This window comes from Pelobates fuscus, chromosome 11 (assembly GCF_036172605.1).
Source record: "Pelobates fuscus isolate aPelFus1 chromosome 11, aPelFus1.pri, whole genome shotgun sequence".
Taxonomy (NCBI): domain Eukaryota; kingdom Metazoa; phylum Chordata; class Amphibia; order Anura; family Pelobatidae; genus Pelobates; species Pelobates fuscus.
The window spans coordinates 129,801,455-129,873,543 of record NC_086327.1 but is presented as its reverse complement, the minus strand read 5'-3'; the positions used below and the strand labels follow the sequence as shown (position 1 = coordinate 129,873,543).

The window sequence follows — 72,089 nt, the reverse complement described above, 5'->3', positions numbered from 1 at the left end:
AGGTATAGCAGGTAACGAGTGTAGCAGGTAACGAGTGTACAAAACCCAACAAAAATATGGCACATTTAGTGAGGGATATGCTTTGACATTGTGGAGAGACGGTCCAAATAATTCCTCACCCCCTTCTTATATCTAGTCCAGAGTACCCGTGAATGTCCAGGAAGAGAAGGGTCAGGAAGGTATGGATATATGGATGGATATATAGCGTGCTGACAGTCCATATTTGTGAGTGAGAGTCCTTCAGTGTCTGGTAGGGGTGACTAGGTCTCTGTCTGCAGCTTCTTCTGCTATCAGCCGATGCCTGTTCTGCTGGGCTTTGTGTGAGCCTCCTGGGTCAGTGTTCTCCCGCCCTTGCGCCGCCGAGGGGCTCCCCCCTTGTGACTCACGCTGGTCCCAAGTCTCCCTGCATCCTGGTAGTCGTTTCGGTTGACACCGTGAATTTGCAGGTGCGGGGTTGCGTTTTGCAGGGTGGGGGTTGCTGGGGCTGCCGAGGAGCTGGTGAGTCGGCGCGTCTCTCCCTGAGGCGTGGGGATGCACCCGCTGGGGCCCCGGGTACCTGGCGTTGCTGTTCTTCGGTATCGGCGTTGTCCGCGAGTCCTTCTGGATACGCGAGGGGGATTCACGTTTAGGCTTCGCCGGGTTGCTGGGCGGATCCAGGCTTCTACCTCTCTCATCGCCCTTCGGAATGTCCCTTTCTGGGTATGTAGCTTGGCCCAGAGGCCAGCGCGCATCTGGGCATGGAACTCCCATGTGTGCCGTGGAGGCTGAATTTGCATGCGGGTTGAGGTTGACAGAGTGTGAGCCGCCATCTTGTCTGGGTCCAGGCTGGCCCGTCTCGCTTTGGGTGCCATAGCTCGGTCAAGCTTGGTTACGGGGGTATTCGCCCCCGTCGAGGCCCGGGATATCCCCCGCCGGTCCAGAGGGGGTGCAGCAGGGCTATGCTGCGGTTAGGCTTTTGCGTCGGTCCCTCGGGCCTTGGGTTCCGCTCCACTACAGGCCGCATGGTCGGCCCGGGCCGTTCCGCTACACTTCGGTGCCGGACTGGCATCATTCTGATCCGCTTGATTTTGTGAGACGGATTCTGGACACCGTGTGCTGCCAGCGTTGACGGGCCGGTCAGTTGTCGCTTGCTTGTGCTCAATGTTGCTGGAGCCCTGAGATTATGCGTCCGGCCATCTTGGCTGTCAAGCCCCGCCCCCTCGAGGTACAATTTAAATGGCAGGCTTAGATAAATATTTGCATGTTACCTAATTTGTTTGATGGAGCTTTGTTTGTTTTAGACCAGTTTCACTGAGAGTATGGGAGGTGCACCGCAGGCCTCAAATTTCAACTCCTAACTTACCAGCCAGGTCTAAAAGATAGTCACCACTAAAAATACTCTCCTGTAATGTGACCACTGTGAATGTATCAAGCTGCCACAGTAAGTATCAATTCTACACGAGCCGAGTAAGTGGGCTACTGCAACCATTAGAAACAAAGAACCATGGCTGATACACAATTATAAGACAGGTTGTTAAATGTGGTTAAAAAAAGATGAAAAATGTGGGCGGAGCTAGCATCCGATCGAGCGCGCCGCAGGGACACGGAGCTCTGACGGCGAGGCACACAATCGGCCTGAAAATGCCCACTTACCGTGGCACAAACTGCCCCAGATAACGCTAATGAATGGGCGTAAGAATAAGAAGCCCCGACCTGATTCTGCGCCAATATTGGCGATCTGCTAAGGAGACCGCATGGCGAGGTGAGGCCTGAAATGGCGGAGGATTACTCCCTCCACGACATGGCAGACCTGGGCTATAAAGGGTCACACCAGCAACCAAGAGCAAGACCACTGTGGCAGTCACCTGATTGCAGCGCCCTTCCTTTGCTTTATTTTGTATGCTTTCTTTACAAAATCCTTTTTACCTCTATAAAGAGGGACTTGAGTGTTTTAAGTTTATAAGTTCCTAAGGTTTATATACATATGATTTTGTCTCTCGGTGTTATATCCTACCAAGTTAATGTGCAACCCCTGTGGCCTTCCTGGGTCATGACCGGGAATAACCCGGTTAAGCTAGCTACCCTACTACCATCGAACCCACCAGCTCTACACAAATATTCTATCACTCTCCCCCAACATGTGGGGCTTCCATTATGTATCGCACCGCATCCCCTAATTTTAAGTCCATACTCACCTTTTTTATTTTTCTTGTCATGTCTCCTAGTTTGACCGCAGTCGTGCTTTTAAATTAAACCTACTGCTTATAACAACTGGACAAAGTGCTTCTGCACGGCTGTTTACTCTAATTAACAATAAAAAAAAACACAGTCAGCACTGTTAACATTACGTTTGTATGCATGTCACAAACCTTTATGTTATGTCTCGACAATTGTATTGCATGTTGTGAATACCGTTGCCATGCCGTGCAATAAAAAAGAATAAAAAAAAAATAAGGTGTGAAATGACAACTATTTTTTTTTCCCATTCCTGTCACCTCTGCTCCCAAAGTGCCATTACTTTGCCCACTGTGGTTCTGGACAGGATGAGGTGGATCAGAGGCGATGATAATGACCCAGGTTTGGGCACAACCAGGCGTAGTGCAATAGTGATCACGCTGCTCAGGTCTGTTTGAAGGTAAATACATGAAGTAGGTTCCTGAGGATGTGACAGGCTCTAGACAAAGTATGATGTGAGAGAGTGAGATTTATTTAACGTAAGCAGCTTAGTATCAGTCATTGCCTGAACGGGCTTATTGTCTGCTTGTTGACGCGTTCCGGTGGAAAAGTGATCCGCTCCCTATATTTGTGTATCACTGTCTTTTAAAACCCTGATTATTCTGCACATTTACTTCCTCCCCATTGCAACTCTTCGTGGCTTTGTGTTTTTTCACCTGTGACCTTTCTCAGTGTGACACTTCCACGACACACGTTCCCCTCACAGGCAGGTACCCTAGCACAGTCTAAAGCAGCAGGCGTCTTTTTCACTTCGTCTGACCCTCAAATTGGACCCCAATCATCCCCCCAGGAGCACTGATCTTTCTAATCCCTCCTAAGGAGAAGCCATTTCTCACAGCTCCGGGGCCATTGTTGAAATCCTTTGCAATCTGACAGCTTTTCAGGCACGAAAATAGGAAAGTGAGCAGATCAAGGCACTTCTAAAAATGGTTAATTTCATTCTCACTGCAGGTGAACATCTTTGTGGGATTTTTTTGTTGTTGTTATGTTTATTGTTACTTTTGGCAGAGACCACACAGGATTCCCATAGCAACCTCTATGACGAGATCTCTGCCTTTAACGTTAGCGTTCACTGGCTCTGCTGCCAAAATCACTGACCATCAAAGGGGAATATGAAGTGTCACGAAGGCTCCGAGAGTTAGTTAAAAGCAAACGTACATCTTTCTTTCCAGACTTCCCAATAAAGAGAGTTGTGTCACATAAGGGAAAAAAGGTGCTGAAATTGGAATTTTGTTAAGCACAGACAAAAAAAGGAAAGAGAAAGAAGAAAGCCTTCAATCGGAGATCTTCTTCTGCCTGACTGATGCTGAATATGAACAACTCTGACTGAGGGGAACGAGATCTTTTTGTGACTTGTTCCCAGCTGGACTCTGACAAAAGGGGTGCCACACAGAATCTCCAATGACACCAAGACTCAACAGGGCTTTGTTCAAAGTATTTTCCCACTCCGAGAAGGGAAGGGGGAGAGGTGAGGAGAGGCGTTGGGTGGGGGATGCTGCAAGCAGATGAAGGTGCTGATTAAAGCACTAGCCCTAGCTTAGCATACATTGCTCGACTTGTGCATTCAAAGTGAAAATTAATAGTTAAATCCTAATACACAATCGCTCAGTCACTCAAAAACTAGAATGTCCCATTTCATCCTAAATCCTTCTATAGTCAACAATGTCTGATCGGGCGACTCCTTGGGAGAATGGGCGCTGAATGTTTTTAAACTTTTTATTGAGAGAACAAATGAATAGTTCTATTTACTATGATGGTTTAAAGTTGATACATATACATTAAGAGAGAAGATTAAGTATCAGGGGACACTAGGGATGTCCCTGTGGAGTGGAATATCACGTCACATCGAACATACTTGTACGCAAGTGACATTAACTCATTCACTGCCAATTGCTTTAAAAAACAAACAGCATGGTATTTATTTGTAACATATGACTTAGCATCGGATAGTTTCATACATAGGATGTTGTCCAGGGATACATAAATAATTAAACATATGTAAATTTGCACACATTTAAGTTTTAATTCATTAATTAAGTGGAAGGCAATAAAAGCCAGAGCTTACGTAGTGTCCTTTATGTTTCACAATTTGAGTGTCTTTCACATTTGTGTATTATTATTATTATTATTATTATTATTATTTATATAGTGCCAATAAATTCCGCAGATCTGTACAATGGGAGATACAATTGTAATCGAAATTATTCAGCCCTCATTGAAAACCAGGTTTATTGTCAGCTGTTTGCAATGAACAAATTAAAAGCAATTGAAATATCTCAACACAACAAAGGCTTCAAGTGGTTTTTCCAAACTCAACTGAAATTGCAATTTATAATAACTTCTGCAGTCCCCGAATTATTCAACCCCTCCATGGCAAGTATCTTTAGTACTTAGTAGAGATTTTTGCTTTTATGACCTGCTTCAAATGAGATGCATAGCCAGACACCAGCTTCTGGCAGCGTTCCGAAGGAATCTTGGTCGATTGCTCATGAGAAATGGCCTCCAGTTCAGTAATATTCTTATCCCTCTCTGCTGCTCTCCCCGTTCATTATCTGCTGGGTGTCACGACTACTAGTGTGGCCCAGCACGCAGAAACTATGTAAACATATACATAGACAAGAAAAGGAAAATAAAATGACAGAGTGTTCACCGGACCTTAGAATGGCCGGACTAATACGCTAGAGACAGAGAATGGTCAAAGGGAAAGCCGAGGTCAAGGAAGCCAGAAAATACACAATACCGTTTACACAAGCCAAGTCAGGGAAACCAGAATTCAGAATAACCAGGGAAAAGCCAAGATCAGGATACCAGGAAATCAGATTCACAAATATAAAGCACTCTCAGGAAACCAGGAACAGGAAACCACGACAGGGCAAGGTACTGGAGTGAGCTAGGGATTTAAATATCCCTCTCAAAGGTCTGATTGGTCAGAGGGCGACCTCTGACCCCAGAACGTGCGTGCACGTTGACGTTGTGACATCACGCGCACGTCAGTATAAACTTCGGGGGCGGAGCTAAGTTTAGGCGCGACCACGCGGTCAGCGCCATTTTGGATCTGGGCGTGACGGTCGGAGGATGCGGAGAAGCGGCTGTCGGCTCGCCGGTGAGCAGGTAAGCTTGTGCCGTCGGCTAGACTGTGACGATCGGGCACAGCTTTGCCACGCGGCGAGCCGGCAACCACAACACTGGGTTTTCCCAGCTACTCGATGTGATGTGCTCACCCTGGATATTTTACAGAAACTATGTGAGAATTGCAAAATAACTGAAGATTAAAATTTTGCCAAATCACATTTTTTTTAAAGTGGGATTATTATCAATACTCCTCAGTTTTGGGCTTTAGTAACCCCACTCCCATCGAGATTAATAGCATTCACCCACCTTCATTGAAGGGTTAACATCCAATCTAGAATCCATAGGATTTATATCTTAAAGGAAAGATTTGCAAGAATAAAAATCATGTTTCATTAATAATAATAATAATAATACATTTAGTATATTTATTGTGTTTACATATATAAAAAAAACTAATTTCAAGAATCATGTTAATCTAGGAAACATGGAAAAGGGGACTTCTTTGTCACATTCTTGACTTCATGATTTATTGTTGGTGGAGACATTGAGTTCAGATAATTTATTTTCGATGGTGAAACAAAGCTACACAGACATAGGACCATGGGTTGGGGCATGCGCGTCATAAGATAGAGGGAAAGCGACCGCCCCGCCCAGCCGCCAATCTGATTTTATTCAGCAGAGTAACAATTCTTCAGATAGACCGACGTTCCTCGAACAGGCTTAAATAAACCACCCCACCAGTCATTGAGGACATTAAATGAAAGTTTGCGATTAAAGAATAAAGTGCACACAAAAATCTTAAACTCGTTCCACAGATATAACAACCAGTGATAGAGAAGCCCAAAGTATAATAGGAATATTAACTGTCCCATTCTCAGCATCCGTCTCCATCGGGATAATCATGAATGGAGAATGAAGTTACTGAGCCGAAGCGGAATAATCAGTTTGCTGGATCTGAATATATCGCAAATATCTGGCAAACTTTGTTCTCTTTCACTGAAGTCTCTATTTTTATATTGAATAATTCATTACCGGAAGAAATATGGATTGTTAACACATTATCCTTCGAATATAATTCTTGTTGTTAGCATATAATGGTAACCCATTTTTTTTGCATAAGGATATATGATCAAGCTAAATTTGGATTGTCAAAATATATACTGTTTCCCTGAGCAGAGACTAAACATTATACTAGATACGTACCCCCCTCCACACTCAGACTCTTTGCCGCCCGCCATATTTTATCATGTCATCATGTGTGGGGGGGTTTGTGTGTGTGTGTGAGAAGGGGTTCTGTGTGTGTGGAGGGGTTCTGTGTACGTGGAGGGGTTCTGTGTGTGTGGGGGTTGTTGTGTGTGTGTGAGAAAGGGTTCTGTGTGCAGTGGCGTACACATGACCCATGCGAAAATTGATCCGTGGCCCCCCCCCCTCGCGCTTACTCTGCGCAGGCCGGGGCAGCAACACATGGCGGCTGGGCACCTGGTCGCAGGGGTTGCAGGGCTGCGACCGCGGTATGTACGCCAGTGCATGCAGATGCACACACACTTAAAGGACCACTACAGACACCCAGATCAGACACCCAGATACAGACACCCTTATAAGATAAGGCCAGGGACTAATGAAAGTATTTAGAAAACTGGGCAGACTAGATGGGCCGAATGGTTCTTATCTGCCGTCACATTCTATGTTTCTATGTTTCTATGTTTCTATCACATCAGCTCAATGAAGTGGTCTGGGTGTCAGGTCCCTCTAGTTTTAACCCTGCAGCTGAAAGCATAGCAGTTTCAGAGAAACTGTTATGTTTCACTGAGGGTTAATCCAGCCTCTAGTGGCTGTCTTACTGACAGTCGCTAGAGGCGCTTCCGCCATTTTAAGACACTGAACGTCCATAGGAAAGCATTGAGTAATGCTTTCCTATGGGCGGTTTGAATGCGTGCACGGCTCTTGCCGTGCATGCGCATTCGGAGCTGAGAGGCGGAGGGATCCCCAGCGCCATGGGAGTCCGGCGCTGGAGAAAGGTAAGTGCTGAAGACACACACACACACTCTCATGAACAAATGCATACACACTAGCTAACAGACACACACATTTACTGACAGAGACACACTCAGCGGCAGACATACATACACACTCACTTACAAAACATACACTCTCACTGACAAACACACACTCACTAACAGACATCAAACAGACTCACTAACACACACACACAAACACACTCAGTAACAGACACACACAGTAACACACTCACTGAAACTCACTAGCAGACACACACACTAACACAAACACAAACACTCACACTAACACACTCACACTAACACACACACACTAACACACACACTAACACTCACACACTAACACTCACACTAACACTAACACTCACACACACACTCACTCACTCACACACACACTCACTCACACACTAACACACACACACTAACACACACACTAACACTAACATACACACTAACACTCACACACTCACTCACTCACACACACACTCACTAACACACACACACTAACACACACACTCACTCACACACACTTACACACACTCACACACACACACTCACACACACACACACTCACACATGTTTTTTTTTTTTTATTTAATCCCCCCAGCCTCCCTACCTTTTGGAGTGCTGAGGGGATTCCCTGGGGTCCAGTGGTGCTGCTGGGCTCCTAGGTGGGCAGTCAGGCTGGCCGGTGCGCGAGGGAGCACTCTCCCCTGAGTGCTTCCTCTTCAGCTCCCTCGCGCGCCGCGTAGGGATGCCGGCGCTGGAAGATGACGTCATCTTCCGGCTCCGGTATCAGTGCGGTGCGCGAGGGAGCTGAAGAGGAAGCACTCAGGGGAGAGTTCTCCCTCGTGCACCGGCCAGCCTGACTGCCCGCCGGGTGTAAGCAGGGCCAGCCTCGGGGGGCCCGGAGGTGGCCGGCTTCAGGGCCCCCCAGGAGAAGAGGCTGGCCACAGTGGGTACATACAGGGTCGCAGGGGCGGCCGGGCCCCCTGGTGGGCCGGGCCCGGTCGCAGCCACGACCCCTGCGACCCTGGTATGTACGCCACTGTCTGTGTGTGTAAAGGGGTTCTGTGTGTGTGTGGGGGGGGTTGTGTGTGTGTGAGAAGGGGCTCTGTGTGTGTGAAGGGGTGTGTGAAGGGGTTCTGTGTGTGTGGAGGGGTGATGTTTATGTGTGGAGGGGTTCTGTGTGTGTGAAGGGGTTCTGTGTGCTTGGGGGGGTTCTGTGTGTGTGAAGGGGCTCTGTGTGTGTGAAGGTGTGAAGGGGTTCTGTGTGTGGGGGGGTTCTGTGTGTGTGGAGGGATTCTGTGTGGCGGGGTTCTGTGTGTGTGTGTGTGGGGGGGGATTCTGTGTGTGTGTGGGGGGTTCTGTGTGTGTGGGGGGGTTCTGTGTGTGTGGGGATTCTGTGTGTGGAGGGGTGCTGTTGGTGGGGGGGAGGAGTATAGTGTGTGTATGGGGGGGGGTTTAGCATTGATATATTTATAAAAAAAAAACTTTATATTACTCCCCTCCAGCCTTACCTTTGGTCAGGGCCCAGGGGAGAGGGGGAACGGCTATTCTTCAATCCCTGGTGGTCCAGTGGTGGCGCGTGCTGTTCAGCCTGCAGCTCCTCTGGCTGCAGGCTGACTTCGATCTCCTCCCGCGAGAACAGCAAGCAGGTCAGAGCGTTGCTATGGTAACGCACAGCAACGCTCCAACCTGCCTGCTCGCGGGAGGAGCGTTCTCGCTTGCAGGTTCCTGTCAGACCGGGTAGGGGAACAGAAGCTCCCGGTCTGCCTGCTCGGCCACGCTACATTCTGTGACCGGCAGGAGGGGAGCACATGATCACATCCCCTCCTGCCAGTCACCCTGTAATTGCGGCCGGGGCTGGTGCACACTAGGCGGCCGCGCACCGGCCCCCTAGTGTGCCGGCCCACCGGGATATTTCCCGGTGTCCCGGTGGGCCAGTCCGGCCCTGCAGGTGACTGTGATGGCCACTGTAGAATTTTCCACGACTCCTTCCGCAACCAAGCCTTAGTGGAATGGGAGGTATGTTTGGGATCATTGTCTTGTTGGAAGGTCCAATGACGCCCAAGCTTCAGCTTCCTCACAGACGGCATGACGTTTTCTTCTAGGATTTACTGATACTTAAATGATTCCATCTTGCCTTCCATGCACTGCAGGTTTCTGGCTCCAGAGGAAGCACAGCAGCCGGAGACAATCACCGAGCCACCACCATGCTTAACTGTAGGTAATGTTCTTTTCTGCATATGTTTCGTTCTTCTTTCTCCAGACATACCGCTGATCCATTGGGCCGAAAAGTTTCAGTTTTGTTTCATTGCTACACAGAACATAATCGCAAAACGTCTGTGGCTTATTTATATGATTTTGAACATATTGGAGCAGACTTTTCTTGTGCTTTTGGGTCAGTAGTGGTGTACGTCTTGGACGTCTGGCATGGAAACATTCTGTGTTTAGTACGCTCCTTTCTCTTCTACATACAATCTAATTGTATGACTACAAATGAGAAAAAGAAAAAAAAAACAAGAATTGTATCTATGCAAACTTTGTGATAAATATTCAAATAGCTGCTACCACACTAAATGTGCAATTCTCCTTATTTACTTACTGTGCTCACTGAAACCTCAGTGCCTGTTGCCACCAAATCTTGCTGCAGGTCTTTTGCAGTCACTCGACAACCTGCCTTTGATAGCTTCCTTTTTCTACCCATCCTGGTAGTGTAACCACTGTGAAAAAGAAATAGTATACAGACTAACCAAAGATAATAAATCTGCTATATTGGAAGGATCCCAGGTGAACCTCACTAACAGCCAAAATAGTAAAACATAAGACAACAAAGCGGAAACCACATTCAATAAGCATATAATGTGAAATACAACCTGGAAAATGTAACCAGAGTAGAAATATTCTATATAAGAATATTGTGAAATCTAGAATGATAAAAAAAATACAGATCATAGCGTAACACAGTATGATGATAATGGTGAAAATATGATGCTAATTACAAACTCACAAACAAAAGTGAAAATCAGGCCTCTCACCCCCCTTGGGGTATATGTGATGATGAATTTGATAGCAGATCCAAATATATGGATATCTTCAGAGAAATGGATAAAAAAAAGGCATACATGGTGAAGTATGTAGAAAAAGGTACAAAATGAATTTATTGATTGCACTTACAAACAGGAAGAAGTAATGAGCATATCTCCACTCCCAGTGGAACTGGATGGCAGCGTGGTAGATAAAAGCACAATTCCAGTTTTAGCAGCAGAGCAAACAGAGGAAGTAAATAAAATATAAATAAAAATAAAATACAATAAAGAGTCCAATATTCTTTATCCAACGCGTTTCGTCCTAAGTAATGTGTGCAGGACTTCTTCAGGGATATATAAAGAATCTTGTGTAGAAGGATTTCTTATACCCGTGGTAATTCTTCTTGATGCTGTTCACCGGCGGCGTGCGTTCCAATTTGGAACGCAATGGCGTACTTCTTATGACGTCTATCCGGTAAACTTCGTGTACGTGTAAAGGACGCAGAGTTCTAAACGCTCGAACATTGAGCGTGTCAGAACGCACGTTCCAGAGCTCCAAACATAAAGAAAAATACACAAAACCAACAATCTGTCGCCATATAAACATGAATTTAAAATAAAAATAAAATATACATAATAATATGGCAAAAATATGATAAATAAAGTATATGGATGAATAGGCTGAAAAAATATTAAAAAATATATATTAGATACCTAAATGTTGAATTCATTGGTGGACACTTGATAATAGATACATAAATGGGTAGTATATATATATATATATATATATATATATATATATATATATATATATATATATATATTTATATAAAAACATAATCTATCCATATACTAGAATATACTAATGTATAAAAAATATAAAATATAAAGAAAATATAAAATCTAAAGAAATATATAGCCCATGTACACATACATTGAATGCCAATATATTCTAAATAAAATTATAAAAAAATAAATGGAAGAGAAAAAAAGGAGGATTAATATATACAAAGTCTAAATGACAGATCCAGTGTTCCAGAGGATAGGTTAAATCAGGCCTTGTATTTCTACTCTGGTTATATTTTCCAGTGTAACCACTGTTCCTTCAACTTTGAACCTGAAAATTAAGCTTCCAGCAGTGTCGCAAGGAACATTGAGTGCCTTCATTATCTTTTTCTTTTCTGTTCCTTGTTTGTAAAAAGTGATAATGTCTTCTCTTAACTTAGTGGACCATTCTTTTTAGTTTTGACCATATTTGGCCATTCTTTTTACAATATTTCTAACATCTAGTCAAACGTGACACTCAAAATCCCCTAGCCAGTTCAGGTATTTCAAGTTGTCCAGCTCAAGAACACCTGGTGCAACTAACAAAGCCCTTGATTAGTTGTATCAGGTGTGCTTGAGACAACACCTGTTTTGAGTAGTTGTGCTGCTGTGAGGAATTCTATTCCGATAGTTGAATAATTTTGAGACTGGAGAAGTCATTATAAGTAAAATTTTCAGTTTAATTTGAGGAAACCACTTGAAGCATCCGTTGTATTGAGCTATTTCAATTGTTTTTTTTATTTTATTTATGTGTTCATTGCAAACAGCTGAAAGTATTTACATTTTGACAATAAGCCTGATTTTTAATGGGGGCTGAATAATTTTGATTACAACTGTATATCAGTGTGTCTAGGCTATTACAATAGCACGTCAGATACTGGTCTGAACTTAACCAGCAGGGACAGGCTTGAATTAAAACTGATTTTTTTTTTTTTTTTTTTTTATTCTTTATTTTTGTAGTGCAGAAAAAATACATACAATTTTGTCATGCCCCAACAGCCAATGACAATAGATTCACAATAGATAGCTTACATGTGAATTAAAACTGATTTTAGGGGTCGAGGGCCTGTGATAAGGTTAGAGCCTTAGTCAGATAATGAGACGTTGAACTTAGATGCACATTTCAGGATTGTGCTTGTTTTTGGGGAGGTGAAACGTCACACTCACTGTTTGTGGCATTGATTGTGTTACTTCAGCTTAATATTAATGTTACAACAGCCACCAGTTATAATATTACGTGGAAGCACACTGTGAGACAGACTGATTGTAATTTGGTCATTTCATAGTGAAGATTTGCTGCTCAGAGCATTCTCCAGGGTTTACTAGAACCCTCCACGACCAGGTGGCCAGTTACCCGCAAAGCTTTATGTTGGTAATGAATTAAAATCTAGGCCTCCTACAGCCTGTGCCGCCGTGTTTGTGATGAGAATTCCCTTCTGTCAGTTAGTTTAAGTTTAAGTGTTTGAGGGTCTTCGATGTGGCGAGTTACAGGACTGGTTGGTAGTTTCCCCCGTCCTATCTCATAAGAGACATTGGCCGGAACTAATGGGCTGGACTCGGTTTCATTAAATCTCCTTTATTCTCACTGTTTTGCTTTCCACCGCACGTCCACACAGTGTCCAAACATTTACCACGGATTAAAGAATGCTGAACCCAACAGAGATGGAAGTACATGTCTGAAGGCCTGTGAGATTAAGTAATACGTTTACACGCTCAGCACTTCTTATCTCACTTTTAAAATGCTGCGTGCATCGAACATTTTATTAATATGTCATTATTTCAAGGGCCGAATACTTTGTGACCTTTTAAATTAAGCATTTTTCCGGCAGATAAGTCTGTTAGTGTCTGTTCAGTGAATGAAGTTTCTGTGGATTTATGGCAGGATGAAATTAAGTATTTTCTGTTTCCTGTTAATTCACCAAAACCTCAAATAAAATCTAAGCAAGCTAGGTGTGATTGTCTAAATGTTATATTATATTTATCTTTATTTGTGTCATTTGCACAGCCTTCGGGTTATTTATATAGGGACAATTAGTTCTGTGTCATTAACCCATCAGTTCTTTGTTGCAAGGAATGCGGTGCTGAAGTTTGATCAGTGAGAAGTTTACATCGAAATAAAAAAAAAAAAAAAAACAATCCTTAAATTCAATCTACACATACTGCAGCAGATTGCAAGCTCCTGGGCCAAACATTTATATCATTTGCAGATCATCTACATTGAAAACTGGATTTTTGTCAATATTAACCATTACATGTTACTTTTGGGCTAATAACAATTCTCCGTGGATGAAACAGAGTGGGGACGACCTGCTTGAAGTGAGGTGTAATAACCACATATATTCTACGTAGGCCTGTATTTTAATTCAAAATAAGAGAATTAAGACATGCTGAATAAATCCATAATTATTACCGAGACCAAGCATAACAGAAGCAAAGTTGACAGACTTTAAAAAAAAAAAAAAAACAACAGATAGATTTATTGTATAATAAAAATAAATTGCCGCTGACATAAACCATTGTAAAAGAACACCCAAAGGGTAATTAGTTCAAAATGAAATATTAAAGAAATAATATGAGTGCAGATCCCCAAAACCTCCTGAAATCTCCCCAAATCTTAATCCCCAATTAAAATCTAGATTATTACTTTCAATCGAGATATTTTTTGAATCCAAATTTTCAGCTTAAAGGAAGTGAAATGATGTCGGGATTTGTGGTTTTACTTGATCAGGAGAATAAACTGTAGAGTTTTAGTATAATTCAATGGAAATCAATCGAGAAACATGAGTTATTTGTAGCCATTTCACCATATTTATAGAGAAGAAAACCACATGCATCCTTAAAAAAAACATAAACCTGACAGTATAACTGGCCCAGCTCCATGTTACATTTCATACACTCCTAACATAACTCCAACACTACTGCGCAAAATGTGGATATCACCAACTCGACAGCACAGTAAACACATCACAAAAAGAAACTAAAATGTGTTATAAAGAGTAAAAAAACAACCTTTCTTCACCTATAAAGATAAAATATTGAAGTGATAAACAGCAAAAATTCTACGGTAGAAGAATAAAGACTGGAGAGCTTTCAATCAATGTAATATCAAGGCTGTATTCACTATAAAAATGTCCAATCACTACTAAATGCGCCTGACCCTCAATAGACGACCATCTAACGGCCATCAAAATAGTGTTAATACAATAAATGTTCTATGTTTGTACATTCCAAGGAGCAGCTGGTGGAGAGAGGGACTGAGGGGTAGAGAGGGTTACAGTGGGTTACAGAGAGGAGAAGTGGGGTAGAGAGGGGTACACCGGGTTACAGAGAGGAGAAGTGGGGTAGAGAGGGGTACACCGGGTTACAGAGAGGAGAAGTGGGGTAGAGAGGGGTATAATGGGTTACAGCGAGGAGAAGTGGGGTATAGAGGGGTACACCGGGTTACAGAGAGGAGAAGTGGGGTATAGAGGGGTACACTGGGTTACAGAGAGGAGAAGTGGGGTAGAGAGGGGTATAATGGGTTACAGCGAGGAGAAGTGGGGTAGAGAGGGGTACAGCTGGTTACAGAGAGGAGAAGTGGGGTAGAGAGGGGTACAGCAGGGTAGAGAGAGGAGAAGTGGGGTAGAGAGGGATACAGCGGGGTACAGAGAGGATAAATGGGGACGGAGGGGAGCAGTGGCATGGAGGGGAGCAGTGTCTGGGATGGAGGATAGCAGTGGCTGGGGTGGAGGGTAGCAGTGCCTGGGGTGGAGGGAACCAGTGGTATGGAGGGAGCAATGGTATAGTGGATGAAGGGGAGCAGTAGGATGGAGGGGAGCAGTAGTTGGGATGGATGGGAGCAGTGGGATGGAGGGGAGAAGTGGGATAGAGGGGAGCAGGGGGAATAAGAGATGCAGTGGGATGGAGGGGAGCAATGGTTTGGAGGGAGCAGTGGATGTGATGGATGGGAGCAATGGGATTGAGGGGAGCGGTGGGATGGAGGGGAGCAGTAGCTGGGATGGAGGGGAGCAGTAGCTGGGATGGAGGGGAGCAGTGGATGGGATGGAGGGGAGCAGTGGGATTGGACAGGAGAGGGTAGCAGTGGATGGGATGGAGGAGTGCAGTGGTATGGAGGGGTGCAGTGAATGGAGGAGAGAAGTGGGATGGAAGGGTGCAGTGGGATGGAAGGGTGCAGTGGCTGTGGTGGAGGTGTACAGTGGGATGGAGGGGAGCAGTGGTTGGGATGGAGGAGTGCAGTGGGATAAAGGGAAGCAGTGGGATGGAGGGATGCAGTGAATGGAGGGGAGAAGTGGCTGGGTGGAGGGGTGCATTTGGATGGAGAGGTGCAGTGGATGGAGGGGAGAAGTGGGATGGAGGGTGCAGTGGGGTGGAGGGGAGCAGTGGCTGGGGTGGAGGGGTGCAATGGATGGAAGGGAGCAGTGGGATGGAGGGTACAGTGGCAGGGATGGAGGGGTGCAATGTATGGAGGGGTGCAGTGGGATGGAGAGGTGCAGTGGGATGGAGGGGAGCAGTGGCTGGGATGAAGGGGTGCAATGGATGGAGTGGAGCAGTGAATGGAGGGGAGAAGTGGGATAGATGGAGCAGTGGGATGGAGGGGAGCAGTGGCTGGGATGGAGGGGTGCATTTGGATGGAGGGGAGCAGTGGATGGAGGGGTGCAGTGGGATGGAGTGGTGCAGTGGGATTGAGGGGTGCAGTGGGATGGAGGGGAGCAGTGGATGGAGGGAGCAGTGGGATATAGGGATCAGTGGCTTGGGTGGAGGGGTGCATTGGGATGGATAGGAGCAGTGGCTGGGGTGGAGGGGTGCAGTGGAATGGAGGTGAGCAGTTGCTGGGATGGAGGAGTGCAATGGATGGAGGGGAGCAGTGGGGTGGAGGGTGCAGTGGCAGGGATGGAGGGGTGCAATGGATGGAGGAGTGCAGTGGGATGGAGAGGTGCAGTGGGATGGAGGGGAGCAGTGAATGGAGGGGAGAAGTGGGACAAAGGGAGCAGTGGATGGAGGGGATCAGTGGGAAAGAGGGAGCAGTGAATGGAGGGGAGCAGTGAATGGAGGGGAGAAGTGGGATAAAGGGAGCAGTGGATGGAGGGGATCAGTGGAAAAGAGGGAGCAGTGGATGGAGGGGAGCGGTGGGATAGAGGGAGCAGTGAATGGAGGGGTGAAGTAGTTTGGAGGGGTGTAGTGGGATGGAAAGGAGCAGTGACTGGGGTGGAGGGGTGCAATATATGGAGGGGAGCAGTGTGATTGAGGGAGCAGTAGGATAGAGTGAGCAGTGGATGGAGGGGTGCAGTAGTTTGGAGGGGTGTAGTGGGATGGAAAGGAGCAGTGGCTGGGTTGGACTGGTGCAATATATGGAGGGGAGCAGTGGGATTGAGGGAGCAGTGGATGGGATAGAGGGGAACAGTGAGATGGAGGGGTGCAGTGGGACAGAGAGGTGCAGTGGAATGGAGGGGAGCAGTGGCTGGGGTGGAGGGGTGCAGTGGGATGGAGGGGTGCAGTTGATGGAGGAGTGCCAATGTAGTTCATGAGGTAGACATGTTCCCGTGACCAAGCCTTTAACAAAACACAATTAGTTTAGAAGACAGGGGTGGCCCCAGCACATACAGGACTCAGTCAGGAGACATGAGTCCATGACAGAGTTTGGGAACTCCTGTAGAGCACTCCACCTAGCTGAGTGTATCACGGGGTGCCTGAGGGCCAAATAGGGGTTAATATACCTATCCCATACCCTCTGTTTGCTTGACCACTAGCTGCTTTTGTTATTACTGTTTGCCATTTTTGTTACGTTATAACTTTAGATGATCGTTATTATATCTATCCCGGCTAATTTCCTACCGTGTCGGGGAAAGTTAAGGGAGGAGAGAGGGGCGCGAGTGTGCATGGGAGGCAGCAGGAAAACTTGTTGGTGTTAGACCAAGGTGTATGACTGTGGTTGCCAAAGGGCCACTGACAGCCGAATCTTAAACCTCTCTACATAGAGACCCTTCCCAGGTCAGGGACAGCTTAATGTGTTGAGGGGATCCTGAATGCACTTGATACGTGTCCACTTGCAGCAGCAATACCCACAGCATGAAGCTTCAGGGGCAGGTTGCTATGCACCTTCTATGGTATGAGTGAGCATATTGCGTGGCAGCCACGCGGGAGGAGAAATATATCTAATAGGCCCACAGCATGAGGAGAGTATGAATGGGGACGGTATATATGTCCTATTGGTACCCTTTTAGTTGCTGTTTTATATATGCCATGATTTACTGTACTACAATGTGATATGATTTGTTTAGCTGTATTATCAAAATGTGTGGAGGCATTCCACATAAAAAAAAAAAAAAAAAAACTCAATTATTTTTTTGTTTTCTTCTTTTAATAAAAAACACCCGTTCTAGGCTTTCACTTCATTCTGTCAGACAGATATTTTCCAAACAGCAATGTAACAGTAAAAAGAACATGCTGAGTTAATTTGCATCTACTGACCCCTGCTGGAAGAAATTGGAACTGAATGATTGATTGCTATGGTATCGATTGATGAGTTATATTATAAATGTTTCATCATAAAAAAACCTGAACATAATGAGAATGGTCTCTGTGGTCACTTTATTAGATACACCTATCTATCACATGTATGAGACAATTTTACCTGCAGTACTGACTGTATTCTATCAATGCGTAAATTAAACAGGGTACTGAAGACATTCACTGGGAACCAGGGCACACAGATATGTCAATGGGGCAAGAAGAGGACCTGGGCCCAGGAAAAGGTCCATGGGTCAAAGCGAGAACCAGGGCCCATGGAGTAAAGAGAGGAAAAGTGCCCATGGACTGGACCAGAGGGCAAGCAGAGGACCAGGGTGTAAAAAGAGCTTAAAACAGCTTCTGCAGATCTTTCTGCATCACAATCATACTGTGAAACCCATGTACTGGGGAAATCTTGGGAGAGCTGAGTAGATCTAGAGGGAGCTAAGAAGATCTTGGGAGAGCCAATGAGATGTGAGAAGATCTAGGGAGAGCTGGGAGATCTAGGAAGAACTGATGAAATCTAGGGAGAGCTGAGTGGATCTGGGGAGATATAGGGAGAGCTAAGTAGATCTGTGGAGATCTTGGGAGAGCTGAGTAAATCTGGGGAGATCTAGGAAGAACTGAGGAGATATATGGAGAGCTCAGTAAACCTATGGAGATCTTGAAAGAGCTGAGTAGATCTGGGGAGATCACAGGAGAGCTTAGGAGATCTAGAGAGTGTTGAGGAGATCTGGGAAGATCTATGGAGAGCTGAGTAGATCAGGGGAGATCTAGGAAGAGCTGAGGAGATCTAGGGTGAGGTGAGCAAATCTGTGGAGATCTTGGGAGAGCTGAGTAGACCTGGAGAGATCTAGAAAGAGTTGAGGAGATCTAGGGTGAGCTAAGTAAATCTGTGGAGATCTCGGGAGAGCCGACTAGCTCTGTGGAGATCTAGGGAGAGCTGATTAGATCTAGGTAGAATTTATGATCTAGGGAGAGCTGAGAAGATCTAGGGTGAGTTTAGTTGATCTATGGAGAACTGAGTTAATTTTTGGGAGATATATGGAGAGCTGAGGAGATCTTGGAAGAACTAGAGAGAGCTGAAGAGATCTTGGGAGAGCTGATTAGATCTGTTAAGATCTAGGGAGCGCTGAGGAGATCTGGAGAGATCTTGGGTGAGCTGATGAGGTCTGTGGAGAGCTGAGGAGACCTATAAATAGCTGAAGAGATCTGGGAAGATTTAAAGATAACTGAACAGATTTGGGGAGATGTAGGGAGAGCTGAGTAGATCTGTGGAGATCTTGGGAGAGCTAAGTAGATATGGGGAGATTTAGGAAGAGCTGAGGAGATCTAGAAAGAGCTGAAAACATCTGTGCAGATCTAGGAAGAGCTAAGTAGATCTGTGGAGATCTTGGGAGAGCTTAGTAGATCTTATGAGATCCAGGAAGAGCTGAGGAGATCTAGAAAGAGCTGAATAAATATGTGCCGATCTAGGAAGAGCTAAGTAGATCTGTGGAGATCTTGGGAGAGCTTAGTAGATCTGGGGAGATCTAGGAAGAGCTGAGGAGATCTAGAAAGAGTTGAATAATTCTGTGGAGATCTAGGGAGAGATAAGTAGATCTGTGGAGATCTTGGGAAAGCTGAGCAGATCTGGGGAGATCTAGGAAGTGCTGAGGAGATCTAGGGAGAGCTGAGTAGATCTGGGGAGATCTCGGAAGAGCTGAGTAGATCTAGGAAATGTTGAGGAGATCTGGGGAGATCTCGAAAGAGCTGAGGAGATCTAGGAAATGTTGAGGAGATCTGGGGAGATCTATGTAGAGCTGAGGATATATATGGAGAACTGATGAGATCTAGGATGAGCTGAGCAAATCTGTCGAGATGTTTTTAGAGAGCTGATTAGATCTGGGGTACGTTAGGGAGAGCTGATGAGATCTAGGTAGAAATGATGAGATATAGGGAGAGCTGAGAGGATCTAGGGAGGGTTGAGTTGATCTAGAGAGAGCTGAGTTGATAGTTGATTTTGGGAGATATATGGAGAGCTAAGGAGATCTTGGAAGAACTAGAGAGAGAGCTGAAGAGATCTAGGGAGAGCTGAGGAGATCTAGGTAGATTTAGGGACAACTGAGCAGATATGGGGAGATCTAGGTAGAGCTGAGTAGATCTCAGGAAATCTGGGATAAGTGGAGGAAATACAGTTGCAAGAAAAAGTATGTGAACCCTTTGGAATGATATGCACAATGATTTCTGCACAAATTGGTCATAAAATGTGATCTGATCATCATCTAAGTCACAACAATAGACAATCACAGTCTGCTTAAACTAATAACACACAAAGAATGAAATGTTGCCATGTTTTTATTGAACACACCATGTAAACATTCACAGTGCAGGTGGAAAAAGTATGTGAACCCTTGGATTTAATAACTGGTTGAACCTCATTTGGCAGCAATAAATTTAACCAAACGTTTCCTGTAGTTGCAGATCAGACGTGCACAATGGTCAGGAGTAATTCTTGACCATTCCTCTTTACAGAACTGTTTCAGTTCAGCAATATTCTTGGGATGTCTGGTGTGAATCGCTTTCTTGAGGTCATGCCACAGCATCTCAATCGGGTTGAGGTCAGGACTCTGACTGGGCCATTTCAGAAGGCGTATTTTCTTCTGTTTAAGCCATTCTGTTGTTGATTTACTTCTATGCTTTGGGTCATTGTCCTGTTGCAACACCCATCTTCTGTGGAGCTTCAACTGGTAGACAGATAACCTTAAGTTCTCTTCAAAATGTCTTGATAAACTTGGGAATTGATTTTTCCTTCGATGATAGCAATCCATCCAGGCCCTGACGCAGCAAAGCAGCCCCAAACCATGATGCCCCCACCACCATACTTCACAGTTGGGATTAGGTTTTGATATTGGTGTGCTGTGCCTCTTTTTCGCCACACATAGTCTTGTGTTTTTCTTCCAAACAACTCAACTTTGGTTTCATCTGTCCACAGAATATTTTGCCAGTACTGCTGTGGAACATCCAGGTGCTCTTGTGCAAACTGTAAACATGCAGCAATGTTTTGTTTGGACAGCAGTGGCTTCCTCTGTGGTATCCTCCCATGAAATCCATTCTTGTTTAGTGTTTTACGTATTGTAGATTCGCTAACAGGGATGTTAGCATTTGCCAGTGACTTTTGTAAGTCTTTAGCTGACACTCTAGGATTCTTCTTCACCTCATTGAGCAGTCTGCGCTGTGCTCTTGCAGTCATCTTTACAGGACGGCCACTCCTAGGGAGAGTAGCAGCAGTGCTGAACTTTCTCCATTTATAGACAATTTGTCTTACCGTGGACTGATGAACAGCAAGGCTTTTGGAGATGCTTTTATAACCCTTTCCAGCTTTTTGCAAGTCAACAATTATTTTCTTAATCGTAGGTCTTCTGAGAGCTCTTTAGTGCGAGGCATCATTCACATCAGGCAATGCTTCTTGTGAAAAGCAAACCCAGAACTGGTGTGTGTTTTTTATAGGGCAGGGCAGCTGTAACCAACACCTCCAATCTCATCTCATTGATTGGACTCCAGTTGGCTGACATCTCACTCCAATTAGCTCTTGGAGATGTCATTGGTCTAGGGGTTCACATACTTTTTCCACCTGCACTGTGAATGTTTACATGGTGTGTTCAATAAAGACATGGCAACATTTCATTCTTTGTGTGTCATTAGTTGAAGCAGACTGTGATTGTCTATTGTTGTGACTTAGATGATGATCAGATCACATTTTATGACCAATTTGTGCAGAAATCCATATCATTCCAAAGGGTTCACATACTTTTTCTTGCAACTGTATGTGAATAGCTGAGGAGATCTAGGGAGAAGTGAGAAGATCTAGGGAGACCTATAGCAAACTGGGAACTGAGGAAATCAGAGGAGATGTAGGGGCTATGGGGATTTATGGAGAGCTGAGAAGATATAGTGTTGTGTTGCTTTAGTACAACCAAATTTGACATGGATCATTGCCTGCTGGAGGTGTGGATGGAGTGGACAGTGGCCGTAAAGAATACATATTGTCATTGCCAATGCAATGGTACAGAGTGTCAGTCACTTTCAGAAAACTTTATTTTTTTTTTATAAATACTATCTAAAGCCCCCCCCTTTTTTTTTTTAGAAAACTAAGTGGGGTACCTGGTTTTACCTTTAACTGGGTTCACCTTTAACCCCTAAATTCCTGACACTGGTACATAATCCTTCCTCTACGTTGTTCCTACTCATCCTCTGCACTGTTGGCTCCTCTAATTGCGCTATCCCATCATCACTCATTCCCTCTTTTATTGCCCTGTTAATGGAACAAACACCTTGCCGTATCAAGACAGCTGCAGTGAACTCTCTTCTTGAATTTAGTGAATATAATTTTGTATTCTGCTTCTGCATCATTTGTAGAGAGGTCTGTGGAGAGTGGGGTGCACCCAGAAGGCACAAAGGCCCAGAGTTTGGAGCCTGTTCTGAATGGTACCCATACATGTGAGTGTAACACCTCGCTAGATTTGCCTTTAACATTTATTTATTTATTTATTTACAGTATTGCACTATTGCACATGCTCTTATTTTTTATATATATATATGAGACTGTATTTCTCTTATTCAGACAAAAGGGGGTTCGTTCATTAAGTTTTTACTTCAGCTCTCCATGTAACTGCTCTACGGTTATTCTCCAGAACATTTTTTGTTGTTGTTAATTTATAGTCAATATTTTGGGGTTATATCCCCAGAAAGAGACCTTCTATTGCACTCGGTTTACTTTTTAAAGTTGACACTCTCCCAATATTAATGCTCACACGGATGTAGCTTGAGATATAGTTTGTTATTTTAAATCATTTAGTTTTATTATTTTATTTTTTGCACAATAAAATAGTGTACGGCCAAAAGGGTTTGCTGTTTTTCTTTCTGTTGCTTGTCTTTTTTTTTAAACTTGTGTGTTTCATTGAAAATGCCTTTTGTACCTCTTCTACAGAAATGGTTTAAATGCCTATTGGCCAATAGGTGTCACCCCAGCTCTGCTTCCAGGATAGTTGCTTAGTATTGGAGATTGGAGATTTAGACTGATGCTCCTCCAAAAACCAGCCCTATACTGAGATCCAACTTTAAAGAGACACTCTGGACCCCAATCACACTCCAACTTACTGATATACTTTATGTGTCAAGAGTGTGTCCTCTTTTCTTCATTTTACAAAAAGTGCAGATTTCAATAGAAATAAACACTTATCTAAATGAACCTGGTTACAGCCCCTGGCTGTCAATCACACAATCAGTCCTGTTACTTCCTGGTTTGGTTATCTCAGTGGAGCTAAAGTCAAGAGGCAGAAATTGCCCAGGGCACCTGCCTTGCAAAGACTTCTCATTGAGCTGCATTAAGTCTGATTGGACATCCACAGAAAGTCTGGGCGGGGTTAGAAGGGGAGGGTTGCAAAGACTGCAAACAAGGGCTCTGCATCTTCTGCAAGCTGTTTTTAGATATACCCCTATTGCAAGAATGCAGTAATATATGCATGTTTTTATGTATACTCTATTCACTAAACAGTGCTTTTGATTTTGTATTTATTATATATATGTCAGGAATACAACTGATACCACATGCAGTATTAATATCACACTTAGGAATAAGGGTAACGTCTAACCGGACCTTAGAGTGGCCGGACTTAACTTACCAAAGAATAGTCAAAATACTACCCGAGGTCTGGAACACAGAATGAAATACAGTTGCAAGGAATAACCAGTAGTCAGGGATAGCAGAAGTCAGAACTAAGCCAAAGTCAATAACCAAAGAAACACGATCAGGAACACACTCTCGGATAACCAGCAAAGGGAAACCATGACAGGGCAATGAGTAGAAGTAATTAGTGAGTTTTAATATCCCTCTTGTGAATCCGATTGGGCGTATCTGGCCTTTGACCCCAAAACGTGGGCGCGCGTGTTCTGCGTGATGTCTGGTATGTTGTAAAAGCCCGATCTTATGGCATATCACTTCTCTTACCTCTGGAAAGGTGATTATTGTTGTGCATAGCACATGGAGAGGATGTATACGTGACAATATATGTGTATATATATTTCAGCAGTGGAGTGCCTCTTTAAATCGTAACATGCTGTATAAATCCCATTGAGAAACCAAATCTTTGATTGAATTCAAACTATCACATGAAACAATATTTATAAACCCCACGTCTGCTCTGTTAATCCCATACCGGCTGTATTAACCCCACGTCTTCTGAATGAAATCTTCAACCCATCGGATTAAACCCTGCACCTACAGCAATCCCCCCACTCTGAGCTGTATAATTAACCCCAATATGGTGCATTAAAGTGGCGCTGTCACTAATTACTGGATAACTGGTTATTTCTCTCTCAGTATTACCAAGGAGTCCAGGTAAACGGTAAAATTGTGCCACAACCAGGGGCTTTACAGGACCTCGTGCATGGCTACAGCCCATGTCAGCCCCCCTTAACCACAATACCGTTGATGACGGTAAATATTGGTTAAAATAGACATACTAGAAAAACAAACTGAAAATAAATGTGATTATTTATCCATAAGTCACGGTTTGGCAAATAAATCTTTTATATTTACTCAAACCCAGATTGCAGAAGTCATTTTTATAGTAAACGTGTATTAATGGGAAACATTAATTATCATTAAAATAAATGAGCATCCTTGCGCAGTTACAATGTATCCTTTGTCATGTAAATCTTATCACTGGAAGTGAGCTTTCTTGAGAGTATATATATATATTATGTAATATAGTACAATCATTTATTTTATGGAAAAAATGATTGAGGTTTTTGCTTATTTAAAGAAAAAAACGTTTCTTTCATTGAAATTATAATCATCCTTTAATACTGAACAACTCTTTGAAGCAGGTAACTCTCAGGGCTTATTCACTAAACAATGAATTATTGGGAAATGCAAATTGAATCCCCAAACAGCTAAGCTGGAACCATAGCTGAATCTGAGGATTTGTCCAGTCTGGCGTAGTTATTCTGGCGTAACAATTCCCAGCTTAGTAAATCACTTTATAGAGAGCGAGAGTTCTATGGGGAAAGTTTTGTGTATGTTCAGACATTAAAAGGAACTGTCACTACTCTGGAATTTATAGCATTTAATAAAACATTGAAAATCGCCTAGAAATTGTGTTTTCCTTTTTTCATTAAATGATGCCTTTCTTTTTACAATTAGAAGAAATTTAGCAATGATCCCACAATCCAGTTCAGACAAGGCACAGCCAGGGCACACAATGCAAAGGAAGAGAAATAGTAACATTGTTTCATTTCTCCTCCTCTCTGTTGCTGACTGGCAGGTGTAATGGGCGGAGTTTATAACAATGACTGAGAGGTTGCTAAGAGGGAGGCGCCCAGTTGCAGTGAATATAGATGTGCATTTCTCATTAAATTTTATTTTTTTTACACCTCACAACTACATATTTGTCATATCTAGGGATCAGCAAACTTAAGAATAAAAATCATGTGAATTGACAGTTTCCCTTTAATTGAGGAAATCCCGGGATCAATGCTGTCAGGTCCCTAAATAGATGTTTTAACAAATGTAAACACAGTTTTAGGAGATTTAACGTAATGAAGTTCAGATACAAGCAATCAGCAGAGAATGCAATGCCAAGAGAGTACAATGATATGGGAACGTTTATATTGTGCTAAAAGTTATTTTTCACAGCATATCAAAAGTAAATATAGCATTTTATTATGTCTGCTTGAGGGGTATTTCCTGTGGTGAAGGCACAAAGAATCCTGACGTGGCTCTCAATCTTGAGAGTTGAGAACTGGTGGCACCAATGACAGCAGAACAGCTGACACGCCCCTGGGGTCACCTAACCCCCAAGTGGTAATGAACAGATTGGGTTCTTAGATGGAGTTCTTTCTCCAGGACGGGAATCCCCAGGACAGGAGTGATGCAGTTATTGTTTTATAAAGGGAAGGACTGTGAAAACCCAGTCTTTTTATTACCTACCATGCCATTATATTTATCGCTATATTTATCACTAGAACTGTGTGATATTGCTTTCACATACTTTGTTATAAATGACATAAAATTCCTACTCTAGCAATAAGCTGTGCACGTGATAGCTAGGCCTCATTAAGGATAATTGGCCCTAACGGCGCTATTGGTGTGCAGTTGCCGGTGATAGCCCATTCATGGCAAAGTGTCTTGCCAGTCTTTAAGTGTTAGCGCCAGCACTGCACTCTTCCTCATGCTCCCTGATTATGTGTATGCCGCTGGTCCGAACGGATCTAGTGGTGCCTTTCGATCCAGAGCTCATCCCAGAATGTCTGGGCGGAGACACGTGTTCTCTTCCTGCTGAATGCTGAGATCTGTGCGACGAATGGCTGGATGATCTAGGAGATCTGTTTAGTGGACCCGGGTTAGGAAAACTGGGTGAACTGAGCTCAGATACACTTCTGTATTCTGTCGGGGAGTTTGTCTCATCCTCAGGGGATTCCTAAAAACAAATATATACATTTCATGATTAGTGTAGTAATAAAGTGGTTTTTCAAAAGGACACACAAGTATATAATTCTGTATGTCAGGTTATTACAGCAAAAAGATCCTCAAAAAGTAAGAGAAATCCCCAATATATAGGAGATTCTCTGTCTAGTGTTGCTCAGTGATAACAATGTTACTAATTATTAGATGGTGTAGTGTGTCTGTGCGGGCAGAACAGGGGGTGTAGTGTATCTGTGGGGGAGAAAAGGGGGTGTAGTGTGTCTGTGGGGGAGAACAGGGGATGTAGTATGTCTGTGGGGGAGAACAGGGGGTGTACTGTGTCTATGCAGGCAGAACAGAGGGTGCAGTGTATCTGTGGGGGAGAACAGGGGGTGTTGTGTGCATGGTTGGGGAGAACAGGGGACATAGTGTATCTGTACAGGGAGAACAGGGTTGTATTGTGTATGTGGGGGAGAACAGGGGGCATAGTGTGTCTGTGCAGGGAGAACGGAGGTGTAGTGTGTATGTGTGGGGAGAAGAGGGAGCTTAGTGTGTCTGTGTGGGGAGAACAGGGGGCATAGTGTGTCTGTGTGGGGAGAACAGAGGGTGTAGTGTGTCTGTGTCGGAGAACAGGGGGTAGTGTGTGCCTGTGTGGGGAGAGCTGGGGGTAGTGTGTTTATGTGGGGGGACAATAGAGGATGTAGTGTATATGCGCGGGGAGAACAGTGGTGTAGTGTCTGTGGTGGAGAACAAGGGGTGAATAGTGTATCTGTGGGGGAGAACAGGGGGTGTTGTGTATATGGTTGGGGAGAACAGGGGACATAGTGTGTCTGTACAGGGAGAACAGGGTTGTAGTGTGTATGTGGGGGAGAACAGGGGGCATAGTGTGTCTGTGCAGGGAGAACGGAAGTGTAGTGTGTATGTGTGGGGAGAACGGAGGTGTAGTGTGTATGTGTGGGGAGAACAAGGGGCATAATGTTTCTGTGCAGGGAGAACGGGGCATAGTGTGTCTGTGCAGGGAGAACGGGGTTGTAGTGTGTATGTGGGGGAGAACAGGGGGTGTAGTGTATCTGTGGGTGGATAAAGGACATAGTGTGCCTGTAGGGAGGCAGAATTTAATTTTTGGGGGGTTACAAGAAGTTTAAAAAAAAAAGCTAAAAAGGAAGTTCATTACCCCATTTTACTGCCTCCACATAGGGCAGGAAGGGGGAACACGGATCCCTAATGGTCCTGTCCTTGTCTTCCGGTGAGTGCAGGCTCTTCTAGTGGTTGCCAACTGAAAGGTTTCAGGGAGTTGCCGTGATAGCCTGCGGCATTGCTTTGATACTCTATCTGCAGCAGACATCTTGGTCTGCAGTTAAAAGATCACGGCACCCACTCTGCATTAAAGTAAGCTGACCAGTGAGGCACACCGGCCATCTAGCTAGTTCTCCTAGCCGGCCTATAAGAAGTGACAACCCCGCAGGGATTGGCCAGGGAGATCCTTTGATCAACCCGGTTAGCCTTACTCGTGGCTATCACAGCCCACCAGGAACTGCCCAGTTTGCCCAATGGCCAGTCCAGATCTGAATAAGACACAACTCAACCTCAAAGGAAACAAAGTGCGGTATATACAATAATCTATCACCCTTCTATGTCCAAACACACTCTGTGAATTACATATGTGTCTCGAAACACTGTGCGAACAAGCACCATCTGCACCTTCAGCTGAGCGCGATTTGCTGGTCACTGAGACGCGCCACGCATGTTGATAATATAGTGGTGATTATCCCTATAGACGACGTGCTCAATAAAACCTGAAAAGGTATGACATAATACCAATGTGCTTTTTCCCACTGTGTTAAGAGACACAAAAGCAATCCACAGTTCCTGCAGAAATATTACTAGATTACTCTGTATCGGATAGTTTGCTAGACAGAATGCGCAAAGAGGGACCAGGGTGACATCTAGTGGAAGATTAGCAGAATTAGCTGAAATAGTGATAACTACATCCCCAGCATCGATGTCTCAATAAATCAAATACACGGAATTCACTAATCACAATCACAGGATTAGAAATCAGCAACCGATAAAACCTCTCATGTCGCAATCTGTTACTGATCCTACCATAACGTAACATCCTTTTTAAAGGATCAGTCACCGTACTTTTGAAGAAAAAAAATGAATTTAGGTGTTTTGGAAAAAAATATACAATTTTCAGAAACTATAACTTTATTGAAAAACTTGGCAAGAGAGAAAGATGAAACATGTCGGGTGATAGTGACAGAGCAAGATCCCTCCATTTTAATAGTTTTTTTGTTTGTTTTTTTGCAATATTTTCTTGTTTGTGATTTTGGATTGTCAGTGGGTTTTCTGTAAAACAATAGGATGACATGCACATAATTCTATTTTTCTTTTTCAATGAATTCCGCATTGAAACCACGAGATTTCCTATGAATATCTTATCATACATAGCTATAGCTTATTTAACGAATAGATTTTTTTTTTATTTGTCTCTTGTTTGATATTTAGAATACTAACTTGAACGTTAAATACCATCCCACAAAAAGCATGATGGAACTATCTGGACCCAAATGACAGTACTGAAATGGAACATTCTGCAGTGTAATGCTAAACAAGAAGGCTCGTTAGGCCTCGCTCCCACCCGTCGTTTATCTGTGGTCAATGCTGGCAGGCCTGAGGTGGAGCCGTTCAAAACTACTAAATACAAAGAACTTACATTTCTTCTTGTCCTCAACTAAATCATTCCCAAAGTCCGGCCCTTTGTGGGATGCTCGGATCTCCTCTTGTTCCTGATGATGTGCCATGGTTTGTATATTTCTGCTGTTATTTTCCCTTTGTCACTGAGTTTTTTTAAAACAATTAATTGTTTAATAATATTTTTTGGGTAATTAATAATAATTTTCTCACCTTATCTTTTAGGATATATAAAGCGACAGGATTCTTACATTCATGCTCAGTCGACCTGGGGATTATTTCAACTGAAAAAAGCGACAAGAACATCCATGTCATTGAACACAGGGCACAGAGCAAACTGTTACAATGCAGATTACTGTAACAATCACAATACCCTCATCTTAACAAATAAAACTTCAAAACATGATTTCAAAGTGTTTATAAAAGTCAGTTAGATTATATTGAGGGATTTCATAGAACACATAGTACTTTGGATTATGTCCTTCACACCCAGGTCTAAAATGACAGGACCGTGGTCAAGGACTTAGAATGAAAAGGGCAAGAAGGGAGAAGACAGGTCACGTACGCAGACTGAAGGTCAAGGTCGAGAGTACAGAATCCATGAAGAGCTACCATTCCTGTCTGTCTTACGCAGGATGTATAGTACCATGGCAGAAGATCCATAAAATTCTGCTCCAACTAAAGACGTGAGAATGAACTCGGGAATTCCACGCAATTCTCGCAGTACATAATGAGCTACTTCTACTGACACATAATGAGCTACTTATAAAGACCAATAATTAACCGGATTGTTGGATTAGTAGCTAATTAATAACAAATTATCCATCGATTATTGGACTAATTGAGCATTTTGCTGAGATTACCTTCCTGCTTTAGAGGATCTTCCGACCTTTCCACATATTCCGAGGAATCTTGTTTTTCCACCTTCAATTTCTCTCTAAAATTTGAGGATTTTAGAATATTTTAATTTGTGTGTATACATACACTCGTCCGCGGTGATAGGTAAAACTGTTGGGAATTCAAATTGAGCTTAAAAAGTCAGCCATGTTTTCAATACAGCAACTTTGGCCTAAACTGTGGCCTTCCACTTTGGCCTAAACTGTTGGCCTTCCTGTGTGTGCTCTCCTTCTAATGCAGGTTGCTTTGACACACTGTGTATGTCGCTGAGAGTGTGTTTGTTAGTGAGAGTGTGTATGTGTTAGAGTGTGTACATTAGAGTTAGAATGTGTAAGTGACACTGTGTATGCCAGTGAGAATGTGTATGTGTTAGAGTGTGTACATTAGAGTTAGAATGTGACACTGTGTATGCCAGTGAGAGAGTGTGTGTATGTCGCTAAGAGTGTGTAAGTGACTGTGTGTGTATGTCAGTGAGACTGTGTGTATGTTAGTGAAACTGTGTGTGTGTTAGTGAAAATGTGTAAGTGAGACTGTGTGTGTCAGTGAGTGTGTGTGTTAGTGAGAGTGTGTCTCTTTCTTTCCCTTAATGTGTGCTCACTATGTCTCTCTCCTTTCTAGGATAGAAAGGATATAGGCTTTAGCTCAGTATAAGGGGGGTGGAGATGGGCAGAGGGGAAAGCTCAGAACAGAGGAGGTATGTAATATTGATAAAAATTCACAAAAAGTACAAATGACGCATGATCATAAATGTTTGCTTACTAATGCAAGGAGCCTATATAACAAAATGGGGGAACTAGAGGCAGTATCATACACTAAACAATATGATATAATAGGTATAACGGAAACATGGTAGGATGAGACAGAGACTGGGCAGTTATCTTAAATGGGTACACATTATTTAGGAAGGATAGGAAAAACAAGAAGGGTGGTGAGGTATGTTTGTATGTCAAAGTTAAAGTCAAATCTTAGGCATTTGGAGTGTGACGAGGAAAATGTGGAAGCTTTATGGGTAGATATCTGCTTGGGGCAAACAAAGGGAAAGCTGTTAGAGCAAATTGGGAAAGCTGCAAATCTGGGTAACACATTAATTATTGGAGATTTTAATTACCCAGACATAAATTGGGATAGAGTGACTAATACTTCATCAAGGGGAATCAGGTTTTTAAATGTGTTAAATGACACCTTCATGTCACAACTGGTGACAACTGCCTTCTTTTTGATCAACAGCAAAAACATATGTGAGGAAGGCTGAACTTGATGGATGTTAGCCTCTTTTCAGCTTTGTAACTATGTAACTATGTAACTATGTAACTATGTCTCTCTAGGTTGCTTCCATTCTTTCTCACCAACTAGAAAGGATTAATGCACCCCCTCTGCATTAAAGTAAGCTGACCAGTGAGGCTCACCGGCCATCTAGCTAGTTCTCCTAGCCGGTGTATAAGAAGTGACAGCCCCGCAGGGATTGGCCAGGGAGATCATTTGATCATCCCTGTCAGCCTTACTCGTGGCTATCACAGCCCACCAGGAACTGCCCAATTTGCCCAACGACCAGTCCATGTCTGAATAAGACACAACTCAATCTCAAAGGAAACAAAGTACAATATATTCAATAATCTATCACCGTTCTATGTACAAACACAATCTGTGAATTACATATGTATCTCTAAACACTGTGCGAACAAGCACCATCTGCACCTTCAGCTGAGCGCTATTTGCTGGTCACTGAGACGCACCACGCATGTTGATAATATAGTGGTGGTTATCCCTAGGCTCAATTGCCTAACCAGTTTAGTGAATAAGCCTCTGAGGGAATGTAGTTGCATTCCTGAGCGGGCGGCAAAATGGATTGTTGCTTTGGGCGGCAAGAAACCTTGCACCGCCCCTGTGTACATACACTGATAAAAAAGTCCTTTTTTTTCCTGGAGGGTGGGGCGTGTCTACAGGGGCAAACTTTTCATGCTGAATTCTGCAATATATGTTTTTGTGCAAAAACTATGACGATTTGAGCATCCAAAAAAGTACAGCATATTAATAGGGCTAAAAACTACCAAATGCATATGTATTGTGGCCAGAGCGTCAATTTAAAATGTGCAGATTTGCTTTTAATTACAGACAATTCACAGCCTACATTTTCACTGTACACATTATAATAAACAACATTGCTGTCTCATGAACACAGAGACACAGCAATGGCCAATACAGTGATCTAAAAATGATCAAAAAATAGGATCTCTAACAATGATCTAGAACTATACAAACAATGATCTATACCTAGACGGTGTAACAATGATCTAGAATTAGAATCTCAATTAGCTCTTACAATGATCTAGAACAGTGGTTCCCAACCCTGTCCTAAAGTACCCCCTACCAGTCCAGGATTTAGGGAGAACCCAGTTGTGTCTAAGGTGTTTTTAGAAAGAAGAAAAAAAATACTTTAGACACAACAGGGTAATCCTTAATCATGAACTGGTATGGGGTTCTTGAGGACTGGGTTGGAAACCCCTGATCTAGAACAAAGGGGGTATTGAGAAAGAAAAGTTGGGGCAAAATTTAAGGAAGATGGTTAAGATCTCCCAAAGATCTCTCTTGGAGATGGAGATTATTAATGTTGTTACTTTGTTTTTCTGGGAGGTAAAATATGGAGAACTCTAGAAGAGGACGTTAGTGTCATACTTCCTGGATGGCTTCCAGCAGGCACACACCGTCACTAGCGTCACCAGAAGGAATATTCCCCCCGTGGTAAGGATTATATAGAGAGTGCTTCTACCTGGATAAAACAAGAGGAGGGGAGACCAATAAATAACATAATAATCAACGTGACCCCACAGTCCTATCCCATCTCGTCATCTCTCGGCGAAGATTCTGACTGTGTTGTCGAAATATATATATAAAAAATAGCAAATTATTAAAATATTTTCTATTTCTGTTTCTATTTTAATATAATAGTAAATATATTTGAAAAGCCTATGCAAAACATTAAGTTGAGGCCAAAATTGGAATAAGATGGGAAAGGAGGTGAACATAGTAAAATACGCAAAGCAATATGCTGCCATTTTCTGAAATCTTCTATTCACATATATGACAATAATAATCTGTGGGGACATTTGCCACCTTCCAGCTTACCCCATTTTACTGGCCACAATCTGTCTGACTATGAACTGATTTTTGGTCCAGAAAGGATGTTAAATTCAAAAAAGGATCCCCAGATGTCAAAGGTAGCAGAAAAAGAAAAAATGTCTACCTATAGAGTGAGTGCATCTGGTATAGACAGGTGCTGCTAGTAGTAGGGGCAGCCCTGAAATAGTATATGAGCCAGAGTGCACATCCCTCTTAGTTGTGCCTGTAAACTAAGCTGTTTGCTTATAAACAAAAATCAGTATGTTAGGAGCAGGTAGAGAGGGCAACGTCAGATCAATAGGTATGTTAATAAACAAATTAACTCTCAACCTGAAGTGCCAAATATCTCACACCTGAAATACGTGTGTCTGTGGCCACCGTGGCAAAGAGTCCAAAGGTAGCGAAAAACCGCCGCTAATTTGTAGGACTTTAATCCATATAATAGAGTCAGGTAAAGAAGGCAACTCCAAATTGATTAATATGTTAATACATCAAGTTTAACTATCAATTATAGAAGTGCCCAGTATCTTATACCTAGGACAAATTTGCAGTGGCTGCAACCAGTAAATTAAACACCCAAAATGCCACCCTTATAAGAAGTGGCTAAAGCAGTGTCCAAAAAGCTAAAAAACAGCTTAGAAAACCTTATATAGAGAGTAGACTTATTGAAAGACCCTAGATCTCTTATCTCATAGCATTGTAAGGTCGACAAAGGGCAAAAAAGAACCCTAATACACCTGTCTAATAGTAAATGCTAACTGAACCCTATTAAACACTGATGGTCCCAAAATAGGAACTGACTAGACCATCCATCACGACCCATAACCCGTGAAGATAACCCCAAACGTGAAAAAATAAAAAAGCTAACTAGGAGCCTAAGTTTGGCATCGTAATTGCCTAGTAGCCTAAATCTAGCGTCCTTGCTAAATCTAGCGTCCTTGCTGACGCGCGTTTCGGCGCTATGTGGCGCCTTTATCAAAAGCAGAAGGATACCTGTACCCCGCCGGGCTTTTAAAACGGTGGGGCCCCGCCCATCCGTGTACGTCATGCGGCCAATCATGAGCCGCCACGGAGCTAAGAGGGGAGGGGCTACCGTCCGACGGGGTCAGATAGGATAGTATGTCCGAGGGGGGCGTGTAACAGCGAACAGAATCGCTGTAACAGGCAATGGTTTATGTTAACCCCTGAAGTCCCTAGTTATACACGGTGAAAAGTACGTAACAAAATATACAAGACGTGTATCTATATTGTATTGAAGCAAGTATGTACTTAAGGGCCAAATAGGGATGAAAATAGAGAGTGGAACACAGTCTCTCAACCTAAATAGGTATAGTAAGTGTCAGGATCGGAACAGGGATCCAACACGCAGAGTACAAAGCGTAGTAGGTACGTATACCGGACCTTAGAATGGCCGGACTTAACGTAAGGAGTAAGTAGAGAATGGTCAGAGACAAGCCGAGGTCGAGGGAACGAGAAGACAGGTAAGCGAGAGACAAGCCGGGTCAAAGGATAACAGAGACAAGCAGAGTAATACAAACAAGCCGGGTCAGAACCAAAGAGACAATAGACATACAAGAGCACTGAGTGACTAGACTGGCTAGAACCACGACAGGGCAATGAGCAAATGCGGGAAGCTCTATTAAATACCCCGGTTCTAGGAGGTAATCACACCCCCGACGAGTCCTGGTTCGTGTTCAGGGTTTGAGTGACAGGTCGAGCAGGCTTGGCGTCATGACGTCGGCTACTGGGCGTCACGTCATAAAAGGGCGTAGATCCCTCGCGGCCGGCGTGTAACCGACCGGAGGAACCGTGAGGAACGGAGGAAACAGCCCTTCTGAACGGGAAAACGTCTAAGTCTCTCCTCTTATCAGAGGTAGAGACTACAGGTACCCTGACAGTACCCCCCCTCTCAGAAACGCCCACCGGGCGGAAGCAACCGGGACGAGATGGAAAGCGGGAGTGAAAAGCCCTGCGGAGGCGAGGAGCATGTACATCCTCCTGAGGTATCCAAGTCCTCTCCTCAGGACCATATCCCTTCCAGTCGACAAGATACTGTAACCTCCCTCGAGAAATTCGAGAATCGATGATGGAGTTGATCTCGTATTCCTCCTGACCCTCAACCTGAACAGAGCGAGGGGAGGAAACAGTGGAGGAAAATCTGTTGCAAATTAACGGTTTCAGCAAGGAAACATGAAAAGAATTAGGGATGCGTAAGGCAGATGGAAGAACTAGGCGATACGCAACCGGGTTAATACGAGTCAGGACCCTGTAAGGACCAATGTAACGAGGAGCGAATTTCATAGAAGGAACCTTTAAACGAATGTTTTTTGTACTCAACCATACCCTATCACCAGGAACAAAAACAGGAGCCGCCCTTCTGCGTTTATCAGCGTGTTTCCTGAACAACATGGAATTATGTAGGAGAATTTGTCGAGTCTGATCCCACAACTTCCTCAGATTGGCAACATGAACATCAACCGACGGTACCCCTTGGGAAGAAGAGACCGAAGGAAGAATGGAAGGATGAAAGCCATAATTCATGAAAAAGGGACTAGAACGAGTGGAATCACAAACAAGATTATTGTGTGCGAACTCTGCCCAAGGAATCAAACCGACCCAATCGTCCTGATGTTCGGAAACAAAACAACGTAAATATTGTTCAATTTTTTGATTGGTACGTTCAGCAGCTCCGTTAGACTGAGGGTGATAAGCAGAAGAAAAATTCAATTTGATACCTAATTGAGAACAGAAGGATCTCCAGAAACGTGAAACAAATTGGGAACCTCTATCAGAAATAATTTCGGAAGGTATCCCATGTAAACGAAAAATTTCTTTAGCGAATATTTCCGCCAATTCAGGAGAAGTCGGAAGTTTAGGTAAAGGCACAAAATGAGCCATCTTAGTAAACCTATCGACTACAGTGAGAATCACAGTCTGTCTTTTAGAAATAGGCAAATCAACAATAAAGTCCATGGCCAAACAGGTCCATGGTCTCTCTGGAATGCCCAAGGGCTGTAATAGACCACATGGAAGGGTATGAGGTTGCTTAGTCTTAGTACAGATCTCACACACTGCAATGAAATCCTTAATATCCTTTCGTAAAGAAGGCCACCAGAAATCTTTAGAGATTAAGGAATATGTCTTGCGAATGCCAGGATGCCCCGCCACCTTACTCTCGTGAAAACATTGTAAGAGCTCCCGTTGGAGTTCAGGAGGAACGAAGTGTCTTGCCACAGGAGTCTGCCTAGGTGCCAGATGTTGCAACTTCATGATTTGGTCAAGCAGTGGAGAATGAGTTTATTTGTAATTGTCCTATTTATAGTTAAATCCCCCTCTCATAATATTGTAAAGCGCTACGGAATCTGTTGGCGCTATATAAATGGCAATAATAAATAAATAAAAATAAAAATGAATTTTAAGACTTGTGTTGGCAATAATATTGCACTTGGGGACTGTAGCGGAGAGCCGATCTTGCACAGCTATTCTCCACTAGAGATTCCAGTGAGGCTCAGGAACAAGGTGATGTTAAGTCCACAGGCAAGGTTTCCAGCAGGTAAAGTAATACAACAGTATCCCCATCGCAATCCCAATAACTGGACGACACACAGTTTCAGGAGTAGTCTGACAAGCTTTATTCCACAGTTCCTTATAAAGCCCTCTCCCATGCAAGGGAGGAGGTTCTATCACTTAAGACATTATCCAATCTCTAAGTAGTAACCTCCCACAGATCTCCTCCCCTCCTCTAGCATCATAATCCCCTTATTGTGTACACAGTTTTCCCAGAGTTTTGGATGTACCCTAAATACTTGGGGTACATCCACAAATCCAACATCCCCAGATAGCTCTATTCTGGGGGACCAACATACTTAAAAAATAGCCCATTCGGATGAATGGTTCGTGAGATATGGGGTTCCAAAGATTTGACCGACCGCATGGGTAAAGTATCCGAAAACAGTTCCATGCATTTTGGCCCTGCGGTCGGTCACAAACAAGGGAATGAAAACAGGCGAATTGCCTGTGTTATAGAGCCTGGAGAGGGTTTGAATGAATTCCCTTGTTTATGGGGCTCTTTCTACCGAACGGCGGGTCATTCGGTAGTTTCCATACGAATTTCTGGAAGTATGGAGGTCTCAGCGGTGTTTGCCTAGTCAAGTGTCCGATTTTAGTTCCAGACACTCGACGGCAAAACACCGCTGTTCGGTAGTTTAAGATGGCCGCCGCCACGTGTTTGTTTCCTGAATGGCGGCCACCCAGAGGACAAAGACCACACTGCACTGATTGCCAATTACCTGTTTGCAACATTGTTGCAAACGGTAATTGGAGGCACACTCATTCCTGGGTGGTCTGGTTGTTCGGTAGTTTCATTCCCTTGTTTTATTTGAATGATTCTACCGAACAACTAGAGGAATACAATTCTTTACATACATTTAACTGTCATTATACCCGGATACCATGCTTTCTATACATGTACATACACATTAAACCAGCCATATGACCAAATACACTTATTCTCATACATGTCGTGGGACAGCCCGGTACCAATCCGCTACACTGCTCCCCCTTGCCCACAAGCCGGCATACACAGTCTGATCCAACACGGATCGGCTTGGGGATGTCCGGGGGCTCACGGATCATTTCTCTAAGTCAGTTTGTCTTGACAACCCGTCAGCATTTCCATTCTGCTTACCCGGCCGGTACTGGATATTAAAGTCAAAAGGCTGTAGCGCCAAACTCCAGCGCAGCAGCCTGGCGTTGTCTCCAGCCACCCGGTTCAGCCAGACTAACGGGTTGTGATCCGTGAGCAAGGAAAAGGGCTGTCCATATAAATAGGGTTGTAGCTTCTTTAGGGCCCACACCACAGCCAGGCATTCCTTTTCGATGGCGGCGTAGCTTACTTCTCGAGGTAACAGTTTGCGACTGATGTAAGCCACTGGATGTTCCCCGCCATCGGCCCCGACTTGACTCAGTACTGCCCCCAATCCAAACATAGAAGCGTCTGTGTGAACAAGAAAACGTTTAGTTGGATTGGGAGCTGCCAAGACAGGGGCATTTATCAGTGCATTTTTCAATTGTTGGAATGCCTGCTCACACTCCGGGGTCCAGTTTACTTGGCGGGGAAGGTTCTTACGGGTCAGGTCAGTGAGGGGTTTGGCCAGGGCGCTATAATTGGGAACAAACTTCCGGTAATACCCTGCTGTCCCTAGAAACGCTAAAACCTGGGTCTTAGTCCTAGGGGTGGGCCACTGGGCTACAGCCTCTACTTTGGCGGGTTCGGGTTTTTGTTTACCGCACCCTACTCTATGTCCCAGGTATTGTACCTCAGCCATGCCGATACTACACTTGGCCGGCTTCAAGGTCAGACCTGCTTCCCTTATCCTATCTAGTACAGCTCCGATGTGAGCTAAGTGTTCCTGCCACGTATTGCTAAAAATAGCAATATCGTCCAGGTAGGCACATGTATAGTCCTGGAATCCATCTAGGAGTCGATCCACCATCCTTTGGAAGGTGGCTGGGGCGTTTTTCATCCCAAATGGCATGACCTTAAACTGGTACAAGCCAAATGGGGTGACAAAGGCCGACTTCGGGATGGCGTCTGGGGCCAGGGGGATTTGCCAATACCCTTTACACAAGTCAATAGTGGTGAGGTATTGGCCCCTGGCCATTCTGTCCAGTAACTCATCTATCCGGGGCATCGGATAGGCGTCAGATACAGTCTTCTCGTTCAATCTCCTATAGTCCACGCAGAAGCGGGTCGTACCGTCTCGCTTTGGTACGAGGACTACAGGGGATGCCCAAGGACTGTCTGAGGGTTCAATCACCCCCAGTTGGAGCATTTCGTCGATCTCCTTACGCATGTTTGCCCGTACCGCTTCTGGAATGCGGTATGGCGTCTGGCGCATGGGTAGTTGCCCTGGGGTCTCGACCCGGTGAGTTGCCAGAGGCGTGTATCCAGGTACATTAGAGAACGTGTCGCGTTTCTCTTCCAATAGTTGCTGTACCTCGATCCGCTCCTGTGGGCTCAGCCGATCTCCCAGCGTAACCTCCCCTAAATCTCCGGACAGCTGCCCATCCCCCAGCAAATCGGGGAGGGGTAAGCTGTCAAACTCTTCCGTGTTAGGGGCACAGATGGCGGTTACCTCCTCAGTACGCTCGTGGTAGGGCTTCAGCATGTTCACATGGAGCATGCGTCGCCCCCCAGTCCCTGTGCAGGGGCCGATAATATAGGTGGTATCGCATCTTTGCTCCACCACCTTATATGGGCCCTGCCAGGCGGCCTGTAACTTATCATGTCGGACAGGTTTTAAAATTAGTACCTTCTGCCCGACCTGAAAGCTACGGTCCCTGGCTCCCCGATCATACCATGTACGCTGGCGGGTCTGGGCCTCCTGAAGGTTTTCCCGTACCGTCTTGGTCAACGCTTCTAGGCGGTCCCGAAAGGCCAACACATATGGTAGGATGGGAGTGCCATCTGTGCTCCGGTCTCCCTCCCAATGCTCTCTAATAAGATCCAATGGGCCTCGGACCCTCCTTCCAAACAATAATTCAAACGGGGAGAACCCTGTGGATTCCTGCGGCACCTCCCGGTATGCAAATAGGAGGTGCGGCAGGAATCGTTCCCAGTCCTTGTGGGTCTCTGCGAAGGTTCGGAGCATCTGCTTCAAGGTACCATTGAATCGTTCGCAGAGCCCGTTCGTCTGGGGGTGGTAAGGGGCGCTGATAATAGGCTTAATGCCACAGATCCTCCAGAGGTGTTGGGTGAATTCTGCGGTAAACTGGGTACCCTGATCCGAGATAATCTCCCTGGGTAATCCCATCCGGGAGAATATCCGCATGAGGGCATCCGCGACCGTCTCAGCGTGGATGTTGGTCAGAGCCACTGCCTCTGGATACCTGGTGGCATAATCTACGACCGTTAAAATATACCGTTTTCCTGACGGGCTAACTTTATTGAGGGGGCCTATCAGATCCACCGCTATTCGGCTAAAAGGTTCCACTATTATGGGTAAGGGGTGAAGTTTAGCCTTCCTGCGATCCCCCCTTTTTCCCACTCTCTGGCAGGTATCGCAAGTCGTGCAATATCTGCGTACTTCCTGGCTAATCCCTGGCCAGAAGAAACTCTGGGTTAGTCTGTACCTGGTGCGACTAACCCCTAGATGTCCGGATAGCGGAATATCATGCGCTATCCGGAGTAATTCAGCCCGGTACCGCTGTGGTACCACTAATTGTCTCCTCGCTATCGGGTCTAACCCCGTAATCTGTTTGGTTGTTTCCCTGTATAAAAGTTGTTTATCCCAGATAAACTTCTCTCCCTCCGCCCCGGGGGAACCCGTGCCAACCTTGTCCCTATACACCTGAAGCGTGGGGTCTGTTGCGACTTCAGCTACAAATTCATTAGGTGGAGCCCAGGGGACACATTCTAGAGGGGGGGTAGGGTTGCTTACCTGGACCTCCGGCAGTGTGTTGTGGTCCTGGGTGCGGGCCTGTTGTCGGGTGACTACAGGGTTGACCTCTCCTGTGGTGGGTGACTGGGGCTCAAAAGCAGAAGTGAGCCTCCCCAGATCGTTCCCCAATAAAACCTCCGCCGGTAAATGTGGCATCAACCCCACCTCCACTTCCCCTGCCCCCGCTCCCCAATGTAAATGTACCCTTGCTGTAGGTAGCCGGTACACTGCTCCCCCAGCTACCCGGACGGCAACAGTTTTGTTCAGTTTTGCCTGATCTGAAATCAGGTGGCTCTGTACCAAAGTGATGGTGGCTCCCGAATCTCGTAATCCCCGGACTGCTGTACCATTCAGATATACCGTCTGTCGATGGTGCCGTAGATTATCCACATTGGCCTGGACCGGATCTGCCTCGTGCAGTACCTCCCATTGTTCCACAGTAGTAATGGGGACTGCGGAACCATATGGGGTGGTGACTAGGTCCTGGTAGTGGTGGGCTGCGGCCGCCCTGGGTGGAGGTGGGCCTGGACGAATCGAGGTGGAACGGTCCCGTAGCTGTGGGCATTCCCTTTTATAATGTCCCCACTTCTGGCAGTGATGACAGGGGCCAGCGGTGGGTTGTCGGAACCGGGGCTGTGCAGCGGGTGGTGGAGGTGGTGGTAGCGGTCTCGGTGGAGCTGGGGTGTAGTTGTTTCCCCCGAATGTTTTAAAGGTTGCTTTTGGAGCTGCAGGTTTTTGTGACCTGCGTGCATCCAGGTAGTCATCCGCTTTCCTAGCCGCCTCGGTAAGGGAAGTAGGGTTTCTGTCCCTTACCCATTCCTGGACCTCATTGGTTACTCCCTCATAGAACTGCTCCATCAGCAACATTTGTATTACATCCTCCATAGAACGTGCCTTGCTAGCTTGCACCCACCCGAGCGCTGCCCCCTGTAATCGGCATGCCCACTCTGCGTGCGAGTCCTTCTCTGTTTTCTTTAGATCCCGGAACCTCCGCCGGTATGCCTCGGGTGTTATAGCATACCTGGCGAGTATAATTTCTTTCACTTTACTGTAATTCCTTATTTCGTCATTAGGTACAGTCCGATATGCCTCTGCTGCCCTCCCGGTTAACCTTCCGGCCAAAATAGGTACCCAGTCCTCTGCGTTAATTTTATGCAGTGCACACAGTCTTTCAAAGTCTTGCAGGAAAGCGTCTATATCTTCCTCTGCCTCCACATATGTTTTAAAAGCCTGGTATGGTATTTTAGGCTTACCTTCCTGTGGCACATTAATTGCAGAGCTTTGTTCTGGTGCCTGTGTCCTTAGGATGAATTCTTGTACCTCGGCCATTGTCCTGGTAACAATTTCTGTTGGGGGGTTTTCCCCATAAAAGGATAGCCTGAACTGAACCTGCCTCTGGAATTCCGATCCTTGTGGTGTTCCTCCCGGCTCCCTCTGTGCCGGAACTGAATCGCCCTCCATTCTGTACTCTGCCATGAGTTCTGTAACAAGTACTGCTTTCTTCTTATTGCTGGCTTGTATACCCCTTGCCTCTAGGAGGTCCTTTAGCGTGGAGCGTTTTAGCGCAGAAAAATCAATCTCCATCCGTACTCCATTTACGCTTGTTCCTCTGTGAGTTTGGATCCCAGCGCTGCCAACCAATGTAGCGGAGAGCCGATCTTGCACAGCTATTCTCCACTAGAGATTCCAGTGAGGCTCAGGAACAAGGTGATGTTAAGTCCACAGGCAAGGTTTCCAGCAGGTAAAGTAATACAGCAGTATCCCCATCGCAATCCCAATAACTGGACGACACACAGTTTCAGGAGTAGTCTGACAAGCTTTATTCCACAGTTCCTTATAAAGCCCTCTCCCATGCAAGGGAGGAGGTTCTATCACTTAAGACATTATCCAATCTCTAAGTAGTAACCTCCCACAGATCTCCTCCCCTCCTCTAGCATCATAATCCCCTTATTGTGTACACAGTTTTCCCAGAGTTTTGGATGTACCCTAAATACTTGGGGTACATCCACAAATCCAACATCCCCAGATAGCTCTATTCTGGGGGACCAACATACTTAAAAAAATAGCCCATTCGGATGAATGGTTCGTGAGATATGGGGTTCCAAAGATTTGACCGACCGCATGGGTAAAGTATCCGAAAACAGTTCCATGCATTTTGGCCCTGCGGTCGGTCACAAACAAGGGAATGAAAACAGGCGAATTGCCTGTGTTATAGAGCCTGGAGAGGGTTTGAATGAATTCCCTTGTTTATGGGGCTCTTTCTACCGAACGGCGGGTCATTCGGTAGTTTCCATACGAATTTCTGGAAGTATGGAGGTCTCAGCGGTGTTTGCCTAGTCAAGTGTCCGATTTTAGTTCCAGACACTCGACGGCAAAACACCGCTGTTCGGTAGTTTAAGATGGCCGCCGCCACGTGTTTGTTTCCTGAATGGCGGCCACCCAGAGGACAAAGACCACACTGCACTGATTGCCAATTACCTGTTTGCAACATTGTTGCAAACGGTAATTGGAGGCACACTCATTCCTGGGTGGTCTGGTTGTTCGGTAGTTTCATTCCCTTGTTTTATTTGAATGATTCTACCGAACAACTAGAGGAATACAATTCTTTACATACATTTAACTGTCATTATACCCGGATACCATGCTTTCTATACATGTACATACACATTAAACCAGCCATATGACCAAATACACTTATTCTCATACATGTCGTGGGACAGCCCGGTACCAATCCGCTACAGGGACTATAGAGGATAAAACTGGCTCAGATACAGTAGAAGGTTCATGTTGGCGAGACAAAGCATCGGCTTTAGAATTCTTAGAACCAGGTCTATAAGTGAGTACGTAATTGAAATGGGTGAGAAATAAAGACCAACGAGCTTGCCTGGAGGACAATCGTTCTTGTGATCCGTCAAAATAGTAACAGGATGTAAGGTCCCTTCCAATAAATGTCTCCACTCCTTTAAAGCCATGATAACTGCTAGTAGTTCCCTGTCACCAATGTCATATCTGCTCTCAGGACCAGATAGTTTTTTGGAAAAAAAAAACACATGGATGTAATGGTTTATCCACACCTAATCTTTGGGACAGGATAGCGCCTACACCCGTCTCTGAGGCGTCTACTTCGAGTAGGAAAGGCAGAGTAGTATCAGGGTGAACTAAAATTGGTGCGGAAGCAAAAAGTTCTTTGAGAGTCTTGAAAGCAAGAAGTGCTTCAGTAGACCAATTCTTAGTGTCAGCCCCCTGTCTGGTCATATTGGTGATAGGAGCAATAATTGAGGAGTAACCCTTAATGAAGCGCCTATAATAATTGGAGAATCCAATAAACCTCTGAATGGCCTTGAGACCCTTAGGTAAGGGCCAGTCTAAAATGGACTGGAGTTTATCCGGATCCATCTTAAACCCTTCCCCAGAAATCACATAACCAAGAAAGTTTGTCTGAGACTGATCAAAACTACATTTCTCCAGTTTGCAGTATAAGCCATGTTGAAGAAGTTTGCGCAAAACCCTTCTGACTTGTCTGTGGTGAGTCTCAATGTCCCTAGAATGTATGAGTATATCATCCAGGTATACAATAACACAGTCATGTTGAAATTCCCTAAGAACTTCATTGATCAAGTCCTGAAATACTGCCGGCGCATTGCAGAGACCAAAAGGCATTACGGTATACTCGTAGTGCCCATATCGAGTGTTGAACGCCGTCATCCACTCGTGACCCTGCTGAATCCTCACCAAGTTATATGCCCCTCTGAGATCTAACTTGGTGAAAATCTTGGAACCCTTTAAACGATCAAAGAGCTCGGTAATCAAAGGAATCGGGTAGGCATTTCTAACGGTTATCTTGTTCAAACCTCGGTAGTCAATGCAAGGTCTCAGCGTACCATCCTTCTTTTTAACAAAAAAAACCCCAGCCCCGGCAGGGGAGGAGGATCTCCTAATGAATCCTTTGTCTAGATTTTCACGAATATACTCCTCTAGGACTACGTTCTCTTTAGTAGACAAAGGGTATACATTGCCCCTGGGAGGCATAGTACCAGGGAGTAGATTAATCTTACAATCAAAGGTCCTGTGTGGAGGTAAAGTATCGGCCTTTTTTTTTGTCAAATACCGCCTTTAAGTCCAGGTACAGTGGCGGTATTTGTACTTCTGTAGAGTCGGTAGACTGAGTGGAAGTATTAACTATGCAAAGCGGTGAGACTTTCTGTAAACACTTCTCCTGACAATTCTGACCCCATGAGATTATCTCCCCTAATTCCCAATCAATAATAGGGTTATGTCTCTTTAACCAAGAATACCCCAGGACTATGGGAACAGAAGGGGATGAAATGAGTAACAGAGATATGTCTTCCTCGTGTAAAATACCAACAGTTAAGTTAACGGGTATGGTTTCACGAAAAATCACAGGCTCAACTAAAGGTCTACCATCTATGGCCTCAACGGCCAAGGGCGTCTCCCTTAACTGAGATGGAATAGTGTGTTTAGTGACAAAAACTTGGTCGATAAAGCTCTCAGCAGCTCCGGAATCTATCAATGCCAGAGTCTCTACTACTCCCCTCTCCCAAGTTAAGGAAACGGGTAGCAGAAGCCTATGATCTTTATAATTATGAGTAGAGGACAAAATAGAAACACCCAAGGCCTGTCCTCTAGAGAAACTTAGGTGCGAGCGTTTCCCGATCGATTAGGACAATTTATGTCTGTTTCAGTATGTATGTCTGTTTCAGTATGTATGTCGGTATGTGTGTGTGTGTGTGTCTGTTAGTATGTATGTGTGTGTCAATATGTGTGCATCTGTGTGTGTGTGTGTGTGTGTGACAGGAATGTCTGTGTGTCAGTGCATGTGTCTCTGTGTATCAGTGTGTGTGTGTGTATATCTGTGTCCTTTTGTGTCAGCGTGTGTATCTGTGTTTGTGTCTGTGTGTGTGTATTTTGTGTCAATGTTTGTCTTTGTATTAGAGTGTGTGGGTATGTGTGTGTGTGTGTATCTGTGTGTGTAACTATGTTTCATTGTGTGTATAAGTGTGTGTGTGTATCTGTGTGTCTGTGTATTTGCATGTGTGTCAGTGATCGTGTCTGTGTATTAGTGTGTGTGGAAGTGTATACACTACACACAAATGGACACCTGCATTCACACACCAACATTGAAACACATACTCCATACAAAAACGTGCTTACATTCAAACACAAATTGTGTGTGTGTGTGCACTACACATGCACTAACATACACTGTGTCTACTTTACACACACTGCATCCAATACATGAACACACACTGCATCCAATACATGAACACACACTGCATCAACAAAACACACACCCTGTATCCACTCTACAAAAACTGCTACCTTGTGGGCGGATTTGGAGGCGGGTTCTCAGGGTGGGATTTGGAGGTAGGCCCTGAGGGCGTGCTTGAAGGCTGGCCCCGAAGGCCCAGTCCTTGACCTGTGTTAGGGGCCCCAAAATGTCTGATGGCGGCCCTGGTACAAATTATCATGTTTTATTGCTCATCGTATGAAAATAAATATAACCATGTAGCTATTACAGATCTCATACCATAAGCACTGCATGTAGGTTCCAACTCACAGCCATAACACCACTGCCTGTATTACCCTCATAAACTAGCTAGGAATGCCAGAATATTAGGGAACCAGAGCTACCAGTACAGTAATCAATATATGTAATAAAACACCTTTGCTTGTCATTTTTCAATAATTAATTGTTTAAGATATTAATGGAACATTTGTAATTACATTTCCTGTCTCACTTCCCAGCATGCACCTGGCTGTCTCCTATTGGTTGTATTACTGCAGTAGCTGAAACTTTGTATCTGAAAATATGGAATGTGGGTGTTTTCATTTTCCAGCCAATAAAGTTGTATTATGTCAATTAGACAGAATATACTTTGTATATGTATACCTCACTTCCTGTACACTGAATGCTCTTTGAGAATGGTTCTTGTCACCTTGCACCACGCTACAGAATATGTTGGCATCCCATGAATAGAAATACTGAGACGTGAGCGTGATACTTACGGTAGACGGTAAGTTTAATGGGTGAGCTGCGGCCGTTGCTGATGGGATTCTCCACCAGGCAGCTGTAGATATCATCGTCTGCCATGAGGATTTTACGGATCATGAGCATCTTATGGCCTGGAGACAGGAGGATGCGGGACTCGTTGTTTAGAGGTTTGTTTCCTTTTACCCAGGTATAGGAGGGTTTGGTGCCATTCTCATGGTCGCAAGTCAGAGTGAAATTCTCAGACAGCTCCAGGACAGTAGATGAGACAGCAGTGATGTGAGGTTTGGAGATTGGAACTGACCAAAGGAGAGGAGAAAAAAAATTATCTTCAACCATACAACTACAGTAACAATTTGTAAAGATTCTGATTGTCAGGATATTTCATACGCAGCTCAGGTACTGTGCAGAATGGCTAACGAACACTTATACTCATAGAATGTGCTTTCATTTGTACATTAACATCTCGATACAATATATCTGAGCACCGGGGAAATCGGGGCTGGTCCAGTCTGTCTGTGGACATGGATAGCCCGTTCTTTAATGCTATATTATATACATATATCTCAAAGGATATATGTAACAGGATTGGGTGCAGAGGAGTAATCAGATCACTGCAGCTGTTTGAAGCAGAGTTGTATCCTTCTCATATAAAAATAATCTCAAAGAAAACATTGAAAATTTCAAAATAAATCTAGTTACTAGAAAATTCAGAAATTATTGCAGTGGACAATCCAGTTATTCAGCCTCAACAACCGTATTCATATCAATCACAGCATGGGTTACAGGAAAACTGCCATGATTTTATTATTTAACCCCTTAAGGACCAAACTTCTGGAATAAAAGGGAATCATGACATGTCACACATGTCATGTGTCCTTAAGGGGTTAAAGAATAGGTTGGCTGTATTACAGACTGTATTTTACTGTAATGCCCACATAGAAGTAAATCTGTATTTTTACTCATCTCCCAGCAATCTCTGGGCCTATCGGACCATTCATCCCCGGGTTCTGTTTGACCTGCACCATTTCTCTGGCTAAAACCAGCATTGGGGCAGTTGTTCAAGTCAGTCACTAGCTTACATTATAAATGGAGGATACCGCACTCCCACTTAGGAATCCAGGTGCTTATACGGGCCAGGGTTGGCAAAACCCAGTTTAGTAGATAAAATAAATTAGGTCCAGGTACTCAGGATTGCTGCAGGTAGGCTAGTTTATTTTAACAAAAAAGTACAATCTTTCGGCCTTCACAAAGGCCTTTATCAAGCTTGATGAAGGCCTCTGTGTAGGCAGAAACGTTGCACTTTTTTTGTTCCAATAAACCTGCCTTCCTGCAGCAATCCTGAGTGCCTGGACCTAATTTACTTTAACTAGCTCACATTATAACATATAGACATATCTTTTTAATTTAAACAATAAGGTAGGAGCAGGGCTTCCTAATAATGTTAGATTATTATTATTATTTAACAAACTGCGTCTGTGTTTATTGGCTCAGTATGGACAGATATCAGTGCGCGGCTTTATGAATTGTTTACCATCCACGGTGAGATTAATGGAGTGGTCGCCGGTAAATGTGTCGTCAGTGATCGAGATCTCCACCTCGTACGTCCCCTCGTCTGACAGCATCAGGCTACTAATCAGCAGGGAGCCATTTTCACAGATTTTTATCCGGTCCTTGTAGTCTGGTCGGAGATTTCCAATAATTTCTGTCCCAATGGATTGTACCACAGTAACCGGCTTTTCCCTCTTCACGTGCCATTTTATCACCGGTTTATCACTGCTCACACTGAAATACTGAATGGACAGCAGAGCTGACTTTCCGTACGTTCCGTGAATATATTGAATGTGGCTGGAAATGTTCACAGCATCAAGCAAACCTACAAAAAACAGTTAGCGTGTCGTATGTTAATAGATCTTACATTAACATTATATATATATCAATCACAGAAAGCGTGAGAAAATATACTAATTCCGATCCCCATAGACTGCTGCTATTTAATTGGCTACATTTAAGCCTCCCACTTGGAATAACATTTTATTACTAAACCGCTGCCTTTCTTGATACTATCTTTCTACTTGGGTTGATCAAGAATTAGTGTATTTTCTCACGCCTGCTGTGATTGATAATATATACAAGCCAGATAGGCAGACCCCCTAGGTTTCTACTTTTTAATATTACACTTTCACAAGTCACTTTGGTGTTTTTCACTTTAAGAACTTATAAAGTTTATATTTGAATTTCTTGTTTCTTACCAATTATAGTGGGCTATACATGTTATATGTGGGTAATCTAACCTTTTTTTTAATAATCATTGTGAAGAATCACCCTCCATTCATTCGGTACTTTCCCTCCCTGCTACTTTATTGATGGATTTATTACTGTGACGAAGTGCCCTTCGCCACTTGTGCCTGGAGAGGACTGCTTGCCCGCCTCTTGCCCTGTGACTATGGACCCTGGGAGATTTGGCCCGTTCAATTCAGTATGATAGGAGTTATGTATTTTTGTATCCTTTTGTGTTTTACTGGTAACATGTGCTCAATGGAGTCTGCCTCTATCCCTGGATATAATTGGATTATTTTCCCCATTGTCTCCAGGATAGAGGGCTCTGTAAAACCGGTTTGGGCCAGATAGCCATGCTGCCTGCCAGGCCCCAAAAGATACTTTACTAACTTCTCAACCCCTGGTCTGATTTATGCCATTTTTTGATATGTTGTTCCCCTGAATGGATTGATTGTTTAAATGTGATGTATATTTTAGAAGTTATAAATATGCTGTAAAAACTGTATTTTTCCTGCCTGTGATAATTGAATCTTCTATTGTATAAGATAATTGAATCACAGGCAGAGGGGAGGATTTTGTGTGGGCTGTAACCTCTGTTTTATTGGCTACTGTAGATAACGTGTGTGTCCCTTCCCTGCATGGGAGCAGGGCATAAAATAAACTGTAGTTTGAATGCCTGTTGTTGTTACTTCCAGTAAAGTTCTGTTCCAGCATTAAGCTTTGGCTCATGTGTGGATTATTTGGTGATACCGGCGACATTTATTCCTGTGGATTATTGGGAATATTATTTTATGGGAAGAAGGGAATGCTTGACGGAGTAACGGATTGTACCGTCACAATCGTTACCCATAGTCTTTTGACTTGGAACCCCCTTTTTTCAAAGAAAGATTTGTTATTCTTTTTTAATTATAATAACCCCTCATGTAAAGATCTGTCCTTCAATAAATACCATACATATTATCACCTATCCTTCAATAAATACCTCACATATCATACCCTATCCTTCAATAAATACCTCACATATCATACCCTATCCTTCAATAAATACCCCACATATTATCACCTATCCTTCAATAAATACCCACATATCATACCCTATCCTTCAATAAATACCCCACATATCATACCCAATCCTTCAATAAATACCCCACATATCATGGCCCATCATTCAATAAATAACATACATATTATCACCTATCCTTCAATAAATACCTCACATATCATACCCTATCCTTCAATAAATACCCCACATATCATACCCAATCCTTCAATAAATACCCCACATATCATGGCCCATCATTCAATAAATAACATACATATTATCACCTATCCTTCAATAAATACCTCACATATCATACCCTATCCTTCAATAAATACCCCACATATCATACCCAATCCTTCAATAAATACCCCACATATCATGGCCCATCATTCAATAAATAACATACATATTATCACCTATCCTTCAATAAATACCTCACATATCATACCCTATCCTTCAATAAATACCCCACATATCATGGCCCATCCTTCAATAAATACCATACATATTATCACCTATCCTTCAATAAATACCATACATATTATCACCTATCCTTCAATAAATACCTCACATATCATGGCCCATCCTTCAAAAAATACCCTAAATACCATGGCCCATCCTTCAATAAATACTCCACATATCATACCCTATCCTTTAATAAATACCTCACATATCATGCCCCATCCTTCAATAAATACCATACATATTATCACCTATCCTTCAATAAATACCCCACATATCATGGCCCATCCTTCAATAAATACCCCATATATGTTTTATGATTGTATCACTGCAAACCCATCACACTATGCACTATAAACATACTGCTGTATCTTTAGATATCAGTTCATTTACAGTCTATTATCATAGCTTGTTTACAACTCAAACTTAAGTCTTGATATTATGTGGCACTGTAGTTGAATGTAATAGCAGATGGATACAAGATAAAATGATAAGAACAAGTTTATCTAAGGTTATATGAGGGTATGTTCCTTGGCTAGGCGTGACTAAGCATATTTAATATGTTAACTTGAGGACAAATTGTCTGCTTATGCATTTTAAGTGGCTAACTTTAAATATGGGTTCTTAGCATACAAAATGGCTATACTAGGTTTGTAAATGGTCTAACACACAGCATAACCTATCCTTTCATAAGTACCCCAAATATCATGGCCTATCCTTCCATAAATACATCAAATATCATGACCTATCCTTAAAAAAATACCCCAAATACCATGGCCTATCCTTCCATAAATACCCCAAATATCATGGGCTACCCTTCCATAAATACCACAAATATCATGGCCTATCCTTCAAAAAATACCCCAAATACCATGGCCTATCCTTCAATAAATACCCCACATATCATACCCTATCCTTCAATAAATACCCCAAATATCATGGCCTATCCTTCCATAAGTACCCCAAATATCATGGCATATCCTTCCATAAATACCCCAAATACCATGGCCTATCCTTCCATAAATACCCAAAATATCATGGCCTATCCTTAAAAAAAATACCCCAAATATCATGGCCTATGCTTCAAAAAATACCCCTCATGTCATGGCCTATCCTTCAAAAAATACCCCAAATATCATGGTCTATCCTTCAAAAAATACCCCAAATATCATGGTCTATCCTTCAAAAAATACCCCAAATATCATGACCTATGCTTCAAAAAATACCCCACATGTCATGGCCTATCTTTGAATAAATAACTCACATATCATAGTCTGTCCTTCAAAAAATACACCATATTATAACCTATCCTTCCATAAAAACCACACATGTCATGGCCAATCCTTCAACAAATACCCCACATATCATGGTTTTTCCTTCAATAAATACCCTACATATCATGACCTATTATTTAATAAATAACCCATATAGCATGAAGTATTCTTCAACAAATACCCTACATATCATGGCCTTTCCTTCAATAAATACCTCATATTATGGCCTATCCTTTGGTAAATACCCCACATATAAATAATCTATTCTTCAATAAATACCCCACATCATGACCTATCGTTCAAAAAATACCTCACATATTATGAGCTATCCTTCAATAAATCCCCCCACGTGTCATGACCTGTTCTTCAATAAATACCGCACATATCATGGCCTCTCGTTCAAAATGACCTCACATATCATGGCCTGTCTTTTAATAAATACCCCACATATGTTACAAAAGTAAAAAAAAAAAAAGAATATCTGAGGGCTTTTAAATACCCTAAGCGAGAACATCCATCAGAAATGAATACCCCTTATCCTAATAATATTACTAGGTCGAGACCAAGAAAGAGACCCGAAAAATATCACATTAATAAATATGCAGGATTTAGATTAGGACCAAAAACCTCTTGGCATTTCCAGGAAAATAGATTATGAAATTACAAGAGTAACAGGAAAAATTTGAATTCAATTCCTATTCAAAACTGATTTTTACAACTAGCAGATTACACAGAGAAGCAACCTTTTCTAGGATAAAAGATGGTGGGGAAATGGAGCCCACACCTGTTCTATAAAATGTGATAGAACAAAGAAATGGATTTCATGCATCCCTATCTAAAAGAAAAATCACAGTTCTTTCCACTTCATTTGGTATCAAAACAAATTATTACGTTCCAATATATGGTCATGCAAAACATTAATAAAACCGAGACCTTAAATAAATACCAATATAATTTGACTAAACAAGACACGGGGGCTGTTAAAGAATTAAGTGGCAATAAAAAAATATTTCTTAAACCAGCGGATAAAGGAGGGGGTATAGTACTGATGGACAAGACATTTTATTTGGAAATCGCAATGAACATATTGGATGACAGTAAAACATAGCATATTACCTGATGATTCAACAAAATAAATTAAAAAGAAATGTGTGAACACGAGGAGAAAGCTGGGAATTCTTAATAAAGCTGAGTGTACTTATTTAAATATAACATATTCTAGGCTCCAAATCTTCTATTTTTTGACGAAAGTACACAAAAATCCTGTAAAACTTCCAGACCACCCAATTTTATCAGGTATTGATTTCATTTCATCTAGACTGTCTTGCATATGTAAATGTTTAATTGCAGCCTATTTGTAGAGGAGCCCTAGTCCTAGCAGGGACTTTCCTCCGCTGGGTACTCCAAGATATACTCAGAACCAAGTAAAACACTCCAATGGAACAGTCAGGCACAGTCAAATAAACAGATACTGTGTATAATACAGGTAACACGGATACTGTATATAACACAGGTAACACGGATACTGTGTATAATACAGGTAACACTGATACTGTGTATAACACAGGTAACACGGATACTGTGTATAATACAGGTAACGCAGATACTGTATATAATACAGGTAACACTGATACTGTGTATAATACAGGTAACACGGATACTGTGTATAATACAGGTAACACTGATACTGTGTATAACACAGGTAACACGGATACTGTGTATAATACAGGTAACACGGATACTGTATATAATACAGGTAACACGGATACTGTATATATTACAGGTAACACGGATACTGTATATAATACAGGTAACGCAGATACTGTATATAATACAGGTAACACGGATACTGGGTATAATACAGGTAACACGGATACTGTGTATAATACAGGTAACGCGGATACTGTATATAATACAGGTAACATGGATACTGTATATAATACAGGTAACACGGATACTGTATATAATACAGGTAACACAGATACTGTATATATTACAGGTAACGCGGATACTGTATATAATACAGGTAACACTGATACTGTGTATATAACACAGGTAACACGGATACTGTATATAATACAGGTAACACGGATACTGTGTATAATACAGGTAACACTGATACGGTGTATAATACAGGTAACACGGATACTGTATATAATACAGGTAACACGGATACTGTATATAATACAGGTAACGGATACTGTATATAATACAGGTAACACGGATACTGTATATAACACAAGTAACACGGATACTGTATATAATACAGGTAACACGGATACTGTGTATAATACAGGTAACACTGATACGGTGTATAATACAGGTAACACGGATACTGTGTATAATACAGGTAACTCGGATACTGTATATAAGACAGGTAACACGGATACTGTATATAATACAGGTAACACTGATACTGTATATAATACAGGTAACACGGATACTGTATATAATACAGGTAACACGGATACTGTGTATAATACAGGTAACACTGATACGGTGTATAATACAGGTAATACGGATACTGTATATAATACAGGTAACACTGATACTGTATATAATACAGGTAACACTGATACGGTGTATAATACAGGTAACACGGATACTGTATATAATACAGGTAACACTGATACTGTATATAATACAGGTAACACTGATACGGTGTATAATACAGGTAACACGGATACTGTGTATAATACAGGTAACACGGATACTGTATATAATACAGGTAACACGGATACTGTGTATAATACAGGTAACGCAGATACTGTATATAATACAGGTAACACTGATACTGTGTGTAATACAGGTAACACGGATACTGTGTATAATACAGGTAACACGGATACTGTATATAATACAGGTAACACGGATACTGTATATATTACAGGTAACACTGATACGGTGTATAATACAGGTAACACGGATACTGTATATAATACAGGTAACACTGATACGGTGTATAATACAGGTAACACTGATACGGTGTATAAAAAAGGTAACACGGATACTGTATATAATACAGGTAACACTGATACTGTGTATAATACTGGTAACACTGATACTGTGTATAATCCTGGTAACACGGATACTGTGTATAATACAGGTAACTCGGATACTGTATATAATACAGATAACACTGATACTGTGTATAATACAGGTAACGCAGATACTGTATATAATACAGGTAACACCGATACTGTATATAACACGGTAACACGGATACTGTATATAATACAGGTAACACGGATACTGTGTATAATACAGGTAACACTGATACTGTATTTAATACAGGTAACACTGATACTGTGTATAATACAGGTAACACGGATACTGTATATAATACAGGTAACACGGATACTGTGTATAATACAGGTAACGCGGATACTGTATATAATACAGGTAACGCGAATACTGTGTATAATACAGGTAACGCAGATACTGTATATAATACAGGTAACGCGGATACTGTATATAATACAGGTAACACGGATACTGTGTATAATACAGGTAACGCAGATACTGTATATAATACAGGTAACGCGGATACTGTATATAATACAGGTAACACTGATAGTGTGTATAATACAGGTAACACGGATACTATATATAATACAGGTAATGCAGATACTGTGTATAATACAGGTAACACAGATACTGTGAATAATACAGGTAACGCGGACACTGTATGTAATACAGGTAACACGGATACTGTATATAATACAGGTAACACGGATACTGTGTATAATACAGATAACACGGATACTGTGTATAATACAGGTAACGCGGATACTGTGAATAATACAGGCAACGCGGATACTGTATGTAATACAGGTAACTCGGATACTGTATATAATACAGGTAACACGGATACTGTGTATAATACAGGTAACACTGATTCTGTGTATAATACAGGTAACACGGATACTGTGTATAATACAGGTAACACGGATACTGTGTATAATACAGGTAACACCGATACTGTATATAACACGGTAACACGGATACTGTGTATAATACAGGTAACGCGGATACTGTATATAATACAGGTAAAATGGATACTGTGTATAGTACAGGTAACGCAGATACTGTGTATAATACAGGTAACACTGATACTGTGTATAATACTGGTAACACTGATACTGTGTATAATATAGGTAACATGGATACTGTATATAATACAGGTAACACGGATACTGTATATAATTACTGTAGATTAGAAGATACAAATCCTGGGTGTGCAGTAAATCCCTAAACTTGAAGGTGAGTATCATTACCATTGATTTTCTTATTTACAGAATAGTCCTTACACCATCGGGCCCCCTCAGGCTGAAGCTTTAAGGAGTTTGATATTGGGACAAGTTATATTCTGTTTACCGAGAATCCTCGCTCAGCGTGCACTTAACAAAATCACTGACCGTCTCCTGGAAAACGCATTAGTCAGGGCTGGAAGACACGGCTGTAACGCTTTGTACAGGTTGCTGGGACAATCTGACAATGCCGCCGGGTTATTGGACAGATTCCCTTTTTGGCCTCAGTGAACGCTCTGCATGTAAAAGAGTTTGAAAAAAACTATTTCTAATTTTCAATCAGCTGTAGCTGCTTTAAAAGCAAAGGCCAATAACGGAAATCAGCGCCAATATTCCAACCAGTCCAGTCAGGACGCAGCATAAAAACGAAAATAAATCAATGTGTAAAAAAATAAGGAAAATATGCTTTGTTTCAATGAAACCAGAACACCAGGCCTCGTTTAACTCATTCTCTGCTACATAGAGCAGTGTCTGCTCCCCGCGAGGAGGGACGTTACAGCTCTCATTGCAGCAGCTTGATTTATTAAGCAGTGATACATTGGAGAGAATTATCAACCTTAGAGTAACATGTTACGCTCACAGATATATTCCGTCTGTTTATTCCACTTGTGAGCGATGTCACTGCGATGGAAGAAAATGTCATAGATACACAACATTATATAGCAAATAATCAGGGTTGTCTGCCTTTCTAGATAAATATTGATCCATAGATTTATCTAACTGAGAAACAGAACAAACTCTGCTCCGTCTGTCATCCATCAACCTTTTATTCCTTTATCCAACTAACAAATCCTCCCTTCATTCATCCATTCATCCTTCCCACCTCACTCAACCACTTACCTCCCATCCCGCCATCCATCCATCTCTCCCTCCCTTACACGATTCATCCATCCATCTCTCCCTCCATTCATCTCTTCCTCCCTCCATCCATGCCTCCCTCCATCTATCTATCTATCCACGCAACCAATCATATCCCATCCCTCCATCCATGCATCCATCCATCCACCCATCCATCACTCTTTCCCTACATCCATTCCTCTCTCCATCCCTCCCTCCCTCTATCTATCCATCCTTCCATCCCTCTATCTCTCCATCCATCCCTCTATCCACCCATCACGCTTTCCCTCCATCCCTCTCTCCATCCCTCCCTCTATCCAACCATCAATTCACCCCCTCATCCACCCATCTTTCTTTTCCTCCCTCCTTCTATCTGTCCGTCCATCGCTGATCAATCTGCAGAGGACTGATTACCCTCTTTAACCAGATGCGTATATAATGATGGGATGACCAGGGATGTGTCTGGGATGGAAGGGATCTGGATTTACTCAGTTGTCCTGCTGGCTGTTCATTAATGCCGTCTGCTAACATGGCTAGTTCTCTATAATTAGACAAGTTACAGAGAAGAAGACATTACCTGTCCGGGCAGTCAGGAGACACACAATGAGAAGAAGGGTCGAGGCGCTGATGCCTGTTCTGTGGATTTCTTGTTCTTGCTTCATTTTTAAGTTCAGGTTCCCCTGCAAGCAATTAGCATGTTTTCTCCACTCCGGACACGTCCCAAGTCACTGCTTGGAGTGTCTGCCACGAGTCGGCCTTGCCAGCTCTCAGTGAATAGACACAGTGCTGCCCATTGTTCAGCAAACTACGTTGTTTTTTTTTTAATATCAGGAAGAATCGTTTTTAGGAAAAGCAAAAGCAATCATGTTACTTGTGCAAAAAAAAAAATATAAAAGTCACATTAAACAAATATTGGTGAGGACTCCACCATTTAATATTTTGACTTGTTAGATATCAGCGTCACTTTGTACATGTGAACATATTTTATTATAAGAAAAGCTGAGGTTTTATTCCTGAATTAATTTCCTTATCAGGACAGCAGTTACTCGATCCCAAGCCTTCTAAATCTGTTTTACTGTATCCGTCTTTACCATCTCTGTTGGAAGACTAATTGAAGATTATACTAGCTTTAGTGTACTAATAATTTTAATTTTAGTAATGACAGGAGGCGAATATTTGCATATCTTTCTTTACTGAAAACTCCAGCAGCATAGAAACAGTAACAACCAATCAGAGAAAAGATATGCTCCCCATAAAAGGGTCTGTCTATGACATCATTTCCTCTTTCTTTGAGGCGAAAAAAGGTAACAGTCAATACATAAAATATCAATACGGATAACAATTCAACAATATATAACGATAAAGAACTTTGGTAGATCCATGAAGTGACGGAGTGGAAGACGATTCTTCGTCCCATAAATTGGATATTCACGCTGAAAGAAAAAGAAAAAGGTGAAAGGTTTCTGACGTGGCAACGTGTCCGCATATCATAACCAAATGTATAATTGAGCCATAATGTAAATTAAGATGTGAAAACTTAAACCTAAGACATCAAAGTATTATACTTAAACCTAGGTCATCAAACGGAACGTGAGAAGCATAACCATTAAATCAAAGGAAAAACTGATAATATATATAATCCATGCATAGCAATGAACAAAGCAAACAAAACATATGCTAACATATACGGTAATAACCTGCATGCTTACCTGAACACTAGGACTTAAACCTGAAGAAAAACAAAGTAATCTGGGGGGGAAAGAAAAAACCCTAGGGCGGGAAATATTCGCCTCCTGTCATTACTAAAATTAAGATTATTAGTACACTAAAGCTAGTATAATCTTCAATTTTACCACATGACAGGAGGCTTCATATTTGCATTTTTAAAGCTTAGAATTGACCAGTGTGAAGGAAGTATGAGATGTTTGCTGAAACAGAGCGTTCTAAACGTACCCTCTCGCGCTCAAACTGCGCATCGTGTAGTGTCGGTTAGGGAAGCGTCGGCCGAAAAAGGACTTGTGGGGCCACCGCTCCCTTGACCGAGTGGGCTCCGAAAAAAGGTTCGACGCCCGCCAGGTGCAATAGCCAGCGGCTCCATCTGGCCAGTGTAGCGGTAGGCACCTCTCCATGAGGTTCCACGTAAGAAGTCAGGAGTAGACCCGTTGCATGAATACGAAGGGGGAATGATTTCGGTATACTCCATTAGCGTTCCGACCACACCTAGTTTGGTGTCTGACACAAAGTATGGGTATGACACCGAAGATGAACTGGACTTAGTTCGTCTCGATATGGTAAAGGTAATCCCCTCAGGTGCCATAGAGAAAAACCATTCATATCGAAAGCCCTAACGTCCGTCACCCGTCTAAATAAGACGAGGCATAACAAGAGGGCTAGTTTGGCTGAAAGTTGTTTCCGTGACAAGTAAGGATTGTCCTGTTATTCCCTCAAGGAATCACAGCACCACGTCCACCTGCCAGAGGTGTGAATACTTGGGTGCCGGGTCTCGATAATTCGGCACCCCGTAGTAGTCGACAACCCCGTGGATCTTGACCTACTGGTCCGCCCTGTACCGGAACGTGCGCCACCGATATGGCGGATCCGATCACGTTGAGGGATCGATATGACCGCCCCACGAGACCAGGAGTGACAGATAGTAAGTGTGACAGACCCCTTTTGGGAGTGACAGATACCATCTCGGAGAATTGTCGTTGTCTTTGGATTATTGTGGATTTCGGGTACTTGTGGATCCGTACGGTACACGCCGCCACGTGGAAAGAACAATGGGTCGCGGCCATTTTGACCGCATGGACTAATGACCGAACAATCACGAACTTTCCACACGACGAATGTCAACCTTACCGGTAACGTACGCCCATACTGGTCGACAGATCCAAAGTACCGAAATAGAGACACCGGATCCAAGAGAGAGTTTTTGTTTATGTTATATGGTTCCTGAGTAAATGGTGCGAACGTGTATCTAGCGAACGGCCCAACCGATCTAGGGGATTTTCACGTATATTGTTCCCCTAGATCTCCGTTCCCTAATACACGTAGCACATTGTATTTTCGTTATATATTGTGTGTGTTATTAAACCTGTAATTTTTGTATAATATTCTGCTCAGTACAGTGGGAGTGACTCCCACTGTAAATGTATTATCTCCTCCGGATACGGGGAGGAGTTGTTGTACGGCATAAAAGCCCGAGTTGCAGAATAAACATTATTTCCTACTTTGACCCTCAACACAGAGTCTCGTCTCGTGCTTGGAGGGGATGACCATTACTTGGATGTCGTAATTATGGGGAACCTGTTATGCTTTAGCTGACTTCGTGCTTGGGGGAAAGGACACCTTCTCAGCGGCGTAAACCCCTACTACACCGGGGTGCCGCTACAATTGGTGGCAGCGGTGGGATCGTTCTTTCACCCCAGAAGGACAGCTACCGAGAGCAATCAGGATGGAGGCCTACTACGGAAGGTTGAAACGATCTACCCTAAAAGACTTGTTGGAGAGCCGTGGTCGTTCGGCTAGCAACAAAAAGAAAAGAGACATTTTGGCAGAATTGGTCGCATTGGACTTAGCTGAACAGAATGGCGAACTGGGTGTCGAACCAAACCCAGAACCGGAGATCGCCTTGGTCCGAACCCCGGATGATGAACGATTCGACCACGAGGTGAGGGTAAGGTTGGCTCACTACGGACCAAACCCCTCACCTAGGATCGTGACCCAAGTAATTGCGGCGGTCGATGCCAACCGGCGCCAGACTTCAACCAGCGCCAGTCCAATTGCTGGGACTTTTCAAACTCCCGAGGAAAAGAGGAAAGTCCACTTTGCCGCTTTTAAAAATTTCGTAGAAACAGAGGGGGAGATTGACCAATACCTGGCGGATTTTGAGCGTCAATGTGCCCTACATAAAGTACCCTCCGAGGAGTGGGTTAAAATTTTGTCTGGCAAATTATCCTGACGAGCCAGTGATGCTTTCCGGGCGATCCCGGACCATGAGGTGGGAAATCATCGATTGGTCAAGGAAGCTCTATTGTCCCGATATGCAGTAACCCCCGAAGCATATCGGAGACGCTTCCGGGAATCCCGAAAGCAAACCGGTGACTCCTACACCGAATGGGCCTGCCGACTACAACGCACGGCTGGCCACTGGATGGATGGGTGCCAAGCTACCACCGCGGAGGAGGTATTACAATTATTTTTGTTGGAGCATTTTTTTGAAAAGGTGGACAAGGAGCTCAGGGAGTGGATTCGGGATAGGCGACCACTTACCCTACCCGAAGCCGCCCGGCTGGCTGACGAATATGCGGACGCCCGCAAACCCGACCCCTCGGTCCAAAAGGCAGCTCCCCGAGTAGAAAGCCGCCCCGTCGGCCCTACTCCAACCACCTCCGCTAATCCACCTAGCTACAACACCCCCTCCCGCTTCGCCCAGTCCAGTGCCCCGGACCGCCGGCGGTGCCATAGGTGCCAACAGGTGGGCCACCTGAGAGACAAATGCCCACTCGATCCAGCTCGACAAGCTTCTTGGAGGAAGCCCGCTGAAGGGAACACCCGGCCCTTTACCTCAGGGGCCCATTGCATTGAAGCCCAGCCCCTGGGGGAAGAGCAATGGGAAATTTTGCACGAGGCCAACCCCCTATATGCGGCTGCCGTAGACAACCGTCAACATCACCGACAAACAGTCCGAGTGAATGGACAAGTTGTCAGTGGATTACGAGACACTGGGGCCACCCTAACCTTGATCCAACACGACCTGGTCCCAGAAAAAGAACACACTGGCCAAACGGTGGCCGTCAGAGTGGCCGGGGGTGCGGTGCATCGTCTTCCCACGGCCCGAGTGCATTTGGACTGGGGGGTGGGAGCTGGCCAAGTGAATGTGGGCCTGATGAAAGGACTACCAGCGGAAGTACTCTTGGGAAATGATTTAGCCCCGCTATTGTCCGCTTTTGCCCCTCAAGGCCCTGCTGGAGCCTGCCCTGTCACCACCCGGGCTCAGGCTCGTGCTATTGGAATCGGCCCGCCAGTCGCGGAGACCCAGGTAAGATCTAACCCTCCGACTGTGACCTTAGGACAGACCCCCTTAGACTGGGATACCCCTGAGACTTTTGGGAGGGAGACGCGGGAAGACGTCACTCTACGGAAGTATAGGGATAAGGCAGATAAAGGGGAACCGGGGACAGATGGGGAAAGCTACGAGTGGGTGGGGGATAGACTGTATAGGATCCCCCAGGAGCCCGCAGCAGGTAAAAACCCCGTCCCGCAGAAGCAACTAGTGCTACCGAAAAAATACAGGCAAGAAATCCTGAGGATCGCTCACGATATACCCTTAGCTGGCCATTTAGGAGTACGTCGCACGGGCCATAGGATTACCCAGAATTTCTTCTGGCCAGGGTTTAACCGGGACGTGCGACACTATTGCAGAACCTGTGACACTTGCCAACGGGTGGGTAAGAGGGGAGATCGCCCGAAGGCTAAATTAATGTCGATGCCGATCATTGGGGAACCTTTCTATAGGGTCGCCGTCGACATTGTAGGCCCCCTAGCGCGACCTAGCCCGTCCGGTAAGAAGTACATTCTTACTGTGGTGGACTATGGGACCCGGTACCCCGAGGCAGTACCCCTGCCGAATATTGAAGCTGAGACGGTAGCCGATGCCTTGGTTAAGATATTCACTCGGGTGGGGTTCCCTAAAGAAATCCTATCCGACCAAGGAACCCAGTTCACTGCCGTACTCACACAGCAGTTATGGAAAGTGTGCCACATTAAACCCCTGCTCAGTTCCCCGTACCACCCCCAAACTAACGGTCTCTGTGAGCGCTTTAATGGGACTCTCAAACAAATGTTGAGGACCTTTACGGACGGTTGCAGAGACTGGGAGAGATTCTTACCCCACCTGTTATTTGCGTATAGGGAGGTCCCCCAAGAATCTACGGGTTTTTCCCCCTTTGAGTTATTGTATGGGAGGAGGGTGCGAGGACCCCTCGATCTCATTCGGGACCACTGGGAAGGGGAAACCGAACAGGCAGGGACGCCTATTGTGCCATATGTCCTGGAACTCCGGGACCGCATGGAGCAACTCTCCCTATTGGTAAGGGAGAATCTCCAGGCGGCCCAGGGGCGACAGAAACGATGGTACGATAGGGGTGCCCGGCAACGACTATTCCACATAGGGCAGAAGGTATTGGTGCTAAAACCGGTAAAGGACAACAAACTGCAAGCTGCGTGGCAGGGTCCTTACAAGGTTCTAGCCCAACTCTGTGATACCACCTACCTTATTGCCAGCTGTGCAGATGAAAGGATCCAACGATCCTTTCATGTGAACATGTTGAAAGAATACCAAGAGCGACAGGAAGATATTAACGCTGTTTGTGCCCCAGCTACTGATGACCCCGAAAATGTACCCCTACCTGACCTGCTAGAAAGGGAGACTCACCCCGACCAAGTTAGCCTAGTGAAGCTGGGAGAGCGACTGAACCCTACGGAGCTAGAGCAAGCTAGACAGCTCCTATGGGAAAAACAGAGTACCTTCTCCCAGGAGCCCGGATACACCACCCTGGCCATGCACAAAGTAGAAACCCCAGGACAGGCCCCCCTCCGACAACCCCCTTACCGTATTCCGGAAGCCGTCCGGGACGGGATGCTGAAGGAAATACGGGAAATGACCCAGCTAGGGGTCATTGAGCCATCAGACAGTCCCTGGGCCTCTCCCGTAGTCCTAGTACCCAAGAAAGACGGAACCACTCGGTTCTGCGTCGACTACAGGCGACTAAATGAAAAGACTACCACTGACGCTTACCCCATGCCCCGGGTAGACGAATTATTAGATCGCATAGCCAGGGGTAACTATCTCTCTACCATAGACCTCTGCAAGGGTTATTGGCAGATTCCCCTGGCCGAGGATGCCGTCCCCAAGTCGGCCTTTGTCACCCCGTTTGGCTTATACCAATTTAAGGTCATGCCATTCGGGATGAAAAATGCCCCGGCTACGTTCCAGCGAATGGTGGATCGGCTCCTCGATGGCTTCCAGGAGTTTGCGTGTGCATACCTGGATGACATTGCGATCTACAGTGAGTCTTGGGAAGAACATTTAGTCCACGTAGGGGTAGTACTAGATAAGATTCGGGCCGCGGGCCTGACACTAAAACCCGAGAAATGCCATTTAGGAATGGCCGAGGTCCAATACCTGGGACACCGGGTAGGGTGTGGAAACCAGAGACCGGAGCCTGCCAAGGTTGAAGCAGTAGCGAACTGGCCCACACCGAATACCAAGACCCAGGTATTGGCCTTCTTAGGGACCGCCGGGTATTATAGGCGCTTTGTCCCTGATTATAGTACGGTAGCCAAGCCCTTGACTGACTTGACCAAAAAGAATTTACCCAGACAGGTCCTGTGGTCTCCCGCTTGCGAAGCCGCATTCCAATCCCTCAAACATGCTCTTGTTAATGCTCCTGTCTTGGCTGCCCCAGTACCTAACAAACGTTTCCTTGTACATACAGACGCTTCCATGTATGGACTGGGGGCTGTGCTGAGCCAGATCGGGGAAGATGGAAAAGAGCATCCGATCGCATACCTCAGCCGAAAGTTGTTACCGAGGGAAGTGAGTTATGCGGCCGTAGAGAAAGAGTGCCTGGCCCTGGTATGGGCATTGAAAAAACTAACTCCCTATCTGTATGGACAAGAATTTTCCTTGGTAACCGATCACAACCCATTGGTATGGCTTAACCGGGTCGCAGGAGACAATGGCCGATTGTTAAGATGGAGCTTGGCCCTGCAAACGTACAATTTCACCATCAGTTATCGACCCGGTAAGCTAAATGGCAACGCCGATGGGCTGTCTCGACAACTTGACAATTCTCCGGATAAGTAAATTCTGGTCATCCCTAAGTTCATCCGAAAGGATCAAGCCAGGTCTGCCGGAGTGTACCACTAGGAGGGAGCCGTGTGACAGACCCCTTTTGGGAGTGACAGATACCATCTCGGAGAATTGTCGTTGTCTTTGGATTATTGTGGATTTCGGGTACTTGTGGATCCGTACGGTACACGCCGCCACGTGGAAAGAACAATGGGTCGCGGCCATTTTGACCGCATGGACTAATGACCGAACAATCACGAACTTTCCACACGACGAATGTCAACCTTACCGGTAACGTACGCCCATACTGGTCGACAGATCCAAAGTACCGAAATAGAGACACCGGATCCAAGAGAGAGTTTTTGTTTATGTTATATGGTTCCTGAGTAAATGGTGCGAACGTGTATCTAGCGAACGGCCCAACCGATCTAGGGGATTTTCACGTATATTGTTCCCCTAGATCTCCGTTCCCTAATACACGTAGCACATTGTATTTTCGTTATATATTGTGTGTGTTATTAAACCTGTAATTTTTGTATAATATTCTGCTCGGTACAGTGGGAGTGACTCCCACTGTAAATGTATTATCTCCTCCGGATACGGGGAGGAGTTGTTGTACGGCATAAAAGCCCGAGTTGCAGAATAAACATTATTTCCTACTTTGACCCTCAACACAGAGTCTCGTCTCGTGCTTGGAGGGGATGACCATTACTTGGATGTCGTAATTATGGGGAACCTGTTATGCTTTAGCTGACTTCGTGCTTGGGGGAAAGGACACCTTCTCAGCGGCGTAAACCCCTACTACACCGGGGTGCCGCTACAGTAAGGATCAGCGTGACAGGTGCGGTAAAGGGGTCGGAATCCCTTTCCACCCATCAATCACTCCAGGCCGACCAGGCAGAAATATAGCATTTCCTGGAGTCGGGAGCCTACGAGCCCCATAGGATTCAGTTGATGCAATAGGTCGTGGACTGACCAGGAGCCCCTGAAACCGTCCAGGCCACTAGTGCTAGTTGTCCTTCCCTGACAAGGGAGTGAGCTTCCCCTCGCGGTCCCGTCGGAAGAAGAGGAAAGTCAGGGAGTAGTAGATGGTCTTCGCGAGACATCCCCAGGCGATCCGGGAACCGCGGTTGATCTGCCCGAGGGGTGTCATGAGCAGGAGCGATGTCTTGTGGGTACGTGTGTATCGAAGCATCCTTGCTATTGTGGAGAACGGCTGGGACACGTTTGTAGGGTACATCCACCGCTTCGCATCCGGAGGAAGAGTCAAGGACCGTTCAGCCAATTCAAGTTTGTATGTGAAATAATCACCATCGAAATTCCATCCTCATTTCTGCTGACAGTGAGATCCAGTGGTCGTAAGAGTGGCCGGTGCGTACGTATCTTGCCATCAGCCGTTGCATGGCCTGTAGTGTAGTGGGCCAGGGAATATCGCTTGTATGAAGGAGGAGAGGAATCCCTCAATCCGGCGAGTATCCCGAGAGGAATCGTATCCAACCTTAGAGTGAGTCTGACCTCTATCATTATAGAGGCGATCTTTGCCCTAGACCGACGCGGAACGTGGTTCTCCAAGCCGATGTCGAAACCGAGGAATTTGCCCAACTCAGATGGAGAAGCGATCTTTGTTTGTGTACTACCCAATGTGTAAACCAGTAGTTATCGCTTAGGAGGTCTTGTAGAAGATGAATATCCCCCATCTTGAAGTGTTTGTATACCACGCAGGAGTTCCATTGATGTAGCCTCCTGGCTTCTGCTTGACCAGGAAAACATTAGCTGAGGAAGCCTTCCCCTCCGGTGCATATTGGAATGCGTCCTTCTTGAAAAAAAAAGGTTGTGGATTTCTAGGTCCACGAGGCGTTCCAGTTCCGCCAGCATGTGTAATGGGGGCGAAAGGGCGACCTGAGCGGCTGTGATAAACAAATTCTTTGACATAGCCTTGTAGTGTCTGGAGAACCCCGGTGACTTTGGTAATCGTCTCCCAATTCCGTAAAATAGAGAGAGGCTGTCGGTCGTAAAATTGGAAACAGTTAGCTACGTAGGTCGACTCACTAGAGAGAAGCGAGTAAGAAAATATATGAGGACTGTGTATACGATCTGGAACCTGTCGCCCAGAAGCGGCTGGCGGTTCGGTTCCGCTACCGACCAGTCCTCCCAAAAACATATTTCCCCGTAGGGAAGACTTGAATAGATTTATGTGCTCCTTGAGTTCTGCCATGAACAATACGCCAAATAGTAGGCCTTGTGCTTTTGGGCCGAATTCTTGTCGTTCCTAAGTCCCATACTGCGTTGTTGACGCGCACCAGAACAGAATTGTGTCTGTCGCCGCATAGTACGTCATCTATTGAGCTCGGGCGCAACTACCACTTTGTCTGGTAGCAGTGGTCTGGGGTATTTGGCCTTGAAGCGTGCGCATACCTCCATCCCCAGAAGGTTGCGCAGCTAATAGTGTTCATCCAGGAACGGTCCGTCTTTGGCCACTCTGGTGTAGTGCCGCTATTGCTATCTCTGCCTCGGCCGCTGTCACAGAGTCAGATTTCCTTAACGTACTTCGAGGAAGTGTCCTCCATCAAGTGATGTGGGGCAGAGCCCATAACAGAACCTTCTCCACTGAGGCCGGTACAGCGGCGTTTGTCATTGTCTAGAAATCTTGGGAAGGTCGAGTGTCCACCATGGCTCATTCCCATCCTGTTTGGAGACAGTGGTAGTCAGTGGGAGTAGTGTTTGAGGATCCGCACGTAGGGGTGCTAGACTCCTGGTAGAACTGGGCATCACCCGGGTAAAATGGTTTGAGAGTATGAATACCTGTGCCACGGGTAGAGGGTTTACCTCTATTAGTTTAATCTGGCTCCTGAGAGCCGCGGGGCAGGCGCGACTGACTGGTAGTGGTGTTTGGGTTAGCCGGGTCCACCACAAATGTACGCCAGAGCTGTATGTACGGTATTAAAGTATACAGGCTGATTATAGAGGCGCGTGGGGACCTAGTTTCCGTAAGGTCTGCAACCGCAGGACCCACGTCTGTTCGGTTGGGTTCATCCCAGGTGGTGTGCCATGGTAACCCAGAGGACACCCACATCAAGGTAATGGTCTGTCAGTGACCTCGCATGCATATCTGGGGGGTCACCCCAGGTGGTGTGCCATGAAAAAGTACCCAGAGGACACCCACATCATAATTATTGGTACCTTGCAAGTATTGCATGCATATCTGGGGGTCACCCCAGGTGGTGTGCCATGTAAAAAAAAATAACCCAGAGGACACCCACGTTCAATATGTACACTAGGCACCGTAAATATACATATATGTCTCCCTGTGAAGGGTGCTACGCAGTACATTCAGTTTCCTTAGTGGTCCTGCCGTCAAACCGTATCCAGCATGGTACTGTTGCTTTAAAGTAAACTGAGAGGCAGTGAGAGGGCTGTATATGCACGTAGTCAGTGAAATCAGGGCTGTATGTGTTTATCTCTTGAAAAATACAGGCCCTTGTGCACATCAACGGGGTTCACCCCGGGTGGTGTGCCGTGGCAATCAGAGGACAACCACATCAATTGAAATGGGCCGTCAGCGCCCTTGCATGCATATCTGGGGGGTCACCCCAGGTGGTGTGCCATGAAAAAGTACCCAGAGGACACCCACGTAAAGTTTGCACCCTTGGGTACAGTAATGTAATATAACCCTGTGCCGGGTAATCAGTATAATATTCCCTTTGAAGGGTATAGCAGGATGTGATCCCCTGAGGGGAAATAACGTTGCATCTGTCCCTGCAGGGACCAGCGAGGCAGTATGTCAGTTAAGGTATGTATATATATATAGTGCAGCCTTCATACCAAAGAAACTCAATTGTGCCTGCCCCAAACTTAAATATGTACCTTATAAACTGGAATATAGGTAAAATAGGACACCTTATTAAACTAATTGATTACATTTTAACATAGATAATGAATGTTATATACAAATATTTGATAAAAAGGTCCTTATATATGTATCCTGCTATATTGCCAGTAAAAGACCTTGATGGTTATGGGAAACAGGTGATACATCTAAAAAATAGTTTCACTTAATCCCATTTAAGCCTTCTAATTAAAACCATTGAGTATTTCATGTGTGCCCCTAATGGGGTTCGAAGTTGCATATAGCTAAAATAGCTCTGTTTGCTTGCAGGCAAACAGCATGTCACCTAAACCATCCCTGCTGCGACTAAGAAGAGGGGGGGTCCCTGAGGGGGGGGTCCCCCAATTACGTTGCGGCGATCGGGTGATTCCCGAACCGCCGAGTGTAAGGAGAGGCGGCCGTCGCGGGTCTCGCGAGCCGCGAGAACCAAGATGGCCGCCGGCCGCGTGAGTGAAAGTTACCCGCTTGCGGCTGCGAGCGGGGAGGGAAAAAAGGCGGCAAACAAAATTCTAACCCCGGCTACCCTCCACCCGTCCCCACCCAGCCCCCTGTGTCGATAAGGGCAGGTCCGCGCGGCGAATGCGGCACGAACAGCCGTGACGCCCGCGGACTGTCAGCCCGAAAAAGCAAAGTAACAGGGCGACTGAGTAAGAGAAAAACAGGAGGGGGACAGGTATAGGTAGATAGGGGTGAATAAGAAAAAAACAGAAATAATACAATAATAACAATAAGCAAAAAGACAGTAATACTACAATAACAAAATAAGAAAAAACAGCAATAATACAATAAAAGACAATATAATATAGACAATAATATAGACAATGTATAATAAAAAAGCCAATATATAATAATATAGACAATAATATACATAAAGCAGAGAGGTAAAATTACTCTGACCTGTTGATGGCTGGAGCAGCAAAGAAAGAGGAAATGATGTCATAGACAGACCCTTTTATGGGGAGCATATCTTTTCTCTGATTGGTTGTTACTGTTTCTATGCTGCTGGAGTTTTCAGTAAAGAAAGATATGCAAATATGAAGCCTCCTGTCATGTGGTAAAATTCATGCTTTCACTGTATGAATCTCTATCACCTCTGCTCGAAAGTTATTCCATGTCCCCCATGCACACACCTGAGCATTATCTCCCTATTCACACACCTGTGTATTATCTCCCTATTCCCACACCTGAGCATTATCTCCATATCCCCACACCTGAGCATTATCTCCCTATTCACACACCTGTGTATTATCTCCCTATTCCCACACCTGAGCATTATCTCCCTATTCACACACCTCTCCCTATTCACACACCTGTGTATTATCTCCCTATTCTCACACCTCTGTATTATCTCCCTATTCCCACACCTGAGCATTATCTCCCTATTCTCACACCTGAGCATTATCTCCCTATTCTCACACCTGATCATTATCTCCCTATTCTCACACCTGAGCAATATCTCCCTATTCTCACACCTGAGCAATATCTCCCTTTGCACACACCTGAGCATTATCTCCTTATTCCCACACCTGAGCAATATCTCCTTATTCTCACACCTGAGCATTATCTCCCTATTTTCACAACTGAACATTATCTCCTATTTTCACTGAACTGGGCCAGGGTGAGTGAGAACCAAGGGTACAGTTAGTGAGTGAGGGTTACAATGTATGAGGGTTACAGTGTTTGTGGGGTACAGTGTGTGTGAGTTACAGTGTATGAGGGAGTACAGTGTGTGGGGGGTACAGTGTATGAGTGGTAGAGTGGTAGCGTGAGAGAGTGTGGAGTGCAGTATGTGAGGGTTACAATGTATGAGGGTTACAGTGTGTGTGGGGTACAGTGTGTGTGAGTTACAGTGTATGAGGGAGTACAGTGTGTGGGGGGTACAGTGTATGAGTGGTAGAGTGGTAGCGTGAGAGAGTGTGGGGTGCAGTATGTGAGGGTTACAATGTATGAGGGTTACAGTGTATGAGGGGTACAGTGTATGTGGGGTACAGTGTGTGGGGGGGGTACAGTGTATGAGTGGTAGAGTGGTAGAGTGGGAGAGTGTGGGGTGCAGTGTGTGAGAGGTTCAGTGAGTGAGGGTTACAGTGAGTGAGTGTGGGGTACAGTGTGCGAGGGTTACTGTGTGTGAGGGGTACAGTGAGTGAGGGTTACAGTGCATGAAGAGTACAGTGTATGAGGGGGTACAGTGTATGAGGGAGTACAGTGTGTGTGGGGTACACTCTGTGTGGGGTACAGTGTGTGAGGGTTACTGTGTGTGAGGGGTACAGTTAGTGAGGGTTACAGTGTGTGTGATGGGTACAGTGAGTGAACGAGGGGTACAGTGTATGAGGTAGTACGGTGAGTGTGGGGTACCATGAGTGAGGGTTACAGTGTATGTGGGGTACAGTGTGTGTGGGGTACAGTGTATGAGGGGTAGAGTGAGTGAGTGTGGTGCAGTGTGTGAGGGGTACAGTGAGTGAGGATTACAGTGAGTGAGTGTGGGGTACAGTGTTTGAGGGTTACTGTGTGTGAGGGGTACAGTGAGTGAGGCTTACAGTGTGTGTGGGGTACAGTGTATGTGGGAGTACAGTGAGTGTGGGGTACCATGAGTAAGGGTTACAGTGTAAGTGGGGAACGGTGAGTGGTGGTTACAGTGTGTTTGTGGGGTAGAGTGGGTGTCGGGTACAGTGACTGAGGGTTACAATAAGTGAGGGATACAGCAAGTGTGTCTGGGATCCTGTTACATATCATCAGTACTTTCCGTATACACCATCAACAATGCCTAATGAAGCCATTAAAATCCACCCTAAATAAATACCTATAATAAAGTTGTAGTGGACCACGGGTAAGACAACCGGTTACCTCAGCTAATTCCTTCCTTCAGCTGCTCAGGAACCACTTATAGTAATATGAAGAGACCCATTTCCCCCCAGTAACTGGACGGCACACAGTTCTGGAGGTACAACATAATTTTATTGAGCCACACACGGCTTTTATGCAAAGCACAATGCAAGAGGTCTTCCACTCACACAACCAAGGGTCCTCTACACCAGGGAGGCCAAGCGCAGGAATGGGGGGTCGCTGTCCCTTTGTCTCCCAAATATGGAAAGCCTGCCACTCGGGCGAGGGGTTTCCCCACCCCGGACAGAAGGGGGTCTTCATCCTATGAGCCAATGTGGCTGGGAGCCACAGCACTGAAACCTGCAAGGGAAGTGTCTCCTTTCGGGGTACAAATGCTCCCCCTGGTCACTTTACGAAATAGCGGCCACCCATGGGAGCACTCATTAATTACTTCCCTTGCAGTTTCACACTTATGTTGCCAGTGCGAATGTTGTGGTTTCACACCTATGTTGCGAGTGCGAACATTCTAATTAATTGGTGGGAGCGTTCTAATGGGACACTGGGTGGTCCTCGTTCGGGTGACAAATGAGTCGGTAAGCAATCCACGAATGCTCCCACTGGCTGGTGTTCGTCTGTACGAAATGGTGGCCACCCAGGGGAGCACTCATTAATTGCTTCCCTTGCATTTTCTCACTTATGCTAGAGGTGAGATCGTTCTACTTTAACGTTTTACTAGCATTCTAAATGGGATATCGGGGTGGTCTCCGTTCTGGAGTCGAAGGAGTTCCTTTCGTAGGAGCGCTCCGGAAGAAGGACAAGGGAAAAACACACAGTATAAGTATACAGCACCCGAACAAGCGGTGGCTCCGGCACAAAAGTTTTTGTAAGAGTTGTTTAAATGGATTTCACTTGCATGATTTATAATGCTTTTAGTACTATGGCAATTTTTTTAGGAATTGTTTTTTAAATTATGTAAATTAAATTTCCACGATCTGTATATCTGATAAATATCATGCGTGATGACGTCACATGTTGAGTTATACCCAATT

General features: G+C 44.4%; 1 protein-coding gene across 1 annotated transcript; it reads right to left on the bottom strand.

Annotated features, from left to right (window-relative positions):
• Positions 1–24,668: 24,668 nt before the first annotated feature.
• Positions 24,669–57,217, bottom strand: HEPACAM (hepatic and glial cell adhesion molecule). The gene is made up of 7 exons (XM_063437012.1): positions 57,057–57,217; positions 47,809–48,150; positions 46,292–46,573; positions 32,379–32,472; positions 29,672–29,745; positions 29,022–29,092; positions 24,669–26,127 (listed from the first exon to the last, which is right to left on the bottom strand). Exons 1-7 carry the CDS (start codon positions 57,139–57,141, stop codon positions 25,846–25,848), a joined length of 1,230 nt encoding a protein of 409 aa, XP_063293082.1. The 5' UTR covers positions 57,142–57,217; the 3' UTR covers positions 24,669–25,845.
• Between the last annotated feature and the right edge of the window lie 14,872 nt (positions 57,218–72,089).

Bases quoted from the DNA above. Each gene is read 5' to 3' on its own strand.
- HEPACAM (XM_063437012.1), bottom strand. From the start codon at position 57,141: ATGAAGCAAGAACAAGAAATCCACAGAACAGGCATCAGCGCCTCGACC. The intron at 29,093-29,671 runs GTAATCTCAGCA...CGCTTTTTTCAG, and splicing joins AGATCCTCTAAAGCAGGAAG to TTGAAATAATCCCCAGGTCG. The intron at 26,128-29,021 runs GTGAGAAAATTA...ATTTGTTTTTAG, and splicing joins TATATATCCTAAAAGATAAG to GAATCCCCTGAGGATGAGAC.